The sequence below is a fragment of the Sturnus vulgaris genome, chromosome 7 (genome assembly GCF_052056855.1).
Source record: "Sturnus vulgaris isolate bStuVul1 chromosome 7, bStuVul1.hap1, whole genome shotgun sequence".
Taxonomy (NCBI): domain Eukaryota; kingdom Metazoa; phylum Chordata; class Aves; order Passeriformes; family Sturnidae; genus Sturnus; species Sturnus vulgaris.
In genome coordinates, this window is record NC_142249.1 from 3,390,506 (window position 1) to 3,451,453 (window position 60,948).

General features: G+C 52.0%; 1 protein-coding gene across 6 annotated transcripts; it reads left to right on the forward strand.

Moving 5' to 3' along the window:
• The first annotated feature begins 39,651 nt into the window (after window positions 1-39,651).
• On the forward strand, window positions 39,652-51,688 carry SPP2 (secreted phosphoprotein 2). 6 transcript variants are annotated; one of them, XM_088167540.1, is made up of 7 exons: window positions 40,411-41,094; window positions 41,863-41,987; window positions 42,802-42,924; window positions 43,998-44,108; window positions 45,764-45,818; window positions 46,329-46,439; window positions 51,403-51,688. In XM_088167540.1, the coding sequence occupies exons 1-6, from the start codon at window positions 41,034-41,036 to the stop codon at window positions 46,427-46,429; spliced, it is 576 nt and encodes a 191-aa protein (XP_088023666.1). In that variant the 5' UTR covers window positions 40,411-41,033; the 3' UTR covers window positions 46,430-46,439; window positions 51,403-51,688. The 6 variants fall into 6 exon arrangements, with proteins under 6 accessions (XP_088023667.1, XP_088023666.1, XP_088023665.1 ...); XM_088167539.1 differs by having other exon boundaries at window positions 40,429-41,094; window positions 51,406-51,688; XM_014893134.2 differs by lacking the exon at window positions 40,411-41,094 and adding an exon at window positions 41,186-41,767.
• The last annotated feature ends 9,260 nt before the right edge of the window (window positions 51,689-60,948 follow it).

Sequence of the window (60,948 nt, forward strand, 5' to 3'; positions counted from 1 at the left end):
CTAGCCATGAAATTGCAAAAGTGTAGCTATAAACTTAGTCGATCAGCATAATGACGCATATGGCAAGGCAACCAATGATGAGCTTAGCTTTTGCAATATGCATGAGTTAATTAAGCACTGTATTTAATCGCCACTCTAATTATCAATAAACGAGACTTTGCAGATGACCGAATTGGTGTCCGTGTCTCCCTTCTCCGACAGACTCGTCTATCGGATGACCCGTGAGGACGCCCGTCTCGTCGGTTGGTAGCTATTTTCCCATCCCTTCCTTTCCTTCCCCTTTCCCTATACTTTGTTTCCTATACCTCTCCCCTTTACCGTAACTGAGTTGTTGGCATTTGATGAAATGCATTGCTGTTGTTGAATAAACTGATTTTCTGCTGTTGAATAAACTGATTTTGTCCCCTGCATTTTGCCTGTTTGCACCTTTAAGATCAAAAGAACCATCACGACCCCCGCTCTGCATTAATAGCGGATCGTGACACCTGTACAGACCCATTCCTTTGTGGAATGTTTGAGCTTATCAGTGGTTTCAGGGGGCGTTCTGGAGGAATCCTGCCTGTGGTGTGAACGGGTGAACCATCTCCTTTCACTGGTGGCCGAGCTTTGGGAGGAGGTTGAAAGAACAAGAAGTATCAGGGAAAGTGAAAGGGAAATAGACTGGTGGAGTTCAGCCCTTCCATCTTTGAGAGTGGTCAAACAAGAGTCAGAGGACTCCTATGCCTCCCACTGTTAGGCAATAGAAAGGCACCTGGTAGATGAAGGGGACTGGAAATGGTTCCCTGCTCAGGGAGGTAATAATAAAAATTCCTCCTGGCCCCCATCACCTAGCCAGGTGCCACTCCAGAATAAGTATGAAGGCCTGGATTTAGAGAGTCAGCCAGATGATTCAGATGATTTAGAAGAAAATTATCTGCACAGTGAGCCTCCCCATTACAATTCATCTGTCAAAGGGATCACCACCTCTGACATGAAAAGGAAAAGAAGGGTAGTTGTAGTGGGTGACTCCCTTCTGAGGGGAACTGAGGGCCCCATATGTCGACCGGACCTATCCCACAGGGAGGTCTGCTGCCTCCCTGGAGCCTGGGTATGGGATATCACGGAGAGACTTCGTGGGCTGATTCAGCCCTCTGGTTATTACCCACTGCCAATAGTCCAGGCTGTCAGTGATGAGACTGAAAAGAGGAGTGTCAGGGCAATTAAAAGGGACTTTAGGGCATTGGGTCAAGTGGTTGGTAGGAGTGGGGCACAGGTAGTCTTTTCCTCAGTCCCCGTGGTGGCTGAGATAAACAGTGAAAGGAATAGGAGAATTCACATCATTAACAAGTGGCTCAATCAAGGGTTGGTGTCATCGGCAAAATTTTGGATTTTTTGATCATGGGGCAACTTTTACAGGACCTCCCTGCTGGAATCAGATGGGATCCATCTCTCAGTTAAAGGCAAAAGGCATTTAGCTCATGAACTTGCAGACCTTGTTGAGAGGGCTTTTAACTAGGTTTGAAGGAGGAAGGGGATGCAGCTGGGCTGTCTGAAAGCAGGCCCAAGGGTGGTAAGCCTGAGTTAGGGGTGAAATCAGTAGCCCAGCTGAGGTGCATGTACCCCAATGCACGCTGCATGGGTAATAAACAAGAAGAGCTGGAAGCCATGGTGCAAGAGCAGAGCTATGATGTAGCTGCCATCGCTGAAACATGGTGGGATGAATCACAGAGCTGGAGCACTGCACTGGATGGCTACAAGCTCTTCAGAAGAGACAGGAAAGGGAGAAGTGGAGGGGTGGCCCTTTATATTAGGGAGGCTTTTGACACCATGGGTATTGAAATGAATGATGATCAAGTCGAGTGCCTATGGGTAAGAATTCAGGGCAAGGCTACTAAGGCTGACATCCTACTAGGAGTCTGTTTTCGTCCACCCAACCAGGGAGGAGAGGTGGACAACTTATTCTATAAGCAGCTGGAGAATGTTTCAGCATCATCAGACCTTGTTCTTGTAGGTGACTTTAAGCTGCCAGACATCTGCTGGAAACTCAATACAGCAGAAAAGAGGAAGTTCTTAGAGTGTCTGGAGGAAAATTTCTTGTTATCCTGGTGAGTCAGCCCACCAGGGAAGGGACTATATTAGATCCGTAGTTTGTAAATAGAGATGGGCTGGTGGCAGATGGGGTGGTTGGAGGCCGCTTGGGGCACAGTGATCATGAAGTTACAGAGTTCTCGATATTTGGTGAAATCAAGAGGAACATCAATAAGACTTTTACATGAGACTTCCAGAGGGCAGACTTTGGCATATTTAGGAAACTTATTCAGAGAGTTCCTTGGGAAGCAGCCCTTAAAAATAATGGAGTTCAGGAAAGGTGGGCGTGCTTCCAAACAGAGATCTTGAGGGCACAGGAGCAGACTGTCTCTGTGTGCTGAAAGGTGAGTCAACGAGGGAAACGTCCAGCCTGGATGGGCAAGGAGGTTTTGAAGGAACTTCGAAATAAAAAGAGGATGTATCATCTTTGGAAGGAGAGTCAGGTCTCTCAAGAAGTATTTAAGGGGGCAACTAGAGAGTGTAGGAAAAAAATTAGGGAGGCCAAAGCTGTGTTTGAACTACAAATGGCAACTTCTGTAGAAGAGAATAAAAAATGTTTTTACAAATATATTAATGGTAAAAGGAAGGGTAAGTCCAGCCCTTGTTCTCTATTGGATGAGCGAGGGAATTTAGTAACTGCAGATGCAGAGAAGGCAGAAGTCCTTAACACCTTCTTTGCCTCAATCTTTAGTGGGAAGATGGCTTGTCCTCTGGACAAGTGTACTCCTGGATTGTAGATGCTATCAAGGAGCAGAATGGTCCCCCTGTTATCCAGGAGGAGGCAGTCAGAGAACCGCTGAGCAGCTTAGATGTTCATAAATGTATGGGACCAGATGGGATCCACGCCAGGCCGATGAGGGAGCTGGCAGATGTGCTGGCAAAGCCCCTCTGCATCATTTACCAGCAGTCCTGGCTCACTGGTGAGGTTCCAAATGACTGGAAGCTGGCCAATGTGACACTCACTCACAAAACGGGTGGGAAGGAGGATGCTGGCCAGTTATTATAGGCCAGTTAGCCTGAGCTCAGTACCAGGTAAGGTAATGAAACAGTTTCTACTGAGTGTTCTCATGCAGCACTTACAGGATGGTCAGGGTATCAGACCCAGCCAGCATAGGTTTAGGAGAGGTAGGTCGTGTTTGAGCAACCTGATCTCCTTTTATGACCAAGTGACCCACCTGGTGGGTGTGGGAAGGGCTGTGGATGTTGTGTATTTGGAGTCCAGCAAGGCCTTTGACACTGTCTCACACAGCATTCCCTGGAAAAGCTGCAGCCCACGGCTTGGACAGGAGCACTCTGGATGGCTGGCCCAGAGAGTGGTGGTGAATGGTGCTGCATCCAGCTGGGGATCAGTCACCAGTGGTGTCCCTCAGGGCTCTGTGCTGGGGCCAGTCCTGTTCAATATTTTTATTGACGACATGGATGAGGGTATTGAGTCTTTCATTAGTAAAGTTACAGAAAACACAAAGCTGGGAGCATGTGTAGATCTGCTGGAAGGTAGGAGGGCTCTGCAGAAAGACCTGGAATGGTTGGATGGACAGGCAGAGTCCAATAAAATGAAGTTTAATACATCCAAGTGCTGAGTCCTGCATTTTGGCCTCCATAACCCCCTGCAACGTTATAGGCTGGGAATGCTGTGGCTGGACAGTGCCCAGGCCAGAAGGGACCTGGGGGTGCTGGTCAACAGCCGACTGAACATGAGCCAGCAGTGTGCCCTGGTGGCCAAGAAGGTCAATGGCCCCTGGCCTGGATCAGGAAGAGTGTGGCCAGCAGGAGCAGGAGGGTCATTCTTCCCCTGTACTCAGCACTGGTGAGGCCACGCCTTCAGTGCTGTGTCCAGTTCTGGGCCCCTCTGTTTTGGAAGGTCCTTGAGACACTTGAGCATGTCCAGAGGAGAGCAACAAGGCTGGGGAGGGGCTCGGAATACAAAGCCTGTGAGGAATGACTGAGGGAGCTGGGGTTGTTTAGCCTGGAGAAAAGGAGACTCAGGGGTGACCTTATCTCTCTCTACAACTCCCTGAAAGGTGGCTGTAGTCAGGTGGGGTTGGTCTCTTTCTCCAAGCAGCACTGACAGAATGAGAAGACAGAGTCTTAAGCTGCGCCAAGGGAAATACAGGTTGGATATTAGGAAAAAGTGATCAAGTACCGGATTGTCTGCCCAGGGAGGTGGTGGAGTCTCCGTCCCTGGATGCACATAAGAAAAGACTGGATGTGGCACTCAGTGCCATGGCTTAGTTGAAGTGTTAGGGCATGGGTTGGACTCGATGATTTGAAGGTCTCTTCTAACCCAGTGATTCTTTCATTCTGTGAAAAGACCAGCAATAATTCTGCCTTGCCAGCGTTTCTTAAGAGTGTGTTGGTGTTCTTAAGGAAAGCTACACATTTGGGGAAACACCTTTGGAGGAAAGGGGCTTACTTCTTCAGGGAAGTGCTTCCCAAGGAGATCCCAGTGCCGTAGGTGCCAGTGTCCCCCTTTGGCTCCCTGTGGTCCTTTCAGTCCTTGAGGCCCGCTGCCCTTGGCACTGGGGCAGGGGAAGGGAGAAGGCTGTGAAGAGCAGGTTTGGCATCTGCCTGGAGCTGTGGAGACCAACCCAGGCAACTGCAGCAGGGTGTGTTACCCTCCTTTGAACGGAGGTGTGAGCAGGAGCATCTCTGTGCAGCTGCGAGCCCCAAAGCTCTCTTTGAGAGCTGTGAATTAAAAGGCCTTTACGCACACACTGTTCACATCTCACCTGCCTGCTGTGTTTCAGCTCTTGGCAATATGCAATTGCCTCTCGCTTGGAGGAAGCTGCTGTGGGCTAGGGCCAGCAAAGAGCTGGGTTGTGTGGGCCAGGCTACGTGCAGAGTCTTGGCTGATCCTGGTGTGTCCCCGGCCTCACCAAAGGCTGGGAAGGTTTTCCTCCTAAAGCATCCTGCTGATTGGCTCTTCCTGTGCACCTTGGAGAGGAGAAGGTCGGCATTTCTGGCATCTTGGCATTAGCAGGCCTTAAAATGAGGGCGTGTTGTGGAGCAAGCCCAGCTGAAATAGCCTGAGAGGAGCCAGCCCAGTTCTCCTTGCTCCTCTCTGCTGACACCAGATCTTTTGTCTGCTTTAGGGATGACCCTGGCTCTGTCAGGGGGTGCTGGGTGGACACGAGACAGCCGCTCCTGGCCCGCTGGGTCCCAGCAGTGCCCCGCAGCAGTCCTGCGTGCACACCAGGATGCTGGCCAAGAGAGGTCCTGGAAGCTGAGGCAGCTGATTTTAAGCTTTTGCAGGTGCCTACAGGTCAAGGTCAACGGTGTTCCCTCAGGATATAGCTGTCCTGAGGATTCCCCCCACAGCTGTCTGATGTCATCCACTCCTTGTGGTACCAGGTGCTTTCCTGTGGAATGTTCTGCCTCCTTCAAGAGTCAAGAGGGAGCTGGAAAAAGAGCTTGCCAGGCCACTCTCCATCCTTTCCCAGCACTGCTGCTCAAGTGCAGAAATCCAAGGTGAGTACCAATGTGCAAATGTAACAGCTGTGCACAGGGAGGGGTGGTGGGAAGGATGGTCCAGGGACCATAGACCTGGCAGCCTGAGCTTGCTACCGGGGAATGCCTTGGAGCAGATCCTCCTGAGTGCCATCCCACGGCACGTGCAGGGAACCAGGGGGTCTGCTGGAGGCTGGGAAAGCTCTGCGGAGGGATGGGGATAGCTGGGGATCTTGGCAGGCTGTTGGGGGCTCGTGTGTGGCTGTTTAGGGGGGTTGGTGTTGATGGGTGTCTTGGGGAAGGAGTTGTCTGGGAGGTGAGAGGTGAAATTGGAGTCAGCTTGAAGGCAGCATCTGTGCTTTGGCACAGCTTAGGTTATGGAGGGCAGAAGGAATAGCTGTGATTTTTTCTGTTAGTGGCCCTGATTCTCCTGCAGGGAGGAAGAGAGGACAGCTGGACTTCATGAGCCACTTAGCTATCTGTACCAGGAGGAGGATTAGCCATTTTGCAATCTACTCATTTGTTTGGGCTAATTTTGTGACACTGAGTGGACTTCCACTCCTTGTGAGCTTTTATTCTTTCATAGAATTAGGATGTTCTCATCTCTTCACTGAAAACCATTTGCAAAGTAAAGAATGGCGTTTTTTTGCCTCTGTGTAGTGTTCTTTTGTAAAGTGACTCTCAATGGATGATGTTAAGGGAAACGAGTTGCCGTTTTGAGATGGGAAGCAAACTTCCAAATCTATCACACTCTCAGGCCATGCCAATGAATTTAGGAAGTTTGCAACTTTTTGGAATTACTTGAGTTGAGCAATTGGGAAGGAAAGCTTTCCTGATTTGAGGATTTTTAAATGCCTTGTGCCCGTGGAGCCGGACATCGCCGGATATGATTTGAGGCATTCCTAACATTCCTGTCGGGCTTAGACATTTGGGCCAAGGGATTCCTGGGCCACTTTGCGTGGTCTCAGGGTGTCCCCAGGCCAGGTGGCAGCGTGTGCAAGGGCCCTTTGTGACACGGTGCAGCATGGTCACTGTGGCTTGGAACGCTGTCAAAGGACCCTTTGTGACATGTGGTGACATAGGAGCTGGTGGTGACACGGCCACACCACAGTGCTCGGAGCACGCGACGGGACAGGACGCGCCAGAGCTGTGCTGTGAGGAGTCCCTGCACAGCACACTCCTTCGTGCCTGACCCGGAGCTTTTCTGAGTCATTATTCCTGCAGGTGACCTCGAGGCCAGACCACAGGACTTGGTGACCTGCGGCCTTCCCAAGTCTGGTATTCTCCAGGTGCCCTGCAGAGGGATAGATCGTGGGACTTGGTGCCGAGCTGTCTGAGGCATCTCCCATTCCCGCAGCAGTTGCCCTCAAGACCACACTGAGGGATTTTCTGACCACAGTCGTTGACGAGGAGTGTCCCATCCTTGTGGAAGGAGCCCTCGAGACCAGAGTGCAGGACCTGCTGTCCTGTACTCTTACCAGGAGAGCAGTCTTGTCTTCCAGGCACGACTACAAGACTTGCTAACTCAGAGGTTTTCCAAGGCATCTCTCCTGCCAGTAGCCATCAATCCAGTCACTGACATGGAACAGAGACCCCCGAGAGTGCCCAAGCTGGCCTGGGTGATAGAAGAGGAAGAAAACCCTGGATCTTCCCCAGCACAGGAGACTGAAGAGGTGGTACCGTTCCAGCCAGAACAGCAGGGTGAGCTGGGCTTCAGGGCTGCTGCCAGCATCCAGCTTGGCCCCATCCTATCCCATCCCATCCCATCCCATCCCATCCCATCCCATCCCATCCCATCCCATCCCATCCCATCCCCTGTGGACACACCCATGGACAGGACAGAAGAGGGGCCGGGCAGACAGCTCACAGTGGCCGTGCTCCATCCCCTGGGGCATCCCGGGGCTGTCCCTGCCTGGGGAATGAAGGCCTGGCTGTGTTCTCCAGCCTCTCCCGCAGCCCCTCAGCTCTGGCTCTGCTTGCTCTTTGCCAGGTGCAGCCATGGAGCCAACACAAAAGCAGGAACCCACTGGTGGCCTCTTCCGCAGGACAGCACAGGTACCTGCAGCCATCCCCAGCTGGGCTGGGCCTGCTGTCACTGCTCAGCCAAGCGCCATGCTTGGAGCACTCCATGGAAAAGCCCTGGCTTCTTCCCCTTTGTTATCCTGCCAGACGTGCAAATTCACCACATGCATTTTGCAGGAAGAGACCAGTGTCATGGGCCTTGAGATTATTGAAAACAGTGACGTCTACACCACTGACACCAGTGCTGCCATGATGGATTTGCTTGTGGAGAAGGGTGTTTTCATTCCAGAGCAGGTAAGCAGCCTGTGGCCAGGGTTTAATTCCTCCATGAGTCATATGGCCTCTCAAGCCACTGGGGCCTGCTGGTCCCTGTAAGCCTTTGAGGCCATTCCAGTGTGGTGGGAAGGGAAACACTTCTCTGGGGACATTACTCCCTCTAGCAGGTTTCCAAGTCTCCCCACGCCTCCTTCAGGTGCCTGGCATGGTGAGATACATCTACCAGTGGCTTATGACCAATGAGTCTGCTGACCACACGATGGAGAACACTCTGCTGGATCTCACTGAGGCACAGCCCGCTGATGTGGTGGTGACACTCCTGCGTGTGGCCCCATCGTGTGACAGGTATGGGGCCCACCAGCCCAGAGGGCTCAGGGCTCACCAGCCCATCACCCTGTACAACCTGTTCCAGGTGTCTGAGCAACAGAGAGTTCCAGGGCCCTCTGGCTGCTCCCTTTCCCAGCCCTGGCATGTCAGCCCCTGGGTCTGCTGCCATGCTCCCTCCCTGCCCCTCAGGGGCCTGTCCCCACAGGGCTGGGCTGCCTGGATGCCACCAGCGAGGGGCAGTGGGCAGAGGCAGAGCTGACAGCCAGCTCAGCTCCCTGCTGCTGCCCAGGCCACAGTTCTGTGTCTGAGACTGCCCTGAGACAGAGCTCTGACCCCACAGAGCTGCTATGGCCATGTGGAAGACGATCATGTCCTCGAGCAGGACTGTGGAGCCAGTGCTGGAGATACTCCTGGATGTGCTGGGGGACTGGCCAGAGCACAGCACATACACCTCTGATGGGGACAGAACGTGTGTCTTTGCCCTGGCTGTGAGTTTCTGGAACTGGCCTTTGCTCACCCCAAGGCCGCCTCTCCAGCAGCTCTCCACCCTCCTTCCCCCACTGCATCTCCCTGCCTCAGGCACTGCGCTGAATCCTGGCCTAGGGGCACCTTCAGGGTCATCAGGCCCGGTGCTCCCCCTGCATCTCCCCTGGCCTCTCCGTGCCACGCTCGGGCCCTGCCGCACCGACACCTGGGCACTGAGCGCTGTCTCGGGGTGCTTTGTCCTTTGCAGGCAACTCTGGTGATGTGGAAGATCCTCCAGGTGCCCTGCTGGCCAGATATACTGGTGATGTATTTCCCCTGTCTGTTTGTCCACCTGCTCTTCCAAGTGTTCTTCAGCACTCTGGATACACCAGAGGAGGTCGATAACTTCTGGAAGGGATGCCAGGAAGAACATGGCCTTGCCACCAGCCCCAACAGGTTCTCCATGCCAGTCCACCTGTCCCTGACACATCCCCTGTCAAGGAGCCAGTGCTCCCAGTGTGACCTGAGCTTTGCTCTGCACACAGGTTTGCAGTGCAGACCCTGAAGTCTCTGCTCTGCTTTCTCCAGTGTGAGGATGTGGTGATGGCAATGGAGCGCAAGCGTGGCTGGGACACGCTGCTCTGTGTTGACACCCACCACTATGCCGTGGGTCTGTTGGCCAGGTGAGATTCCCTGCTCTCCACTGCCCCCAGCATTCGTGTTCTGTGCCCGGGGTGTGCCACACAGTCCCTGTGGTCATGGGCCAGAGGGCCTTGTCACTGAGAGATGGCCAATCAGACTGCAAATGGCTGGGAGAGGAGGTGCTCAGGAGCAGCCACCTTCCAATGGCCCAGCTCCCCTTGTATCATGGTGGGGAAAGACCAGAGAGATTTACCCCCCAACTCAGGAACCTGGTTTCTTTTTCGGCCTGCTAGGGAGATGCGTCATGCTTCTATGTGGTTGTGTTCCAGTATTGCACTCCACCTACTCCAGGTGCTCACCATACAGGAAACATGCTGGGATCTGCCTGCCATGGCATTTCTTGTGGAGGTGAGCCTGATGGCCAGCGCTGCCTCACTGAGCTGCCTCCCAGCTCTCTGCCCTCTCATCACCACAGCTGCCTGGGACGATGCCCGTGCCCCGTGCTGCTGTCTGGGCCCAGCCCTGTGCAGTTCTGGGCTCTTGCTGGCCGGGTCCCCTGTCATTGCCCTCTGCCTTTCAGGTCCTCAGGTGCCTGGACCCCCGTGAATGTGGTGGCAGTGTTGTAAAGGTCACATCAAGGTACCTGCAGAGCGAGTGCAGGGAGAAGCGTTGCCTGGCACTCAGGGCCCTTCTTGAGCTCATTGATGATCCCTCCATGGTGAGAAGGGGGCAGTGGCTGAAGCTGCACTGGGGAAAGCAGCCCCTTGGGCTTCGGGTGCTGGAGCAGCTGCTCCCAGCTCTCCTGCCTCCCTGTTCAGCTGCCCGAGTGCTTCAGGACAGGCCTTTGGCCTCTGCGGCCTGAGGCAGCAGGGTGGCGTTTCACAGACTTGTGTTCTGCACAGGCCGAAAAAATGTTCAGCCTGACTGAAGGCCTCATGGACCTACTGTGGGACAAGGATGCAGAGATAGTTGGGATGACACTCATCACCATCAACTTTATATTAATGCACAAATATTTCCTGATACCAAGCTCCATTGCACTGCAATTGGCTGAGGCGCTCTTGCCTTTCCTTGACGCGGTAAGGCTCTGTGCCCCAGGCCATGGCCCCTGGGTGCTTCTCAGAAGCTTGGTGCCCTATGGATTTTAAGGTGGGTGCTGGAATGGGCCTGGATCAGCCAAAGCTGAGGATTTTTTTTCCTTCCTTTCATACAGGATGATAGCCAGGTGCAGCTGCTCTCCATAAGGCTCTTCAAAGATATGCTGGAACAGTTCATGGAAGAGAGAGAAAAGCTTTTGGAGAATCCAGTGCAGCAGAGTCTCCTCCCTCTCTTCTTCCACTGCCATGATGAGAATCTGCATGTGGCACAGGTGAGGACTGGTGGGCTGCTGGTGTCTCCCTGGGAGGGGGCTCGGCTGCCTCCTGCCCTGGCACATTCCAGGCTACAGCCTCCTCCCAGCCTTGGCACAGGGACACGGGTCCTGTGCCCTGAGCTGCGGTGCCATCAGCACATCTCTGCTGCTCTCCAGGCCTCTCGGGAAACCCTGCTTTGTGTGGTCAAATTCCTGAAGAACAGGGATCTCAAAAAGCTGGTGAAGGAGGAGAAACTCTGGAAGTTCGCCGAGTGCCTGGTAAGGAGGGCCTGGAAGTGCCAGGCTCAGCCTGGAGAAGCCCCCTGAGCGCGGTGCTCACTGTGTGCGCTTGGCAGCTGCGGCCCTGCCCAGGGCTGCACGCAGGAGCCGCACGGGCTCTTCTCCAGGCTCCTGGGGGCCCGAGCCGGGCGCCGACGGAGCCCCGGCCCAGCGGCTGCTGGCCGCGCCTCAGGGCTGTGCGGGCAGGGGAGGCCGGGGCTGGCCAAAGCGGGGAGTGCCTGGCAAAGGGGCACAAAGCCCGGCCCGACCCTTCCCTCCTGCCGCTCTCTCCAGCTGGCAGACGACAGGAGCCGAGCGGCCGAGCACCTGCGCCAGGCCCTGCCGTACGTGCAGAGCCCACAGGAGCCCTTGCGAGAGGCGGCCATCAGGTTCATGGGTGAGCCCGGGCTCCCTTCCCGCCCCGTCCCGCCGCAGCTCGGCCCCAGCCCCGCCTGCTGCCCCGGCAGCGGCATCCGGGCCCGGCGCCGTGGAGCCCCGGCTGCCCTCGGGGCTGCTGCCGCCCTGTCGCAGCCGTGCCCTTGAGCGTCAGGATGCGGCCAGGGCCCGGGCTGAGCCCTGCCGGGCCACGAGGGCGTGTGGCCACAGGGCTGGCAGCGCCGCTGGCAGGGAGCTGTGCCGCTGGGCAGATGCATGACAGGCTATATGTACCCAGGGATCGCCGGACGGAGCTTTCGGAGGCAGCAGGAAGAGCTGCAGCTCATCTACAGAGGTGAGTGAGGGCAGCGGGCTGTCAGCGGGGGCTGTCAGGAGCAGCTGCAAGCCCTGGCCCGGCTGCGGAGGGCTCTGCTCCCTGTGCGGACGGGGGTCGGCGTGGGCAGAGCACACCGAGATTTCAGGGGCACGTGGGGGATTTGTGGCCAGCAGCTTCGGGCTGATCCCAGTGGTCCCTGCTCCCTCCTGGCCATGGCAAGAGCGGGCTGGGTTGCCCCTGGCACGGGGGTCTCGTCATGTCCCCGCAGATCAAGGATCTGGCCATGGCTCTTTTCCTTTCTCTTCCAGCCCTGGATGACATGGCAGATGACATCAGCCTTGCCGTCGGAAGCCTGGCACTTCAAACTTCCTACATTCTTAGGGCAGTAGAGCAGCCTCGGATCTCCATGTTCCAGAGGCTGCAAGCTCAGCTCCGCCGGGCATGGAAGACGCGGCCTCGTCTGTCGAGCCTCGGCCGTCTGCGCTGCTGGAGCTCTGCAGAGAACTGATCTGGGAAGCTCTGTCTGCTGGGGCCACCTGAGCCAGAGAGAATTTTCTTTTTTGTCAAAATTGTTTTTTTTCTTTTTTATTGTTTTACTTTAGAAATATAGGATATGTTAGAATAGACAGACTCCCAGGAGCTTTCTTTTCCTGCCCAGGGTCTGCATGGCTACAGGGAAGAGGGGGAATAGGTGCTTGTGCTCAGCAAGCTGCGCAGCCATGTAGTGTTGAAGGGAGAATGGCCAGAAGCCCCTTGGCCTTTGGTGGTTGTGCTGAAGCCTTTGTGCTGGTGACAGAGCGGGTGGGCAGGGGCTGGAGCTTCAGGGATCCCTGCGAGACCGGTGCCTGGAGATGGCCACGACCCCTGTCCCAGCCAGGAACCGCCATCGGTGTCCTCCTGCTCAGGTGTTGCTGGCTGGATTACTGAGAGTTCCTGTGGTGTCTCTTGATCGGGCTTTTCTGGAGCTCCTGTGGGGCTGCAGTGCTGCTGCTGGGCAGGTTGGCCTGGCTGGGGGAGACCCTGAGGGGACAGGCACTGGGAGGCCATGAAGGGATGAGGGGCTGTGGAGGCCCGATGGGACCAGGCAGTGGGAAGGCACGAGGTGTACATGTGAGGGAGTGGGTGGCAGGAGGCTACAAGGTTACAGGAGGCACCTGAGGGACTGTGGTGGGGAGCCCTAAGGAAATGGGTGTCAGAGGCCGTATATAGCCCCTGGGCAGCTGCCTTGTTCCTGTAACGTGTCTGCTCTGGTGCTTTCCCAAGGTATTTCACTCAGCAGGCTCTTTAAGGGGCTCCCTATAACCGGGAGTGTCACCCTGATGCTGGCCTTTCTGGGCTGCGGGCCCAGTCTGAGTCGTGGCACTGGGCGTGTGCCCACCCTGTCCTGGGCACTGGAGTCCCCTCCGCCTCAGGCCATGAGCTCGACTGCCTGGGTGCTGAGTCTTGTTCCTGTTGTCATGACGGAGGCCAAGATCCTTGGCTTTAGGCACGACTGAGTGAGACGAGCAGAGCCTTCGAGCCCAAGGGAGAGCCCTGCAGAAAGGCCCTGTGGGCAAAGGGCTTTGCTGGCATTGCCAGGGCAGGCACACAGAGAGTGTGGTGAGCACCTTCAGGGTGCCACGGCTGGCTTGGGGCTGGGCGACCTCCCTGTGCGCAGGGCTGTCTCTCTGCTGTGCTGTCGTTGGCCTTTTGCTGTCGAGCTCCTCTGGCTGCCAGGAGACAAGAGTAGCCCTATAAGGAGAGTGCAAGCCCCTGTCTCCAAATCCTGAAGGGGGAAATGGAGCTGTCCCGGCCCGTGGCCAAGGCTGTAAGCAGAGCAGAGCCTTTTCCCCACCCCTGACGGCTTTCTGCCTGCTGCTGGCCTTGGGCCAGCATGACCCGCTCTGCTGGGGCTGTGTCACTGCGGGGGTGGCTGCTGCCCCTGGGTTTGCTGATGGGACGTGAGGGTCACTGAGGAAAAGGTGGGTGTCCCAGGTGATGCTGAGGGGACATTTGGTCGCTGAGAGGATATTAGGGTCCCAGAGGAGGCTGCAGGTGAAAGGAATGAGAGAGATTTGTCTTTACAAATAAACTGTGGGTAAAGCTAGAGAATGAGAGATGAAAGAAGCAATGGATGGAACCATCAATTCCATAGGAAAAGAAAAAGTGCGGGTCTACATTAGAAGGGGTCTGTATTAGTACCTGTATTAGCCAATGGGGTTAGAGAGAGGGAAATGCGGCCAGGAAATGAGGATAAAAAGGAGGCTGCATCCTCTAAAAATGTGAAACTCCCCAGGGGAATGTCCCATGGCCTGTCCCTTTATTCAGAGAAAGTAACAGGACTCCTCTGTCTCTGATTTGGACATAAACCTCTGGTGTTTGTGGATTAATTTTCCTGACACAAGTGCCTCATGCATCACTCAAGGGAGGCGGATTTTCCGTGTGTCACTGACGTGTCATGATGGTCTCTGAATGCCAGGCACCTGCATGCCACTGAGGTGACAGGGGGGTCACTGAGGGGGAAGTGGGTGGCGGGTGCCCTACATGCCACTGAGGTGACATGAGTGTCATAAGTACATCTTATATGATTGGTTTTCACAAATATTAAAATGAATGCTCTATGCAGAATGTTGGAAAGCTTTGCTGAATTAATATAGTTTCTTTTAGTTCTGCTATTAGCAAAACTTAGACATAATAGTGTGATAAATATATTTCTTGGACTGTAACATGTTGATATGAAAAGCTTTTTTTCATGTAACTAACTCAGAGATTGGTAAAAAGATAATCAGGAAATTCTTCACATTCTTGGATTATCCTTTCTGGATGAAGGCGGGCTGAGGAACAGCAGAACTCTAAGGAAAGGATCCTTTGATCTCCAATATCAGAGAGTGCACTGACAAGAAGGATCCACAAGGGGAAAAAAAAAAAAAGAAGTAAAGATGTTGGTTTAGAGGTTGGGGGTGATTTTGATTTCTGCATGAAGGTCCATGAATATGCAACAGGTGGATGCATTTAAGAAAATGTTCTCTGAGTTAAGGTGTGCTCTTGGCAGAATGCCAAGCACTGGGCCCTTGTAACCTTTGGCTTTATTGTCTGTTATTGTCTTTTATTAAACTTGTTAAAATCTACCAGGAAACTGGACCTCGTTTTTCACAATCAGGAGCCAGCCCAGAGCTTCCCAGGCCCCTCTGCAGGTTTGGTCACATCCATTCTGATCTGGCTCCCACAGCTTTACCCGAGCCCCTTGCAGTGCCCAGTTCCCTAAGGCAGAAGGGGATCCCAGGATACCATGGAAATAGTTCTGATCTGTGCTTCCTTCTAGATTGGGAACCTGACTTGGATTATTTGGAATTGCTGGTGAATGGTGCTTTGAAGATCGTCTGAGATGCTGGAGGCAAGTTCTCAATGTGCCTTTCCTGATAGAATATGCAGTGTCACTGAGGCAAGAGCTCCCTCATGTGCCATTTCCCTTAAGATCACCTCAAGGTTGAAGCATAGTGGAATCGTTGCCCTGCTCGCTTTTTGAGCCCTGATGATCCCACAGGATTGCTGTCAGTGGGAGGAAGGAGCATTTAACTGTCAATCCTCTTCCCATGTGCAATGCCAGTGTCTCCTTCCATGTGCTCTGTGCAGCCAGGGAGAAGAGCAGAGAGGGAAGGGAAGGGCCCAGGGCTGTGCCCCGGGGCTGTGCCTTGCTGGGCTCCTTTGCTGGCCCCAGTCTTGGGGGTTGAATTTTCCCCTTTTCTTTCTGTGGAATTTTTCCCGTTGTTATGCTAAGTATTTGGAGCTACACGCAGAAGGTCGGATAGCTAAGTTAACAGTTTCTCTCGAAGGGGGGACGAGAAGGGGCAGCAGCGGAAAAGGGGAGGTGGGGTAGGGGCTCTTCTCTGCTTCTCTCGCGGGTCTGGCTCGGAGAAGGACGGTCGCTAGAAACTCAGCTCTGCCACGCTGACGCCGGGAGCTGCCTTCCTTGGCTGTGCGATTTCGCAACCTCCCTGCTTGGACGCTGTCCCGCATCTCCTACTGATTGCAGCACATCCTTTTGGAGCATCAGGACTGACACTGCCCTGCGACCTGTGAGCAGAGTCTCCCCTCCGCTCTTCCCATCTGGGATACAGAGGCCGTTCACCGCAGCGCCCCTCCAGCCACGTGGGATCACCGCATCTCCTCCCTGCTCACCAGGGGCTGGCAGGCAGCACCAGAACTGTAACTGGACCTCAGAGGAAAGGTGTCCACAACCGAGAGAACTGTTTGCTGGGTTTTCTGCTCGGTTGTTGTAGATCTCGCAGTTATTGTTGTTGTGTTTTGTTTCCCTGGTTACATATATATATATATATCAGTTAAGAACTGTTATTCCTACCCCCATATCTTCGCCTGAGAATCCTTTAATTTCAAAATCGTAGTAGAGTGATGGGGGGTTATACTCTCCTTATCAAAAAAAAAGAGGCCCCTGTCTCTTTTGGCAGATACCTGTCTTTCAAACCAAGACACCCAGGCAGCCTGAGGATTTCCTGTGGTGCTGGGAGTTGTTCTGTCCTGCCTTTCTTTGCCGATGAACCTGTTGGGGAAGGTGATCTGGCTTCCCAACCCTCGTTCAGGAATGAGTCTTTGGGAGATGGTGAGGCTAGGTCAAGGCGTTACCCCTGTGACAGCTGCCAGCTCAGAGCCCAAACGTCGGCCAGCAGTGCAGAGATGACAGAAGCCTCTGTGGCTGTTGAGTTACAGGTGTATCTGCAGGGAGGATTTCTCCAACTCCTCTGCTGGTTGCTGCACACAAGCCCGGCTCCCATGGCAGGGGTGAGTTGTGTGTCCCTGCTGACCCCACAGGCTGAGCACTGCTTTTGTGGGATCCGTTTCTGGGAAATGGAATTTTGTTGCTCTAAGGTCCTCCAAGAGGAAGGAACAAAGCTTCAGAGCACAAGAAACTTCATGATTTATCCAAACTCAGGCAGCAAAAGCTGAAGGAAATGCGGCAGGGAAGACAAGGTGGGTGCATTTCCCTCAGCCTTCTCCTGACACTCAGCAGCCAGGGGCTTTGTCTGCACATCTGGACACATTGTGCCTGGCACAGCAGGAAGTCTCACTGCCCTGCTGCTGCTGTCACACCCTGCAGGGCTGTTTCCCAGCCTGGCCTGGCTGCAGCTTCTCCCCAGCCTCTGCAGGAAGGCATTTGGCATCAGCTGCCAGGGAGCCCAAAGTGCCCCACGGGCCATGCACACCCTGACATCCCTGCCATTTCCCGGTCTCAGGGTAGGTCAGGAGAAGTGCTGCTTTGGACAAGAGAGAGCCCTGTCATAGCCCCAAGAGCCTGGGCCTTTTCCTCATCCTTATCCATGTCTTTGGCAAGTATTGCCTCCCGACGAGGCCAATTCCCTGATATGTAATGGTTTCATCAGATGCAGCTCTACCTCTTCCTTTCTCAAGGAATGGACAGAGAGGCTCTATGGAAGGAGGCATTTCCAGAAGGAAAGGAGGCAATGCCAGGCACGGGCACAGGCAGAGGAGGTAATTGCTGTGTCAGGCTCAGCCCTGGGCAGGGCTGTGTGGCAGCAGCTCTTCTCCCAGGGCCTGCCCTTGCATGGCCTGGCAGTAGCCAAAGCTGGAGGCGCTTTGGCTTCGAGGTCTCTGGAGCTCGTTCCCAGCCCCTGGGATACGGGAGTGGTGCACCAAGGTCCCTCCTGCTGCAGCTGCTCCTGGAGCTGCCCTGAGTGCCCAGAGGCCCAAGGCACAGGAGCAGCCCCGAGTGGGAGCCCTGCTGAGAGCCCAGGGCTCCCGACTGGGCAGGGGCTGCACTGTGTCCTGAGAGGGCCTGACTCTGTCCCCTTGGGCTGGGGGAGCTGTCACGGGGCTGGGAGGGTCAGGGTTAGGGTTAGGGTTAGGGATAGGGTTAGGGTTTGGGTTAGGGTTAGGGTTGCTGCTAGTGGCTGCTGAGGGATGGGTTTGGCCGTGTCCCTGGAAGGAGCAACTCCCCAAGCAGCTGCGCTGCCCCTGGGCTTTCCTCCCGGCCTTCTGGGCTTTGTTGTGTGGCACTGCCTGTGCCATGGGATGCCAAGGTGCCTGCAGGACCCAGCTGTGGGGGAAACAGAGAACGTCGTGGCCTTATCCAGCGAGCTGCCAGCTGAGCAGTGGAGCACAGCACAGGCTCACGGTCCCCATTGCTCCCACACATGCAGCCGGCACCTCAACACGTCTTCCTGATTCCCAGAAGGACATTGGAAAGGGTTTCTGTCAGGGAACACGCTGTTAGGTAGAGATAATGACAGGCCTCTTTGTTTTGGAGCTTGTCTTCATTTTGTGTGTCAGAATCTGGTATTGCTGGAAGAGAAAACAGTGAGTGTTTTGTTGCTCTCCCCCTCACACAGCTTCATTTGATGGCTGCTTGTAGAAAGGAAACATTCCGAGTGAGGCCGCTGTGGAGTTGTGGATGGTCAATGGTTGTCCGTATAACTCTGCTGAGGGTTCTGCTGCAGCCTAGTGCTTTAATTGGCCTCTTAATTGCTGGGCCTTGTCCGGGGGAGCCTACTGGGGCTGCAGCCAGTGCTGGCTCCCACTGAGGCTGCGTGGCCAAGAGCAGCCCCAGGAGCAGCGGGCAGAGACAAAGCAAGGTGGGGAGGAGAAAGAGCAGGGTCCAGGTTGCCCTTGGAAGGCAGATGCGCTCTGGGGCCCGCTCCTGGCCAGGGACCCTGCCCAGAGCCATGCCTTGCTCGCCGGGGCTCTGAGGGGCAGCTGTGCAGCTGGGCCAAGGTGTGCCAGCAGCTCCAGCCGTGCTGGGGAGCCTCGCCAGCTCTGGGCTCTGCTGTGCAGGAGGTTCCCTGTGTGCCAGTGGCAGCTGGGGCCTCAGACACTCCTCTCTCCAGAGGAGCACTTCTCCCCCTTCTCAAGACCGGCCTACGACTTCAGTCTGGACAGACTGGATCTGTCATCTTGCATCTCCATGCACGTGTTCGTTTTCCATACCACACTTGCAATACCAGCTAAATGCTGTGTACAAGCTGCCACCAGCATGCTGAACAGGTCCCTCTGTCCCCAAAGGGACTGGCCCCACTCTCCAACCAGGGCAGGAAGTGGGGCCTTCCAGCCAAGACAGTGCTTGAGTCCAGCATCACCTTTGGGCTTCAGCTCTGGGGTCTGAGCGGTACCAGCAGCACTGGTGGAGCTCCTTGTCTGGCACAGCCAGGGCTGGGCAGGCAGCAGCTGGGCATGGGGCTCCTGATACATACAGACACCTCATGTTATCTTTGTTTTTCATTTTGAAACATTTAGGAATGTTTTTCATTTCCAGCAATTAAAAAGAGTTTTCATAGAACATAAATCTGAAATGTTTATTTCCCTTTTCCCCAACAGTCCTGTATTTGTCAAAGTAGTTTTACAGTTATGGAAACTGCGATAATTAATAAAAGTTTTGTGTTAATCACAAAAGTATTGGGGTTTGTATAAACCAGAATACTAAGCTCTGAAGTGAAGCATGGACACTAGATAAAGGAAATTATACGATTAAATCATTCTGTTTTAAATCACCATGTTATGTTATGTTATGTTTGTTATGTTATGTTATGTTATGTTATGTTATGTTATGTTATGGTATGTTATGTTATGTTATGTTATGTTTTCCAAGTAAGTTGAATCTACTACCAGCTTACAATAACAGACTTCCTGATAGTCTTTCCTGCCTCTGTTTGATCAATGCTGCCTATCTCAAGGACCAGACTTCCAGAACTTCGCTGGTGGTTATCTACAAGGACCAGATGATTATCTGTGAAACTGACTATCGCCAGAGACTTTGTGAATTTCTATAAGGATGTTTATTCGACCACCACTGCTTACCTGGCAAAATTATGACAGCTAAAAACCAAAAATTATTGATTACGGAGAGAAACCATAGCATAAGAAAAGGCTGCAGGCCGGGGTTCGGTGGAGCATGGAGTGGGCAGTGACCCCTCACGTTCTCCAGGGCTGCATTGCTCGACCTATATCAAATAAAGCAATCTAAATTTTGCTGAATATTGAGACTTTTTTCTCATTTATAACAAAACCTAGAATCTTTGGACTCTTCTGCAATAAATAATAAAATTGCATTAATTCTTAATGTTTACTCTTGCACAGGCTGGGCAAGGCCGGCACAGCCCAGAGGAATTATCCCAAACAGGCTCAGGGCACTTGGGTACTGAGCACTCCTGCTGGGGTCCCTCCATGGGAGACACCGCCCAAAAGCTGGGAGGGGCTGCAAGGGGTAACCATGGTGGGGAAAGGGCAGAGGGGGAGAGCAAGGCTCCAGTGTGTCCTGAGAGGGCCTGACTCTGTCCCCTTGGGCTGGGGGAGCTGTCACGGGGCTGGGAGGGTCAGGGCTGGCAGTGGCTGATCAGGGATGGATGGGTTTGGCTGGGTCCATGGAAGGAGTGACTGCCTAAGCAGTTGTGCTGCCCCCGGGCTCTCCTGCTGGCCTTCTGGGCTTTGTTGGGTGGCACAGCCTGTGCCAAGGGGTGCCAAGGTGCCTGCAGGTGCCAGCTGTGGTGGAAACAGAGAACGTCCTGGCTGTATCCACCAAGCTTCCAGCTCATCAGTGGAGCACAGCAAGGACTCATGCTCCCCACTGATGCTGGAGTCATGCACAGTGACATGCTCTAAATCCAATTTGATGGATGTTGACAACTCTTCCATGTTGTCATCACAACACAGCAGATGCCAGAGGAAGTTGATAACTTCTGGAGGGTGTGCTGGTAGGATCACCACCTTCCCAGCAAGCCCAACAGGTTCCGGCCCTCCTGTCCTTCCCATGCCCTCGTGACCAGCGCCAGTGCTCCCAGTGTGACCTGGGCTTTGCTCTGCACACAGGTTTGCAGTGCAGACCATGAAGGCTCTGCTCTTCTGTCTGCAGTATGACCCTGAGGTGATGGCCATGGAGCGCAAGCGTGGCTGGGACACGCTGCTCTCTGCTGACACCCAGCACTATGCCATGGGTCTGCTGGCCAGGTGAGACCCCCTGTTTCCCCTCTGCCCCCGACATTTGTGCTCAATGCCCGGGGTGCCCCACACAGTCCCTGTGGTCATGGGCCAGAGAGCCTTGTCACCGAGGGACGGCCAAGCAGACTGGAAAAGGCTGGGAGAGGAGGTGTCCAGAAGGAACTGCCTCCCAAAGTGCCCACATGACCTCCAGGGATGCTGGGGAAAGACTGGATCTCGGTGAGTCAGTGCTGGGAGTGGTTTGCTTGCCCACCTCAGTGCCTTGGTGCCTTTTCCCCCCCACCAGGGAGATGCGCCATATCTCCCTCTCCTTCTGATCTGGGATTTCCCCACCACCTGCTTGGGTGGCTCAGTAAGGAACAGCCACACTGGGATCTGCCCTTCCTGGCATTCCTTGTGGAGGTGAGCCTGATGGCCAGCGCTGACTCGCTGAGCTCCCTCCCAGCTCTCTGTCCTCTCGTCGCCACAGCTGCCTGGGACACTGCCCGTGCCCTGTGCTGCTCTCTGAGCCCAGCCCTGTGCGGTTCTGGGGTCCTGCCGACTGGATCCCCTTTCACTACCCTGTGCCTTTCAGGTGCTGAACTGCTTGGATTTCACTAAATGTGGTGACAGCATCCTTGAGATCATGTCAAAGCACCTGCAGAACAAGTGCAGGGAGAGACGTCGTCTGGCGCTCAGAGGCCTTGTGGTGCTCAGCAAGGATCCCTCGATGGTGAGAAGGGGGCAGGGCTGAAGCTGTACTGGGGAAAGCTGCCCCTTGGGCTGCCTGGGCTTCAGGAGCTGCAGCAGATGCTCCCAGCTCTCCTGCCTCACCTCCCTGAGTTCTTCGGGACAGACCTTTGGCCTCTGGGCCCTGCAGCAGCAGGGTGAGGTTGCAGTGCCAGCGCGGTGTTGGTGCTGCAGCCGCTCATGGCTTCACAGCACAGCACAGCCTTGTGTTCCACACAGGCCAGAAAAATGTGCAGCCTGTCTCCAAGTCTTTTGGAGCTGCTGGGTGATGCAGATGGAGAGGTGATTGGCATGACCCTCCGTGTGTTCACTAATGTGCTCCAGGACAAAGACATCCTGATATCCAGCACCACACCCCCAAGCTGGCCGAGGCACTCCTGGAGCTCTTTGACCACGTAAGGTTCTGCGTCCCGAGCCACAGGCATTGGGTGCTTCCCAGAAATTTGTGCCCTCTGCGTTTTAAGGCCTTTGCCTTGGTGGGCCTGGAGTAGTAGGTGCTTAAGTTTTTCTCTTTCCTCTAGCACAACAGCCAAGTGCAGCTGCTCTCCATTCACCTCTTCTGTAAAGTGATGGAATTGGTAGTGGATGAGGGAAAAAAGTGCCTGAAGACAATTGTTCACAAGAGCCTGTACCCACTTCTAATCTACTGCCATGATGAGAACCTGCACCTGGCAAAGATGAGGATTTGTGTGATGCTGGTGGATCACTGGGAGGGGCTCACCTGCCTCCTGCCCTGGCACCTCCAAGGCTGCAGCCTCCTCCCAGCCTCGGCACAGGGACGCAATGGTCCTGTGCCCTGAACTGCGGTGCCATCTGCACATCTCTGCTACTCTCCAGGCCTCTCCGGAAACGCTTCTTTAACCTGACTGCAGCATTGGCCTGGCACATGAGTGGCCTAACAGCACCTGAGGTACCGTCAAGGTGACACCACTGATCAATTGCCTCTGGTCTAGGGACAAGGACACAAGACTGAGGCAGGAGAATGTATCCAAAGAAAGCCAAAGCCAGCAGCTCTCCTGAAAATCAGCTTGGGCCAGGCTGGGGCTGGGCAAGGCCGTGGCCCACAGGCTCATCTGCTGAGGCCACCTTTGCACACACTGCCCACAGCCAGCCAGGGAGGAGGAGAGTTCTGGGGCTGTGGGGAACCTCTGCTCACAAGCAGTGAACACCCATCCTCCCTCACACAAACTGCCTCAGCTGAAAATTCCCCACCCGGGAAGGCCACATCCATGGCACATTCCCATGAAGGACACCTGAGGAGGTGCCAGAATCCATCCAACGGCCCCAAAGCCCTGCCCAGACTCACTGCTGAGGCCTTGCAGCAGAGCACTGCTCCTGATGCAAAGGGATGCAGCAGAGCCAGAGGCTGCTGCCAGAGCCTGTGTCAGACTTGTCCCTGCCAGGGGAGGTACCTGGGCCTTCCCACCTGGCCCAAGTGTGTATGGACCCCCAGAACTCCGTGTTTGTGGGGGACCCAGAGCACCAAGAAGAAAGAGATGTAGAGCATCCACAGGAAGCCATTGGGATCCACCAAGTGGCGAGGTTTTCTACTGAATCTCTCTGTCACTCTCTTGCTCTCCCCCTACCTCTATTCCATTTCTGTTTTTCTCTCTTTGTCATTTTGTCTCTCTCTCATTTACTGTTCAATAAAACTATTGACTTTGGCACATGGTCTCATTTGCACCGTAATGGAGGCAGAGCCATTTCTGATCATTTTAATCAGTGGATCAGAACAAGGGGCTAGAAGCCCTGCAGTCTGGCTGCTGCTCCATGCCATTTCCACGGGGTTGGGCTGGTGAAGGGGTGCTGGGCTGTCCTGGTTTAGGGCAAATATGGGGGAAAACCTTCGGAAGGAGCCCCCAGAAAGCAAACCCCCATGACTCCTCCCCCCACCACCAGGTTCGGGAAGAATTTCCTCAGAGAGGAGTGGAAAAAAAACCTGAAAACCTGTGTATTTAACAAACTAAACACTCCTTGGCACAAAGAAACAACACCAGATGATGGAAAACTCTTTCACAGCTCTGAATGGATGACAAACTCAGAAAGTCTCTCCTGCGCGTGGTCACTCAGTTACCGGTCTCTGGCACTGGGGGATGGCTGCTACACATCACAAAATGCAGACTCCCGGTGTTGGTGTTTCCCAGGTCCCCGTCTGGAACAGGTTCTGATGGTATTCAGGAAAGGGAGAGGAAAAAAAAAAAACAAAAACAGTCCAGGGAAAAAAAAGTCCAGGGAAAAAAAAGGACTGCCTAGCTGAACTAACTAATGAGCAAAAGCAAGGGCAAAAGCAAAAAAAGTAGGAACAAAAGGAAGCAAGCAAGAAAGCAAGCACGCGAACAAGCCTCTCCTAAACAGAGACCATGGAGGAGGTGAGCTGACTGATAACGAGACAAAACAAACCTTCACTTTCAGATTCTGTCCTGAAAGCACAGAACATAATACCAAGCACAAACAGAACACACAATTGGGGATACAAGCACCATAACATCACCCTAGGACACCTTCTAAGTGTGACCTGAGGCATTCCCAACTCAAACAAATAAAGCCAAAGAAGTTGTCAACATTTTGTTAAACAACATAAGGCCCGGTTCAGAGTGCTTCTCGACATCTCCTCCCATCGAGTACCACATTCCCTAGCAAATATTGCACTGGACTTTTGCAACAATCTCCAAATCAACTGGCACCTACACATGCTGTATAGGCCCAGGCCAGCGACCAGGTGGAAAAGATGAATTATCTGATACAACAACAGATGGTTAAAACTGGACAAGAGGCCAACACACCTTGGCCCCAGAACCCACCTTTGGCTTTACTATGGATTTGAGTAAGATCAAGAACAAAAGACAAGCTGAATGCCTTCGAAATACTGTGTAGAATACCAGAGAAGCACAACTATCAAGGGGAAGCTACTGTACAAGTGGAGGAGGGGCATCTCCAGGACTATGTGGTCCAACTAACACAACAGCTGCAGAAAGCTAATCAACACATCTTGAGCACATGAGCAAGAGGACGCTCCTCTCCCCAAATCCAGCCTAGGGACCATTTATATGTAAAATCCCCTGAGGGAAACTGTCTTATGCCAAAATGGAAAGAACTCTATTTAGTACTTTTAATCACTTATACAGCCTTTAAAGCTGAAAGCATTAATCTCTTGGATACTTTATTCCAGAATCAAAAGGCTTCTGCAAAAGGCAAGGGGAGTCCAAAACTAGACCTGAGAAAGAACAGGAGAAACCAAGCTGTGTTTCACATGATCATCGTCTTCCTGATGCTTCTTATCAGAATTCAAGCCACACTTGATGACTGTCACTACCATCAAGATCTTCTTGGCCTGCAAGATCCTGGTGGATGGAACACTCAAAAATATTCAGGATCTAATGGGCTAAAAGGGATTAAAAAGGTAAAAAGGCTTGACGTCATTTTACGGATTAATGACAAGCAGCTGAAGATTGAGGAAAACCTGACTCCATGCCTGCCTTTCTTGTCCCACCTGAAAGTAAGATCTCTATGGCTTGTATATTTGAAACTCACAAATCCCTTGTAGATAAGATTACTACAGTGACCATGTGCATCTGTGACCCTTGAACAAGTAGTGTGTGCATTCATTTTCATGTGATTTCTATCAGGATTTTTGCACTAAGCAAATAAAAATGGAAGGCTATAACCTAGTGCAAGATAGTCCTCTTCTTCTGTGACACATAGGTGGGGAGACCATCGTCATGTAGAGATATAGTAACTGAGCCCACCAGGAATCCCACCCAACAAATATTGTTTCCAAGAGCCAACTCTTGTGCAACTAGAATAATAAATCGTACTGGTCGTCTGCTTAATACATGGAACAGATCTCATAGAGGATGTGCGTTTGAGAATTGAATGTCATTCTTGGGGTATTGCAGGTCATCAGGGATATTAACCAATCAACTTGGAGGGGTAGCCAGGAACATCACCATCCTATGAGGGTATATCGTGCCCAATTCCATGACCACGTGATGGTGACCCAGACATGCATGGAATCCTGATAGCACAACTACGTCCTTTGATGGGCTGAGCTACTCAGAATACTCAACTATTTGTACTGGGAACTTTCGTAAAGTAAGTAGCCTTTGCAATACTACCAGGGGCCAGTGTAAGGTTCCTGAAGGTATCAGAAATGGTTGCCTAAAGGCAGGCAATGTATCTGAGGAAACCACAGTTACATGCCTTGGGTACTCGACAAAGAGCCAACCTTGTCCCATCCCCCAGCATGGGAGCCTTGCCCTGTTTGTCCCCAGCCGGCCCAGCCTGGGCACTTTGGCAGTGTCCCTACCCTCCTGCTGAGGCTTCTGCTGCAGGCTGGGGAAAGGCTTTGGGAAAGCACCAGAGCAGACAGGTTACACGAACAAGCCTGGGGGCTGCTTATGGCCTCTGACACCCAATTCCTCAGGGCTTCCCACCACAGTCCCTCAGGTGCCTCCTGTCCCCTTGTAGCCTCCTGCCACCGAATCCCACACAAATCCCCCTCGTGCCTTCCCACAGCCTTGTCCCATCAGGGTCTCCTCAGTCCCTCATCCCTTCATGGCCTCCCAGTGCCCTGTCCACTCAGGGTCTCCCCCAGCCTGGACAACCTGCCCAGCAGCAGCACTGCAACCCCACAGGAGCTCCAGAGGAACCCGATCAAGAGGCACCACGGAGCCCTCAGCAATCCAGCCAGCAACACCCGGGCAGGAGGACACCGATTGTGGTTCCTGGCAGGGACAGGGGTCGTGGCCATCTCCAGGCACCGGTCTCGCAGGGATCCCTGCAGCTCCAGCCCCTGCCCACCCGCTCTGTCACCAGCACAAAGGCTACAGCACAACCACCAAAGGCCAAGGGGCTTCTGGCCATTTTCCTTGTAACACTGCATGCCTGGGCAGCTTGCAGAGCACAGGCACCCTTTCCCCCTCTTCCCCGATGCCATGCGGACCCTGGGCAGCAAAAGAAAGCTCCAGGGAGTCTGTTTATTATAACACATCCTATATTTATATAAGAGAGTAAAACAGAAAGGAGAACAAACTGAAAGAAAAGAAAATTCTCTGCTCGTTCAGGTGGCCCCACCAGACACAGCCTACATGCTCAGCTCTCTGCAGAGCTCCAGCAGCACAGCCAGGCACTGCCGCACAGACAACGCCGTCTCTTGCATGCCCTGCGGAATCGGTCTTGCAGCCTCCGCAATATGGAGTACGGAGCTCTCTGTAATGCACGCAGGACAAACGCTGTTTCACTTGCGAGGTTTCTAATGGCAGGGTTACTGTCATCTGCCGTGTCATCCAGAGCTGAAAGAGTGTGGAACAGAGCCACGGTAAGATCCCGGATCTGTGGGGACACCACGAGACCCCCATGCCAGGGCTATCCCAGCCAGCTCCAGCCATGGCCAGGAGGGAGCAGGGACCACCGGGATCAGCCCGAAGCTGCTGGCCACAATTCCCCCACGTGCCCCTGAAATCTCGGTGTGCTCTGCCCACGCCGACCCCCGTCCGCACAGGGAGCAGAGCCCTCCGCAGCCGGGCCAGGGCTTGCAGCTGCTCCTGCCAGCCCCTGCTGACAGCCCGCTGCCCTCACTCACCCTCACAGATGAGCTGCAGCTCTTCCTTCTTCCCCCTCAGGTGCGGCCCGGCCATCCCTGGGAACGAGAGAGCCTGTCATGCATCTGCCCAGCGGCACAGCTCCCTGCCAGCGGCGCTGCCAGCCCTGTGGCCACACGCCCTCGTGGCCCGGCAGGGCTCAGCCCGGGCCCTTGCCGCATCCTGACGCTCAAGGGCACGGCTGCGACAGGGCGGCAGCAGCCCCGAGGGCAGCCGGGGCTCCACGGCGCCGGGCCCGGATGCCGCTGCCGGGGCAGCAGGCGGGGCTGGGGCCGAGCTGCGGCGGGACGGGGCGGGGAGGGAGCCCGGGCTCACCCATGAACCTGATGGCAGCTAATTGGACGGACTGCTGTGGGCTCTGCAGGTACGGCAGGGCCTGGCGCAGGTGCTCGGCCGCTCGGCTCCTGTCGTCTGCCAGCTGGAGAGAGCAGCGGGAGGGAAGGGTCGGGCCGGGCTTTGTGCCCCTTTGGCAGGCGCTCCCCGCTTTGGCCGGCCCCGGCCTCCCCTGCCCGCACAGCCCTGAGGCGCGGCCAGCAGCCGCTGGGCCGGGGCTCCGCTGGAAGTCACATCTTCGAGTGAGTCTGTGGTGGAGTAATGCTCCTCACTCAGTCGTCGAATAAACAAATACCTGCTCCAGAGTCCTTAGAGTATTCCTTATAGTATGGCCTTCTGTTTTCTTGCCTACGTTTTGGGCATCAGAATGCAGTGGTCTTCAGCATCATTCCCCCCAGGGAAGCCTTTGGTCCAAGTGCATCCCTATTTCAGACTGTACAGGAACACTGTGGACTTCTTCCCACTCTAACTGGAATCGTGCAGCAATGCAGAAGTTCACCCCTGCACGGGAGAGACTTGAATTCATCTTGGAAGTGTTTCCGAAGGCCTTGTGTGCAATCCTTGCTTGGTTCTTTTAGTCGTAATTTGTATCCTGGTATGCTGGTTTTGTACATATGACGTTTATTGAGGAAGGAAGAAGACACCTACGGAGATAATTTTTTTTAAAGCGAGCTGCTGAGAGCTTCTTCTATGTCTGACAAAAAAACAATCAGGGATTAATTTTTAGAATTGACAATTTGTGAAACCACTGAGAAAGTTGAACACACCTCTGTGAACTCGCATTTTAGAAACAAAGAAAGCCCAGGAAACTGTCTTTCCCTTCCTGCCTGAATATAGGTAGCGGCCTGCTCTGGCCCCTTTGCACGCCCGGCTTGGCCGGGCCAGGCTGGCCAGGTCCTGTCCCATCCAGCCAGGGCCCCCAACGTTTGTTAGGAAGCGGCAGGGGAGGCCATGGACTGCTAAGATCCCAGCCCGTCCAGCTCGGCTAGGTGGGCCTGCAGCGCAGTGGAAATGCGCCAAATCCACCACTTAAATTGCTGCATTGGCTGAGAAATCTCAAATTGGTGAATCAAAACCACTACACCTGGGGATGTTGGAAATCATTTGACTTTTCCAGCATGCGTTTGCTGATGTTTGCATTTGGAAATGGACAAGAGTTTGTTGGAAGCTTCATATATTGCAGTACCTGACCTTCCCTGTTTGTGGCTCTCCACTGCTGTGCTCAGCAGGCACCCAGTTGTCTTTGGACATGAGCTACCACTGCCAGACACGCAGCAAGTGGAGCAATGAACATCAGAGATTGGGCTAATGTTTTTATTAGAACACAAGGAAACAAGAGAGTGCCTCTGGACAATCTTATTGTCCTGTGAAACTTGGTAGCTGATGGTGTTCTGGTGCTCCTGCCAATCCCTTCCCTGAAAAAAATTATTTCAGGACTGACAACTTCTGCTTCCTGATAGATACCAAGTTGTCCTGGAGTACAATGCAAAAATGTGTATTCTATCACCATCTGTTGAAATGTGAGAGGGGTGGTGATCCTTATCTCTGTGGGAGATATCCTCTGCTGATGTGCCATCTGATAAGATCAGGGGGATGATCATGGTTATCTATTCACAACCCATCCTTCCTCCAGAAGATATATTCCATTAATGGGCCCTTAAGTCCTATTGTGTGACTGATAAGATTACATCATCCCATTGGGAGATGCCCCAGCTGGGGCAGGAGCTAAGCCTTTCCTACCTAGATAAAAAACTGGGGTTTGGGACGCGAAGGCAGACCTTTCCACTGGATCCCAGAGGAAAGTCGGAACATTTCCACATCATCGCTGGATCTTCTGAGGAAAACTGCACCTTCTACAGGAGCACTGCTTCAACAGAACCACATCCGTCATCCAGGAGGACTGCAGCCACCATTTATACGGACTGCTACCAACACCCTGACTGACAGCATGTCAGGTTATATTTCTGACTGTGTCGGTGGTTGTTTCGTTTATATTATTGCATGTATCTTATTTTTTCTGTTTTCTCCTATTAAATTGCACTACTGACTTGGAGTCTCGCACTGGTTTTACTTTCAAACCAACACAGAAGTGTTGCCAGCAGTTGCTCCAGGTGCTCCTGCCAATAGCCCCTGTAGGAAGGAGCACAGCCCCCAGTGCACATGGGCTTTGGCTCCCTCTGGCACAGAAGCCCCCAGGGGCACAGGTCTCTGGGGCAGGAGCCGGGCACCAGTGCTGCCAAGGCTCAGAGGGGTGGCAGCTCTGCTTGAGCTGGGACTCTGCCACAGCTGCTGATTTCAGTGCTGGCCGGGTCCCAAGGGTCAGAGCAGCATTCATGCCCTGGCCCACACGTTCCTTGTCTGTGTCACACCCACAGGTTTAGGATGGCCACCAGCTGGGACATGTCCCAAGAAGGCCAAGCCAGTTTCTCTGCAAGGCCCTGTGGCCTTCCTGCTGCGGCTGCGTTGGCATCCCTGGGGGCTCCTTCTGCTGCCCTGAGCCCGCAGAGCAGGGCAGCGTTTGGTGATGGTTTGAGCCGTTTCTAAAGATCCTATCAGGTTGTCTGAGACATTTGGGCCAAGGGATTCCTTCCAATCTGGGCAACTTTGGAAGGGCTAGGGGCAGCCACAGGGCAGGTGGCAGCGTGTGCAAGGGCCCTTTGTGATGCAGTGCACCATGGTCACTGTGGCATGGAATGGTGTCAAAGGACCCTTTGTGACATGAGGTGACATAGGAGCAGGCGGTGACAAAGCCACACCACAGTGCTCGGAGCACGGAAGGGGAAAGGACGCGCCAGAGCTGTGCTGTGAGGAGCCCCTGCACAGCACACTCGTTCGTGCCTGACCCGGAGCTTTTCTGAGGCGTTATTCCTGCAGGTGACCTCGAGGCCAGACCTCAGAACCTAGTGACCTGTGGCCTTCTTGAGGCATCCCTTTTGCAGGTGCCCTCGAGACTAGACTGTGGGATTTGCTGTTCAGAAGCCTTGACAAGGAGTCTCCTGTCCTTGTGGCAGGAGCCATTGAGACCAGAGTGCAGGACCTGCTGTCCTGTACTCTTCCCATGACATCAGTCTTGCAGGTGCCTTCCAGGCACGACTGCAGGACTTGCTGACTCAGAGCTTTTCTGAGGCATCACTCGTGACAGTAGCCATCAATCCAGTCACTGACATGGAGCAGAGACCCCCAAGAATGCCCAAGCTGGCCTGGGGCAATGTGGAGGAAGAAAGTCCTGGAGCTGCCTCAGCACAGGAGACAGAACAGGTGGTGCCGTTCCAGCCAGAACAGGAGGGTGAGTGGCAGAGCTGGGCCTTAGGGCTGGTGCCTGCAGACAGCTTGACCCCATCCCATCCCATCCCATCCCATCCCATCCCATCCCATCCCATCCCATCCCATCCCATCCCATCCCATCCCCTGTGGACACACCCATGGACAGGACAGAAGAGGGGCTGGGCAGACAGCTCACAGTGGCCGTGCTCCATCCCCTGGGGCATCCCGGGGCTGTCCCTGCCTGGGGAATGCAGGGCTGGGCTGTGTTTTCCAGCCTCTCCCGCAGCGCCTCAGCTCTGGCTCTGCTTGCTCTTTGCCAGGTGCAGCCACGGAGCCGACACAAGAGCAGGAACCCACTGGTGGCCTCTTCCGCAGGACAGCACAGGTACCTGCAGCCATCCCCATCTGGGCTGGGCCTGCTGTCACTGCTCAGCCAAGCGCCATGCTTGGAGCACTCCATGGAAAAGCCTTGGCTTCTTGCCCTTCTCCTACAGCTGGTTTACAAATTCATCAAGAGAATCCATGAGGATGAGACCATGGTCACTGCAGTCAGACCATACTCGCTCATTTTCAAATCCAACACCAGTGCTGCCCTGCTGGATATGCTTGTAGAAGAGGGTTTTTCCAATCCAAAGCAAGTAAGCAGCCTGTGGCCAGGGCTTGATCCTCCCAGGAATTGCTGGGCCTTCCAAGCCACTGGGGCCTGCTGGTCCCTGTAAGACCAGTGCAGTGTGGTGGGAGGGGAAACACTTCTCTGGGGAAGCTGGGGACATTACTCCCTCTGGCAGCTTTGCAAGTCCCCCTGTGCCTCCTGCAGGTGCCTGGCATGGTGAAGTACATCCACCAGTGGCTCATGTCAAATCAGTTTGCTGAGCACAGGCTGCACAGGACCCTGCTGGATCTCACTGAGGCACAGCCTGCTGATGTAGTGATGACACTCCTGCGTGTGGCCCCATCGTGTGACAGGTATGGGGCCCACCAGCCCAGAGGGCGCAGGGCTCACCAGCCCATCACCCTGTACAGCCTGTTCCAGGTGTCTGAGCAACAGAGAGTTCCCGGGCCCTCTGGCTGCTCCCTTTCCCAGCCCTGGCATGTCAGCCCCTGAGCCTGCTGCCATGCTCCCTCCCTGCCCCTCAGGGGCCTGTCCCCACAGGGCTGGGCTGCCTGGGTGCCACCAGCGAGGGGCAGTGGGCAGAGGCGGAGCTGACAGCCAGCTCAGCTCCCCACTGCTGACCAGGCCACGGTTCTGTGTCTGAGACTGCCCTGAGACAGAGGTCTGACCCCACAGAGCTGCTATGACCATGTGGAAGACGATCTTGTGTTCGCCCAGGACTGCGGAGCTGGCACAGCTGAGACTCCTCGATGTGCTGGGGAACTGGCCAGAGCACAGCACATGCACCTCTGATGGGGACAGAACGGGTGTCTTTGCCCTGGCTGTGAGTTTCTGGAACTGGCCTTTGCTCACCCCAAGGCCGCCTCTCCAGCAGCTCTCCACCCTCCTTCCCCCACTGCATCTCCCTGCCTCAGGCACTGCGCTGAATCCTGGCCTAGGGGCACCTTCAGGGGCACCAGGCCCGGTGCTCCCCCTGCATCTCCCCTGGCCTCTCCGTGCCACGCTCGGGCCCTGCCGCACCGACACCTGGGCACTGAGCGCTGTCTCGTGGTGCTTTGTCCTTTGCAGGCAACTCTGGTGATGTGGAAGATCCTCCGGGAGCCCTGTGTCCCACATGCAGTGATGATGCATTTTCCCCGCCTATTTGTGCATCTGCTCTTCCAAGTGTTCTTCAGCACTCTGGATAAACCAGAGGAGGTTGATAATTTCTGGAAGGGATGCCAGGAAGAGCACGGCCTTGCCGCCAGCGCCAACAGGTTCTTCATGCCAGTCCTTCTGTCCCTGACACATCCCCAGAGAAGGAGCCAGTGCTCCCAGCGTGACCTGAGCTTTGCTCTGCACACAGGTTTGCAGTGCAGACCCTGAAGTTGCTGCTCTGCCAAAGGCAGTATGAGGGTGTGGTGACGGCAATGGAGAGCAAACACGGCTGGGACATGCTGCTGGGTGCTGACACCCACCTTTATGCTGTGGGTCTGCTGGCCAGGTGAGATCCCCTTCTCCTCTCTGCCCTCGGCATTTGTGCTCTGTGCTCCACTCAGTCCCCGTGGACGTGGGCCAGAGGGCCTTGTCACTGAGGGATGGCCAAGAGGACTGGAAAAGACTGGGAGAGGAGAGGAGAGTGCCCACAAGGAGCCACCTCCCAAATGGCCCAGGCCCCCTTGCATGATGGTGGGAAAAGACCAGACCTTTGGGAGTCAGTCCTTGGAGAGGTTTGTCCCCCTAGCTCACAGTCTTTGTTACTTTTACTCCTGCCAGGGAGATGTGCCGTGTCTCCCTACCCTTGTGTTCCCAGATCTTTCGTTACCTACTCCAGCTTCTCAGCACACAGGAGCCACGCTGGGATCTGCCTGCCATGGCATTCCTTGTGGAGGTGAGCCTGATGGCCAGCGCTGCCTGGCTGAGCTGCCAGCCTGCTCTCTGTCCTCTCATCGCCACAGCTGCCTGGGATGGTGCCCGTGCCCAGTTCTGCTGTTTGGGCCCAGCCCTGTGTGGTTCTGGGCTCCTGCCAGCCGGGTCCCCTGTCACTGCTCTGTACCTTTCAGATCCTGGAGTGCCTGGACTTGAGTGAACGCAGTGGCAACAGAATCCTGCAAATCTTGCCACGGCAACTGCGGAGTGAGTGCAGGGACAGGCAACGCCTGGCACTCAGGGCTCTTCTCGAGCTCACTGACGATCCCTCACTGGTGAGAACGGGGCAGCAGCTGAAGCTGAACTGGGCAATGCAGCCCCTTGGACATGGCTGGGCTTCGGGTGCTGGGGCAGCTGCTCCCAGCTCTCCTGCTTCCCAGTTCAGCGGCGCGAGTGCTTTGGGACAGGCCTTTGGCCTCCAGGGCAGCAGGGTGGCATTTAACAGACTTGTGTTCTGCACAGACCAAAAAAATGTGCAAACTGACCGAAAGACTTGTGGAGCTCCTGCGGGACAGAGATGGAGAAATAGTTACAATGACAGTCATGGTACTCAGCTTTATCGTGTTGGAGAAGGACATGCTGATACCCAGCCCCATCGCCCTGCAGCTGGCTGAGTCCCTCCTGCCACTCTTTGACCACGTAAGGCTTTGCGCCCCCAGCCACAGCCACTGGCAGCAGCTGGGACACTTTGTGCCCTGTGAATTTGCAGGCTAGCAGCCAGCTGAGCCCCGTGCAGCCAATGCTGAAATGTTCTCTTTCTTCCTTTCATACAGGAGAATAGCCACGTGCGGCTGGTGTCCATATTGCTCTTCCGAACGTTGGTGACTCTTCTCATGGAAAAAGAAAAAAAGGCCCTGAAGCCACACGTGCAGCAGAGCCTGCTTCCACTCTTCTTCCACTGCCAGGATAAGAATCGGCGTGTGGCAGAGGTGAGGACTGGTGGGCTGCTGGTGTCCCCCTGGGAGGGGGCTTGGCTGCCTCCTGCTCTGGTGCCTGGCGGGCTGCAGCCTCCTCCCAGCCTTGGCACAGGGACACGAGTCCTGTGCTCTGGGCTGTGGGGCCATCTCTGCTGCTCTCCAGGCCTCTCGGAAAACACTGGTTTGGGTGGCCAAGTTCCTGAAGAGAAGCGATCTTGAAAGACTGGTGGAGAAGAAGAAGCTGTGGATGTTCGCCGACTGCCTGGTAAGGAGGGTCTGGAAGCGCCAGGCTCAGCCTGGAGAAGCCCCTGAGCGCGGTGCTCACTGTGTGCGCTTGGCAGCTGTGGCCCTGCCCAGGGCTGCACGCAGGAGCCGCACGGGCTCTTCTCCAGGCTCCTGTGGGCCCGAGCCGGGTGCCCACGGAGCCCCGGCCCAGCGGCTGCTGGCCGCGCCTCAGGGCTGTGCGGGCAGGGGAGGCCGGGGCCGGCCAAAGCGGGGAGTGCCTGGCAAAGGGGCACAAAGCCCGGCCCGACCCTTCCCTCCCGCCGCTCTCTCCAGCTGGCAGACGACAGGAGCCGAGCGGCCGAGCACCTGCGCCAGGCCCTGCCGTACGTGCAGAGCCCACAGGAGCCCCTGCGAGAGGCGGCCATCAGGTTCATGGGTGAGCCCGGGCTCCCTCCCCGCCCCGTCCCGCCGCAGCTCGGCCCCAGCCCCGCCTGCTGCCCCGGCAGCGGCATCCGGGCCCGGCGCCGTGGAGCCCCGGCTGCCCTCGGGGCTGCTGCCGCCCTGTCGCAGCCGTGCCCTTGGGCGTCAGGATGCGGCAAGGGCCCGGGCTGAGCCCTGCCGGGCCACGAGGGCGTGTGGCCACAGGGCTGGCAGCGCCGCTGGCAGGGAGCTGTGCCGCTGGGCAGAGCCGTGACAGGCTCTCTCGTTCCCAGGGATGGCCGGGCGGAGCTTGAGGAGGCAGCAGGAGGAGCTGCAGCTCATCCACGTAGGTGAGTGATGGCAGCGGGCTGTCAGCGGGTGCTGTCAGGAGGAGCTGTAAACCCCGGCCCGGCTGTGGAGGGCTCTGCTCCCTGTGCGGACGGGGGTCGGCGTGGGCAGAGCACACCGAGATTTCAGGGGCACGTGGGGCATTCGTGGCCAGCAGCTTCCGGCTGATCCCGGTGGACCCTGCTCCCTCCTGGCCATGGCTAGAGCGGTCTCAGATGCCCCTGGCACGAGGGTCTCGTCATGTCCCCGCAGATCAGGGATCTGACCGTGACTCTGTTCCCCTGCCTTCCAGCTCTGGACGACTTGGCATGTGACAGCAGCCCTGCCATCCGTGGCCTAGCAATTCAAACACTCTACATTCTCAAGGCAGTACAGAGAACTCGATATTCCATTTTCGAGAATCTGCAAGGTCAGCTGTCCAGGGCATGGAGGACACGGCCTCGTCTATTGAGCCTTGGCTGGCTGCGCTGCTGGAGATCTGCAGAGAGCTGATGTGGGAGGCTCTGTCTGCTGGGACCTCCTGAGCCAGCATTAATTTTCTTTTCTTCAAGATTGTTCTTCTTTTAATTTTTCTTTAGGATATAAATATAGGATGTGTTAGAATACAGAGATGCTAAGGATCTTTCTTTCACTGCCCAGGGTCTGCAGGGCATCGGGGAAGAGGGGGAAAGGGTGCCTGTGCTCAGCAAGCTGCCCAGGCATGCAGTGTTGCAGGGAAATTGCCCAGAAGCCCCTTGGCCTTTGGTGGTTGTGCTGAAGCCTTTGTGCTGGTGACAGAGCGGGTGGGCAGGGGCCGGAGCTGCAGGGATCCCTGCGAGACCGGTGCCTGGAGATGGCCACGACCCCTGTCCCAGCCAGGAACCGCCATCAGTGTCCTCCTGCCCGGGTGTTGCTGGCTGGATTGCTGAGGGCTCCATGGTGCCTCTTGATCGGGCTTTTCTGGAGCTCCTGTGGGGCTGCAGTGCTGCTGCTGGGCAGGTTGGCCTGGCTGGGGGAGACCCTGAGGGGACGGTGCGCTGGGAGGCCATGAAGGGATGAGGGGCTGTGGAGGCCCTGATGGGACAAGGCAGTGGGAAGGTACGAGGTGTATGTGTGAGTGAGTTGTGCCAGGAGGCTGCAAGTGGACAGTAGGCGCCTGAGGGGCCGGAGTGGCGGGAAGCCCTGAGGAATTGGGTGTCAGAGGCCATAAGAAGCCCCTGGGCACCCACTCTGTTCCTGAAGCCCGGCTGCTCTGGTTTTTCCCCACAGCATCTCCCAGGACTGCTGCTGAAGCCCTCGAGGCTGGGACACCACCTCACCAGGGAGGTGGGGACACCCTCAAGATTCCCAGGCTGGCCTGGCTTGCGATGGAGACTGAGTGCTACCAATAAGGGGCAGAGGCAGGGCTAGTGGCTAGGCTGGTCCCCCATGGCTGTCCAGGCCACGGTGCTGTCACCAAGGCCCCCCTGATGCAGAGCTCTGGCCCGCAGTGCTGTTGCCACTATGGAGAGGGCAGCGATGTCCCCTTGAGCAGGGCTTCTTAATCTCTGCTGCCCAAGCAGCTCTGTACCCCACAGATACAGCACCAGAGCGTGCACAGGAACAGCAGGACCCCAAACGCCAGCACCTGCTCAACAAGGCATCTTCACCAGCTGGGATGCCCAACAGGGGGACTGTGGGCACAGTTGCCTGTGGTTTGACCAAAGGCTTCAGCAGAGTTGGCCACAATGGTTTGCTCTTGGCTTACCAGCCTCACAGCAACGCTTGGCAGCTTCAGCTGCCGCCTGTCCTCCTGACTGACTTCGATGGCCGTGCTCAAGGGCAGACTCACCTTCCACAGGCAGGCGTCCCAAGGCAGCGGCATTGGTGCCATTGTGAGAAAGACACTCTGGTGGGACACGAGCCCTGCGCTGCAGCTGCCCTCCCTCTCCTCCATGCAGGCACCTTAAAGACATATGCATCAGCTTTGAAACTAAATCCTGGACTTGCTTGGAACAAAGGAAGAAGCAGCAGATGCTGAAGAAAAGCATGGACTTATATGGCTCAGTTTTGCTCTCCGCTTGGAGAATCACAGAATCCCAGAGCACATTGTGTTGGGAAACATCATAAAGATCATCCAGTTCCAACCACTCTGCCATGGGCACAGGCGGTGTGCAGGCACAGCTGTCACTAGAATTGGAAGAACACTTTTCCATGTTTATCTTTTCCTCTCCTGGATTTCAAGCTAACATGAAAAAAAAAAAGCTGGTTACAGCTGAATTTTGTAGCTCATAGGACTAGGAATAGGAATCTCCAGTGGGCCATGGTATGTCCATTCAGCCTTTGTTAGATCACCCAGTTGGAGCTCAGCCCTGTGCAGCCCAGGCACAGGCACCAGGTTGGTCCATTTCAGCATCCCTAAGTCTTTCCTGTGCAACCTGAAGCTCCTGAATCCGTTCTTGAATTCCCAGTTACTGCAGTGCAGGACATGAGAACACAAGAATAGAGTGTTTGGCTCAGTCTTGGCTTTGCTGCTCCTGCCTAAAGTAATAATCAGGAGTTTATGCCGATGTAAAGGTATAGCTGAACACCAGGGACTTTTTCTGTAGTGTCTAAAACTAAAACCTTGTGTGACTGTTCAGAGACACTAAAATCCAGGGTGAAAATGACAACTTTGGTATTTCAGAATCCCAGAAATTTTGACATGTGATTTTTCTGGTCAAGGATTTTAATGCTAATGCGGAAATTAGAAAAATATTAAAATTTGTTTTCATTGGCAATCCTTTTTAAATGGCATCAGCACACTTATAGGGGACAGGGTATGACACTGGGGACAGTACTTGGCAGTTAATGGCTTCAGATGTGGGAGATTAATGTTTTGCCTGGGTTCACCCAGGAGTTCAAGTTTTCCCAGGGCTTTGATCGACTGGCCATTGCAGGTAACTTTCACTAAATGCAGAGGGATGTAACAGCAGAACTTCTGGAGAATGTGTCCTAGGGACAGGGAGAAAACCTTGAAAATGATCAGCAGGCCCTGGAAAGCTTTAAAAAAAATAGTAGGTGTAGCCCTTTGACTTTTCAGTCATGACTCTTTGGGTCTGGAGGAAATGTTTGCCTTGCATCAGCTACAAATTTGTGGCAATGACCCTGTAAGAACTGCTCTTTCTGACCTGGCAGGCACAGGAAAGCCTCTGAAACTTCAAATATTTGAAGTTTCAAAGGCTGAAAGTAATGAAGTGAGGCCTCTGAGATTCTGCTGCAGGCTGTGATGTTTCAGAACACCCATCTGGTATGTGTTCCTGTGGTTTTGTTTGCTGTAACCTATGCTTTTTGTTACTTCACTCTGAAAGTCCTCCTCCTCCAACAGCAGTAGGAGTTGAGGAGGAAGTTGTGTCCATTGGACCTGCAGTGCCAAAAGGATCAGACACTGCATAGAATCACAGAATCATTTCAGTTGGAAAAGATCTCCAAGACCTTGCAGTCCAACCTGTGCCCAATGCCCACCTTGTCCTCAGCCCAGAGCACTGAGTGCCATGTCCAGGTGTTTCCTGAACATCTCCATGGATGGGAACTCCCAGCCACCTTGGGCAGCCCCTGCCAAGGCCTGACCACCCTTTCCATGGAGAAATTCCTGGTGTCCACCTTGACCTCTGCTGTCCCAGCCTGAGGCTGTTCCCTCTCCTGTCCTTGTTCCCTGGGAGCAGAGCCCAACCCCCCCGGCTGTCCCCTTCTGTCAGGGAGTTGTGCAGAGCCAGAAGGGCCCCTCTGAGTCTCCTTTTCTCCAGGATGAGCCTCCCCAGCTCCCTCAGCTTCTCTTCATATGACTTAAATGTGTGGCAGAGGATACCAGCTTAGGACTCTGTATGATCAGTTAGAGAAATTGGAATCTCAAAGGCTTCTTCTCCTTCCCAGGGGGTCAAGGGCTGGAGAATATTCAGCAGCCCACGGGCAGTGTCTGTATGGGCTATGTGATTTTCTGCCAATCTCTCAAGGGACACACAGATGAGGTATTAAGAGAATCAAAGCTGAGACTGTTGTGTCTGTGAATTATGGATCAAGTCTCAAATCCTCTGTTAGTCTGAGCAAAATTTAGAAGCCTTTCTCCTCCCTCTATCAGCTGATGCCAATATAAGTCTTCTGCAGGTATGGCAAGGTTACTCAGAAAATGATAGAACACTTTGGGTTGAAAGAGATCTGAAAGCCCATTTCATTCTGATCCCCCCTGCCACGAGCAGGGACACCTTCCACTGTTCCAGGTTGCTCCAAGCCCCATCCAACCTGCCCTGGAACACTTCCCAGGTTGGGGCAGCCACAGCTTCTCTGGGCACCCTGTGCCAGGGCCTCACCACCCTCACAGGGAAGATTCCTTCCCAATATCCCGTCTAACCCTGCTCTCTGGCAGTGGGAAGCCATTTCCCCTTGTTCTCTCATGCCATGCCCGTGGTGAAGAACTTCTCAGGAATCTTTTGGTTTTGCTAATGGCACACCACAAAAGCTATGGAATAACAGAGCTATGGAAAATTCACTGCTGTGAATTTACTTGTTTTTTCTTTTATCAGAAGGGACATCATTAACTTTCATCTGTCATTTGAATGTCCAGGAAACAAGGATCAGGAATAGTTTCTCAGTGCCTGGAGTGCTGTTTAGACTGTTTTCAGCATATAGGCTTGTGATGATGCTGGATGATTTACATTTTAAAGGAAAATGTGTCTTTTAATTACCAAAATTTCACTCACAAAGAGAAATTATTGTTCCAGTTGTCTGGGAACAGAGCTGACTTGATTGCTGGGAGTGAAAGAGTCTGAAAATAGTCATCTAAGAGAGGCACTTTAATTTCCTCATTTCTTAACTAAGGCCTGTTTGGTGTGTAGATTAAATTGGATGCAACTCCCTCCCTCAGTCCTAAGCTGCCTTGGCATCTGGAACTTGCTGGTGGCAGAGTCCAAGTTTATTCCTGAAGCTGTCAATTCTCCATCTCACCTTTCATCACTTCTCTATGTGCCATGGCAGCGCTCACCACCTTGTGCTTCCTAGCAGTCCTTTTTGGCAAATGCTGGAAGCTGGGAACAAAGAGAACATGATGAAAATCTCAGACCTCCTCAGAAACCCAGAACTTCAGTCTGAAAATGTAAAATTGGTTCCACTGCTTAAATATACTGAAAGCAGAGCTTCAGGGAGCTGGAATAGCAAACATCTCTGTTCTCTAGGTGTAAAGCCAGGGCTCTGCAGAGGAACTTCGATTTCATTAAACAGTTTCCAAGTCCCACTCAGCATTACTACAATCCTGATGGCAGTAATTCTTAAGACCTGCTCTAAGAAGACAATCTTTAAACTCTACAGTTGGCTCAATATTTAAAATTACTCTGGGACTGGCTACAACACTGTGCCTCAGTGGTTGGGAAGGAATTTTACATGTTCAGCTCCTAGTGGAGTATTAACTGGTCCCAACATGCAAAAGGCAAATGATTCCCTTCTTAGGAATGAAGTGGAAAGCTAAATGTTATCCAGACCACTGCAGCAAGGTGAAAAACAACAAGGATATTGGGACTCTGAATCTCTGAATGCCATGGTCTCAATGTTTGAATGGTTTGAGCAGTCTTGTCCCACGTGTTTCGTCACCACCTCTGAGATTCTGCTGCAGAGAATTGCAACATTTTTGCTGCAATTGCAGAGAAACCCTGGCAGAAGTGGGTCAAAGAGCTCACCTGAAGGTTTTCTCTTGTTCTGAGGCCGCCTGGTCTTGGCTCTGGCAGTGGGAAAGTTGGGCACAGCACAATAGGCTGTTCCTGAGAGTCTCCAGCTCGGTTTAAATCCTTTGCATTGTGGTGCTCTGGCGTGGCCACAGCCACAGCAGAACATTCCTGGCTACAGGTGCGAGTATCCAAGAGCTAGGAGAGAACCTATTCAGCTGCATGGAACAAGAAGAGTGGATGTAGAGAGAGGCTCTGTATTTTGACTGGGAAAAGTTTCAGTTGGCATATTCCCCATTCCCAATGCTGAAATCCAAGCTGGCTGGTAAAAAGTCCCCACCCCTTTTTCTTTTTGCTTACAAGCAGGAGGAACATTATGCTTTTTCTTATTGAATTTGAGCATCCCGCGAGTTCTTCTGTTTAGGAAGTTCTTAAAATGACCCCACGCTGCAGAATTCAAGTGGAACTGCAATTTGAAGGTTAATGGAGGAATTTCACTCATGGGATCTTCAGAATGGACATGCTTACACCCACCTCTGCCTTGTGAACAGGCAGAAGCAGGTGAGCTTGCTTGAAGGCAGCAGTTTCCAACATAATTTTTGAAAAATCCCATTAAATTTTGGGCTGAAACTGCATGCCCCAGTGATCTGCAATGTGCCTCGTGTCTAGGAGGTTTGTCATGGGTGCTTTGGTCAGGAGGGTGATGGTGGCAGGTCCTTGTGGTGAATTCCCCTCTGGTGCTGGGGAATCCTCAGGGAATGGCAGCTTGGAAGTGCTTCCAGTTGCTGCCAAGACATGAAGATTCTGGGTCCAGTGCTAAGGACAGAATTTACTCACCCTGTGGAAAACTAATGGCTAAAAGAGAACAGATAACTAGACCGTGCCTTTTGCTATGAACATACCAGGAATTCAGTGCTCCCTGAATTTCCCAGTGGGGAATTCAGTCCTGGGAAAAAGGCATTGCAGCCCATGGCTTATCAGAGAATTACTGCTAAATGGAGAAAAGCTGGCAACAAATATTTACCCTGGGATCAATTCTGTTGAAAGTGCAATGTTTGGAGCAGAGCTTGGACATGGGGAGGTCAGGCGTAGGATCAAGGCTGTATTTATATAAAGACAGAGGGATATGCACTGGGAATACTTGCTTGGAAAGGGAAGAGACTGAAGGATTTTGAAAGACACACTATGAAGATCTTGATTTTTGTCCTCACACTGACCGTTTTCTCATGTTCAGGTAAGTTGGAGCCTCGTCCTCCTTCTTAGGGTGGTTTTGGGTGGAAAAGCTCACACCTGCAATGAACTTCTGATGGAACTGTGCCTCCCCCTCAGGGTTTCCAGCATATGACTATGCCCTCCCTGTCGCAGAAGAGGCTCTCAATGCTTCCATTGCACGGATCAATTCCCAGTCATGGAGCAGAAACCTGTATGGTGTTGTCAGGAGCCGAGTCATGGGAGTAAGTACGCAGACAACGGAGATCCTTTACCTGAATTGTGCTTTACTGGGGTGGAAAACTCTTTTCCAGTCCTGGAAACCCAGATTTAGTTGGAGTTGGCTGATGCTGCTTGGAAGAGGGTGGGTTTGGGTCACTATCTGAAGTTATGGTTTTAGTAACCTAAATATCTTTTGTATGTAAGTTTATAATTAAAATACTTTAGGAATTCCTATTTTTCACACCTAGAGTAGAAGTTCTTGAGGGTTATCTTGTAGGATTTTGTTCAAAAGTGATGTTTTTAAATACTTCCAGCTAACTGCTTTGCTTTGGGCATGAAGCAACCTGGTTCCTCTGAAGCTCTTTGCTGATTAAATGCCCCCACAATTCAGGATTCTTTCTCTGATCCTTTTTTATGTCATATGTCTCTACGCACCAATTCTGGTTTAAAGCTGCTGGAGTCTACGTGCAAGCAGGAAACCCCTATCTGTTTTAATATTCTAGATGCTCCCTGAGTTAAGGAGTTAAAACTTCTATATTCAAAGTTGTAGTGTCCATGTTCCTGAACACCCTCAGAACCTTTCTGTTTCTTTAGGTGGCCTATATCAAGTCTTCTGTAAGAATGAATGTCAAGATGATGTATGGATTCATACCCCCAAGTATTTGAAAGTAGTGGGAATTTGTCGTTTGTTGGATTTTTTTGGGGTGGAGCATTGCTTTTGCATTTTTTTCCCCCTAGTCTCCCATCTTGAGCTAAGGCACTGATTGGACTATGAGAATGAGAAAAGAATAACCAAAAAGGACTAATGCTGTGTTGTGTTGACCCTGCTTTCCCCAGGTGGACATGTGGGACAGCGATACTTACGGGTTAGATCTGCAGTTCAGCATCCGTGAGACCGTGTGCCCCAAAGCTTCGGGGAGAGACCCCTTCACCTGTGACTTCAGAGCTGGGCCTTTCGTGGTGGGTGCTCCTGCTGGGAATGGGAACCCTCCCCTCCCTCCATGCAGCATTTCCTCGGGATGGTGCTGCTGGTGCTGGGAAATGAGAGATGGCTGGCTGCTTTTGACACAAGCTGCAGTATGGAGTGGGTGTCGGGTGGGAAGGGTCAGTGGTGGGAAACTCTTCTTGCCTGCTCTGTGGTGAGGGCAGGGAGCTGGAAGGAGGATTTGTGTCTGGGAGCAGCGTGTAGTGAAGGTATGTGTGCTTTTGGGGCCAAATCCTAGAAGCAATGGCTTGGTCTCTAAGGTGAGAGGGTAGAAGAGCTGATATTTCACTTGCTTTTACCTATCTGTGACCACATAAAGCGTTATCTTCCCGTGTCATGCAGATCCCCCCTCTGTGCTGACAGTGCTGATCTCTTTCGGATTTTTCACTCTCAGCCTGAAGTAAAAAGGCTCTTGATACAGACTCCCCTCTGAGTCTTAAATCACCAGCTTTGGTGGAAATACATTGTCTTTGAGTCTGGGCTTCTCTGTGTACAGTTACTTGGGCCAAATCTCCTCTCCATCCTGGAGCTAAGCAGCTCATGCGTGTCTGTAGGTGGCACCACAGAAAATCGTTGGTTATTGCTTTGCTGTTTTTCTTTAAAAACACAAATGTTGGCTGCTACAGTATTATCACTGTATCCTAAACTGACACCATCCCCCTCTTCTTCTTGGGGCAATATGTCCGTGTGAGGATGTGTTTTCCAAACTTGAGTTCACGTTTTGCTGCAGTTTTTTGTGAGATTGCAGAGACAATACCTTTAAGGTATTGCCGTTGGTGTAGCCCTGCACTGTTCTTCTCTTTGTGCTGAGCTGTGAAAAGGATGTGGAGGTTTTCTCCTACCCCGAACAGGCTCAGAGGTCTGTACAACAAACATGTAGTTGTGGAGCAATAGCCTGTGTGTCGTTGTGTATAATCATTCTCGGGTTTCTTTCTTTTGGAATTTGTTTTTTAAGTCCTGCAGGTTCCCACCACCAATGAGACTCCCATGAGAGGGTTTGTATTGGATGTTTGCTGTGTGAGATTGGATCTGGTTTGTTCTGTTACAGCCCACTGCTTCCTGCAGGAGTGTTGTGGAAGTCTCCGGGGAGCTGATTGCCAACATCACCGTGCGGTGCCATCGCAGCACATTCAGCTCTGAATCCATGAGCAGCGAGGAGGTGGGGAAGGGGAAAACCCATTTTTGCTGCCTGGAGGAGTGAAAATTCTGCTTACCCTGTTTTAAAGAGAAGTCAGGTGTCTGTGTGTGCTCCTGTTACAGCTGGAGGTGTGGATCAGGAAAGTGGCCGTAGTCTGACTTCCCTTTCAGTGGAGGGCTCTGACCTTGCCTGGGAGGTGTGACTCTCTGTGGCAGTCTGACACATCTGTCAACTCCAGCACCTCCTTCATCGAGTATGGGCCTGGCACTTCTTGGACACACACAAATCCCTATGGCTCTGGCTCTGTTACCAAACCAGCTGCCAGCTGAGCACGTCACCACAGTACACCCCACAGACATTTGGTCTGCTGAGATCTTTGTTCCCTTTTTGAGCTCTTTTTTTGGTTTTTAGGGTGTTATTCAGTGCTGACCTAACCTGGGAATTCCTGCTGGCTGTTTTCAAACTGTGCCAGTGTCCACTTCATCCATCAACTGATGCTTGCTTGTGTGTCTGCACTTAGAACACAGCTCTACAGTGTGTGTTGTGCTTGAGGGAACAAAGTTTAACAAGCAAGGTTATGGACAGCTTTTATTTTTGGAAAACTCAGGGAGCTAAATAGAGAAGTTGAATTGTAGAATCACAGAGTGGTTTGCATTGGAAGGGTCCTTAAAGCCCAATGAGTCCCACCCCTGCCATGGGCAGGGACACCTTCCACTGTCCCAGGCTGCTCCAAGCTCCAATGTCCAGCCTGGCCTGGGACACTTCCAGGGATCCAGGGGCAGCCACAGCTGCTCTGGGCACCCTGTGCCAGGGCCTGCCCACCCTCCCAGGGAACAATTCCTTCCCAATATCCCATCCAACTCTGCTCTCCTTCAACTTATGGCCAGTCTTCCTTGTCCAGTCAGTTCAAGCCCTTGTCCCAGTCCCTCTCCAGCTGCCTTGTAAGCAAATAGGATTCTTTGTTACTTTCCCTTGGCTTGAATTGTCAAATTAGCTCTTCATTTATTCCTTTTTTTTTTTTCAAAATCTCCATTCAGAGCTGGCTAGCGAGGGCATCCCAGGAAGCCTGGCTCTGCAGGGCAGAAAGACTGCATAGGAAGCACTGGAATGTGTAACACAGCCTGGGATGTTCAGCCAGCCCTCTGTGGGTTGACATAACCGTTGTTTAACAGGGCACTCAGCACAAACACTTGCTTTTACAAGCAGACATCTTCCCCCAAATCTTCCTTAACCATCACTTAAAATTCAGTGCTGTTGCCAATATTCCTGCTGGGGAATATGTTTCCTGCAATGTTAATAAGGAATAAATGCCAAAGGGAATTACTGCACTTGAAAAATAAAGTGTTTCTCTCTGCAGAGGGCTGCAGCAAGTGCACTGTAGCTCTTGCTGTGCAGCTGTAACTCTGCTCAGGGGATCTCAGCTTGGCTGAGGTGGTGTTGGTGTACCTGTGGTGGTGTTTGTACGGGAGAAGGAGCTGTGATTGACTGAGGCTGGCATCGCAGAATATCCCAAGTTTGACAGGATCATGGAGTCCAACCCCTCTGGACTGCAGGCGTACCAGTGAAATTAAGAATGAGGTTTGGAATTACTTTAGTGACCACTTAGTGCCTGAGGAAATGAAGAGGTGGGAATTCTTGCCAGGTGAGTTTTTTAAAGAAATGTCTTTGATTTCCAGATGATGCATGTGCCAGTAATGACCCCTGACAGGCAAGGCAGCGCTCGCAGGGAAGGTAAGCCAGTTTTGCCATGCTGGAATACCCTGACCTGTGTTTTCCTCTTGGAACCTCTCAAGATAATTTGTCTGAGGGAGAAGACAATGTGAAAGATCAGCTGTTTGCTCCTGCTCGTGGGCAGCTGGTTTTTTTCTTGCAGGGGGGTGTCTAGTTGAGGGTGCAGGGAGGGCACTGTCCTGCCAAGCCAGGCCATGCTGAGGTTTATACATTTCTTGGATTGCCAGATTTCTGCTCTCATCACCAGCACTTGTATGCAGAATGCAATGCTGAGTATTTTCTATTCTAGAATCACAGAATGGTTTGGGTTGGAAGGGGTCTGAAAGATCATCTTGTCCCACTGCCTGCTGTGGGCAGGGACACCTTCCACTATCCCAGGTTGCTCCAAGCCCTGTACAGCCTAGCCCTGAACACTTGCAGGGATGGGGCAGCTACAGCTTCTCTGGGCAACAATCAACACAAGTTGGAAAGCACCTCTTGCTCACAGATGTCTCCATGTTCCTTTTTTAGATGATGTCTTTGCTCCTGAAGCCTTCCCTTCAAGGGGAAGAGGCAGCAGCCATGGAGACTGGAACAAACCCAGCTACCTCAGCCCTAACAAGATGGAATAACCTGGCTTGGGTGAGTGTGGGTTAGCGTTAGAGTTGGGAGAGTCAAAGAACCTACAGCTCCAGGAGCACTGGGGCTGCAAAAGGCCATCCCAGCAGGGCCCCACCTTTGCTGCTCTTACATCTTTCTGATCTGGATCACCCATGGTGATGGAGTTCGGGTTAGGCTTAGGCTTAGGGTTAGACTTAGGGTTAGGGTTAGTTTGATACACCCTAGGTCTGCAGGTTTTGTGGCAGGGTGGGGAAGTGACTGCTCAGGATGAGGGACTTGTAGCTGCTTCACTCCTCAGAAGACACCCCAGCTACAGAGCTCATGGCTGTCACTCACTTTTGAGTTGTCTATCCTGTATCCTCTGACGTACACCAGTGTCCTGGGCTACAGGTAGTGTGAAAAGCATGCAGGAAAGTCCATTTGTAAACTCAGAGTTTGAGTTTAGTGTAGGGCTCTAGCCTTTTCCCCTCCATTTTCCTTGTGACAAGGACAGCGAGGGGCTGGAGCATGTCCAGAGAAGAGATCTAGAGGAATGGCCGTGTCTTTGTGCCAAATCAGCTGCCCCAGGGCCACACAGCTCCTCAAACAAAAACTGAAGGGACCTGGGAGAACCACCACGGTGTAGTCTGCACGGGAGAAACACTTGTCTTGTCTATGGGAATCCGTAAAGGAGATGTTTGGAAGCCAATTAACGGGAATGATAATTAGATTTATTGGAGCTGGCAGGGCCTGTCCTACACAAAGAACCTCTGCTGACCTGCCTCTGCAGCTCTGTGTGGGAGCAGCTCTAATTGCTGCTGATGCTTTACCTGCTGTCTTAGGGAGCTTAATCTGAAGGGAAGTGGTTTGAAAGAGTTTCAGCAACATGGAATGAGCTCATTCTTTGGCACGCTAAACAGGTTTAAAGCAGTTGGGGAAGGGAAGAGGAAATCACTTAGTGCTCTGTCCTTGTGATTAAAAAGGCTCGGGTACATACCATTAGCAGGTCTCTGTCCCTGTGGAGTGCCAGAACTGAGCTCTCCCTGTGTGTGGAGCTCAGCTCCAGCCTGCTGCGTCGGGAATGAGACAGTTTTAGATGGAATTTAGCACCGGTGACTCACCAAAAGCTAACACATGTTACTCATAAGCATATCCGTGGTAAAGCTCGATGTGCTGAAGGAGACAAGCCTCCTGCTCTCCTGGAAACGAGATATCAAAGGAAAACCCAGGCACTCTGCTCTGTTTGTAAGAATTATTTCATTAAATCCATATGCTATTTTAATTTATCCCTGAGCCACTAAAGCCAATAGGCCTTTTTAATCACTGCCTGTCTTCTTACAGGAATCTCCAACTTTTCTTTGCCTTTGGAAAGTGCCAGGTATCTTTAATTCTCTGGCTCTCAATAAGAGCTATCCCCTTTAAGCAGCACTCAGAAATGCTTTGTGTTCTTGCATCTAACAAATCTCCAAACCAAAAGCAAGATGCAAAATCTTCCTGAAAATAGAACATGAAATTTATGGTTCTTGAAACCCTGAGCATTTAGAAATTTAATACTTTCTGCCTGCTCTCAGAGATGGGTTGCAAGTGTCATTTATGGAGCTGTATTTCATGCAAGTGTCATCGATGGAGCTGTGTTTCCGATGAGTTTCCTGGGTTTTGGACATGTCAGAGGCAGAAACATCAGATTTAAAGAGAATATTAATTCCATCCCCAAAGCCCCTTGTTTCTATTGATTTTATCAATTTGATTTATTAGTTGCAAGGTCTGGAGAGGAATCTCCCTGATTTTGCTCGTATTCAGAATTAGAGGATTTCATTTCAAGCCAAAAATTAAACAGATTTCATGTGTCTGAGGCCAGGAAAACTTATTCCCTGCTGTTTTCCCTGGGTTTTGGCATATGTGTGATCCTGGCTGGCATTATTACAAGCCATGCAGGGTTTGGTGGGGGCATGGGAAATGAGTGCTGAGTTTTGAAATGGCAGTAGGTTCGACTGGCTTAGCTTAGCTGAGAAGATTTTGGGGGAGGCTGGGGAAATAGCAATTTAATAATAGAAGACTTTCATCTCTCACTGAAAGAACCTGGTGCTGACAGGCAAAGCTAGACAAGTCCAGGTAAGAAATGAAATGTGATTTTTTTTTTCCCTTTTACACACCAGAATGGGTAACTGACTGCTGCAAAAATTGTTCAGGCAAGTGGCTGACAGTTTTTCATGCTGGATTTTACATTTCTGAGCTAGGCCTTCTTATCTTTTTGGCTTCAGGAATTATTTCAGGAGAATTCTGTGCCTGACTTTGTGCAAGAAGCTAGGCTAAATGAACACTGGTGCTTTGTAGTTCTCTTTATTTATTAGGATGGGCTAAATATTCAGGAGAAAAAAATCAGTGCCATTGTTATATAAAGAACGTTTTCAAGTCTGCAATCTTCAGACCCACCAGTCTGCTGGTGCCTGCAGGAATTAGAAATTGAATATGAAAAACCCCATCAATGATTAATGAGCTTACTTCAGTGACAAGTCCTAATCAGATTTTCTGGATTTATTTCCTCGTCCATCTCCAGAACTGGGGAGATTGTGAAATTCCCGTGGCATGCTCTGGGGCCAGGCTGTCCCATAAATAGCTAAGGCACACAGGGAGTGACAGGAGGGGGGAAAGCTGCTGTACAAGAGCTGATCACCTGTTAACAGCCTCGATTCCATCGAGTTGGATTCTGCTTAATGCTGCTCATGACCCTGAATTGCAAAGAGGAGCCTAAAAATGGCTCAGACTTGCTGACCATCTCAATCCCCAGGGAGCAAAAGGGCCCTGATGCTTTGCTCTTCTAAAATCAGGTGCCTGAGGCGTTTTTTTCTTGTGCAGACCCGTGAATTGTATCTGGAGTCTCCCCAGCAAAGCTTCATGTCCTTGAACAGGAAAATCAAGAAGCAAGTTCCTGCCTTTGGAAAATACATGTAGATGGTGAATGCTGATTGTGTCTCACTTGTTAATCACACAAGAAAAGTGGGGCTTTTTTAACAGAAAATCAACTTCCTTCAGCATCAAGCCAAGGGGCTGTGATTTTCCTTCCAATCGCTCTCTGACTGAGGGCTCTGTCACCTGGCACAGCTCGCTGCTGGCAGGAGGGTGCTGGTGGCACTCGTGAGGAGCTGATCAGCAGCACTGCACGTGCAGAAGTGGATAGACTGGCATCCTTAAATATCAGAGTGGGGTTGTTTTTTTTTTTTCAATGGAAGAGTAGCAGGCAGCATTGGGCCTCTTCCCATACCTAAGAAATACAGCATCTGAGCTTCAGGTGAAATGGTTGCTTGTTTATCTGTCTCCTATGAATATAATAACAGAGCAGGGTTCACACCTCTCCTGGGGTATGGAAAACTGAGCTTTAATCCCCAGTGTCCTCATTAAGGAGCTGCTTGACTTTAGTTGCCATTTTATATCCTCATGTCTTTGGTTTTGCCTCTCCTGTTCACCCACCCACTTTCTAGGGTTCTCATAAAGCAGCTTACTGCTTTCTGTGGGAAAAAAAAAAAAAAAAAAAGAAGAAGAAGAAAGGAGTGAAGCACCAGAGGGAAGGAAAATCCCTGCAGGGTGGGATCTGTTGCAGAGTGTGTGAGCCCTGTGTCAGAGGGGCTTTGGGAGGAGTAGGGTGCTTGGGGAAATGCCAGGCTGCTGTTTTATCCCTCCTGCCACCCAGCCTGGCCGTGACGGCCGAGTCCTCGGTGTCCCCTGTCGGCTGTGATGCGCTGTGGCAGGGGACAACGTGCTCTCACCTGTTCAGAGGCAAAGGACTCGGAGTGAAGCAGAGCCAGGCAGGACCTTTCCTGCTGCCTAAGGATGGGGCAGAGGTGTTAGAGCAGAGAGCAGAATCGCTGTGACAGCCTCCTGGTGCTGTGAACAGCAGCATTTTTTGTCTTGCCCTTTGTCCCCCCCCCCCGCTTCTTGATCTCTTTTGAAGGATTAGACCCACAGCTGCATGGAGGAAATTGTTCCTGCTTAGGGAGAAAGCAGAGCTTGGTTGGATGATCTGTTTCAATTCACAAGCCCCTCCATCTAATTCCAGGAGAAAACCAGCAGGACTTCCTTCACTTCAAGAACAGAAAGGGCTCTCGACTGCCCTCAACCTATTGCTCAGTACTGGATTTTAGAAATGAGCTCGTCAAAGAATCAGGGAAGAAGAATCTCTCAAGGCGGGGCTGTGTAGCTGAGGTTGGAATACCATGGGATAGAGATCCCTCATCCTCTTTGTCTTTCCAGACAGGAACCCTCTTCGGGGAAGACTTTCTCCTTAAACTGAGCTGGAATTTCCCGTGTTCCCTCTGGTTCCTGCTTCTTCTGCTGTCCCTTGGTCCCCAGCAATGATTGCAGTGGCTGGTCCTGGCATCCCCCATCTCCAGGACCAGGCAGAATTCAGGGGCTTCTGGACAAGCTGTTCCTAGAGAGTCACTATATTTAATCCTTTCCACACGTGTGGACTCTCCTTCCTTGCCTGAATTGATCTCTAAAATTTTACTAACAAAACTGTCTTCCAGTAAAATTTCAGGTTGCCGTGGCGACCAAATTGCTGAAGACACAGTGTAGGCTACAGAGTGCTGGGGAAACTGTCACATGTTCCCTCCACATCTCCCATTTCTTCTGAATGTTGTACTCTCAATTCAGATCCATTTCAGAGCAGACCATACATCACCTTCCAGCCTCAGCCCTCTCTGCTTTTGAGGCTTGACAAGACGCCTTGATTTGTGTCCCGTGGGTCTTATTTCACTGTTGTTTTTTCTAACACTCTGCTTCTTTTTATTCCTTTTTTTCTTTTACCCTAATTAGCCATTGCCATGACATTTGTGCACATATGAAATGTTTTGCATGTGCAGGTTTCTTTTTTTTGCGGATTCCACAGGGTGGGATGCAAATTAATAAGCAACTTGTTGAAGCTGAATACACTTCTCCCAAAGATGTTTGGTTGGTTCTGAGACAAATTCTCTGCTCTGACATTTCTCCTTCCTCTCTGTTTTTAAAGTAGATTGGAGAATGAGAAGAGTCAAGATTTAAAGATCCAGCATGGGAAGAAAGAACCTGACGCCTTGGCCTTTCCTTTTTGGTGAAAAAAGTGTTGGACTGAGAGTTCTTCTCCAAACTCGCCTTCTACTCTGATGGCAATTGAAGGAGCTCATGAAATGCTAAATACACCCTCATCCATCGATAGCCCTTCTGATGTGTTAGTTCTCCAGGGAGAACTCGAATTTAACTGTATCCAGGACATTTCCACCATTCCGTAATGATGCTATTAAAAGCCCGTTATTCCATTTGTTCTGCGTTTCTCTCTGCTTGCTTGTAATTTTCTGTGATGCTCGCGGCTAATTATTGATTATTCAAACGAATACAACCCACGCTTAATTCCTCTCTCTCTGGGCCACAGCAGCTGCGGACAGAGAAACCTCGCTCCAAATCCAGAGGCTGGAGTTGTAGCCCACCAGGAATCTGGCTTTAATGGGTCGCTAACGTGGAAAGCTGAGGGCTGCTAATGACGGTGATTGTCAGGTGCTAATGGCTTTTGGATGAAGGCCAGGTTAGAACAGACCTCTGATGTGTTCCTCACCTGGGAAAGGTCCGAGCAGGCTCGTCCCGTTCTCTCCACTCCCTGCACAGAGCCCACCCTGCGCCTCTTTGCGAAATTGAAGGTTATTGTGCAGCTTGGGGCGTTCTTGTTGGGTTTTTTTAAGGCTTTATCAAAATCAACTGATTTTTCTCTCTAAGGCCACTCTCCCACCCAGTTTGACTCTCACCTAATTTTCCCTCCTGGTTGCAGCGAGGTAATCTGATTTGTAGGGATTTCCATCTCAAAAGCTTGAGAAAACCTTAGTCAGAGCCCTCGATGATCACCTGTAGCAGGGAGCAGAGGATGCTGATACCCTGCCCAGGTCTGACAGAGAAAGGGATGTTTTCCTTTCCCACGGTTGTTTTGTTTTGCTTGGATGAACGGGACTGGGAACATCACGCCTTCAGGGCCAGGTTGGACACGGGCTTGGAGCACCCTGGGATAGTGGGAGGTGTCCCTGCCCGTGGCAGGGAGGTGGGAATGAGATGAGATTTAGGTCCCTTCCCACCCAAACCGGCCTGAGATTCCATGATTCCTTTGCTCTGAATGCGCAGTGCTGGAGTCTTTCATGATCTGTCTCTCTTCCAAATTTTTGCTGAGCATCTTCTTTCTCAGTAGGGCTGATTTCACCTGTCTGTGCTGATTTTAGGTAGAACCACGACTCTTCACTGGACAAGAACAGCTTAGGTGCTTTCCGAAATTCCTGAGCTCAAAGAGATTGTGGCTTAGGTTTTTATATGTGTCTTACTGGCCCAGGTGAGCAGAAGAACTTCCTGGCCTGTTTCTCCAAGACCTGGCTCTGTTTCCTGGAAATAAACGTGGATTAACACAGGAAACAGCTTCAGCTGGGCATGTACTCGTCCCTGTTTCACTCTTGCTTTTCCCAGTTTCCCAACAGACAGTTCTCAGGGCCGGGAGTTGGACTTGACAATCCTTGTGGGCCTCTCTGACTCAGGATATTCTATGGCTCTATATTTTGCTGACATGTGATAATTAAATGTGCACTTCTCTACACACACTCCCCCCCATAAAAAGGGGGGGAAAAAAAACTTTTTTTTTTTTTTTTTTCAATTTTTTTACAATTATTTTTTTCTCCCAAGCCAAAATGATTACAGGGTACTTTAAGCTCCTGGCTTCATGCATGCAAATGCCTTCACACCTAGGAGCTGATGTGGCATCTGCTGTGCAGATGTTTATCTGGCAGCAGGGAGCAATATTTCCTTTGTCCACATTGCTTTCCTGAGCCTTTCCTGGTCTCAAATTGCTGACTCAAGCACTCGATGCTCCAGCATACCGATGATCCTTGCTAGGGATGCTGCTTTCCAACTCCCCTGGCTGAGAGTTTGGTTTGTGTAAGCAGACCATGAGTTTTGTTGCTGGATTTTGCTTGGGGAGTGGAGATTTATGTTGCAGCAGGGACAGGGAGGGAACTTTCCCTGCACCCTTAGAGGCACTAGTTGCCCTGGAAGGAATGTGCAGAGTAGAAATTCTGTCCTCTTGCAGACTTTGAGGCTGTTCAGAAACTCTGAGGCAGCAAAAAAAAGAAAGGAGACAGCAAAGCCATGGGAGATGAGACTGGGGCTTGCTGCACACAGAGACTTTGTGAGTGTTTGAGCTTTCCTCACCAAAAGGTGAAATATTGTCACTCTTGCAATGCTGTAGCATGAGGAAAGAAGTGAGAGTTTGGATTTCTGTAGTGATTTGGGGAATGAAGAGGAGCAACTGCGGCTTTGCACAGGGGACAGGACACCTGGCCCCTGCCCAGACCTCCAGCACTGCAGTCTGTCCCCAGGGAAGAGTGGAAACTGCTGACTTCTTGCTCTCTGAGAAAAGCAGTCAAACCTGCATCCGTGGCAGAATCGCTCCTTTTATATTCATTTTCTCTGTTTGTTTTTTTTGTACACCCTGACACTTTTTATGCTGACAGTGTCTGGGCAGGAATTCCCATGATGTGGGATGGATGAGGGACTACACCACGCAGTGATGCTGCAGAAAAACTGGGCTCAGTTCCCTTCTCTCCCTTCAGTCAGCACTTGTGGAATTTGGGCTACAGGATGCCACAGCATTTCATTTCCCAGATCCTCTTTTTGGGCATCGTGGCACAGATGCTCAGTGATGGACACCCCTGGAAGTGTTCACGGTCAGGTTGGACTGTGCTTGGAGCAGCCTGGTCTAGTGGAAGGTGGCCTGAGATGGTCTTTAAGGTCCCTTCCAGGCCAGTCTGTGATTCTGTGGTCGCTGCCAGGCACTGGTGTGGTTTGTGCCACCATGGGACTGGTACTGGTGCGCTGGTAGCCCTATGTCAAATTCTGTCCACGTGGGCTAGCTGGGAATGGGTAGAGCTACCAGCAATAATGAGGGGCTCATTCCTACAGACAGCTAGGCAAAAAAAGTTCCCAAAGAGCAGAGATCATCAGCTGGATGGAGCCTAGCTAATTTTAGAGAGAAGGCTGCTGCTCATCCTGGAGGAATGTGCAGATTTCCGGGCATACGCTCTGCTGTCAGCAGCCTCAGCTCAGGTTGCTCATCCAGACTGACCCCTGGATGATCTCTCTGAAATGGAGAGGAGGCCTTAATTGCCAAACCCGTGTCCTGATTCAGCATGGGGAGCTGTTGGCAGCAGGACCTGAGTGTTTCCCATCGGCTGTGCCGTGGAGTGTGGGGTTGGCAGCACGTCTGCAAGGCTGAGCTCAGCACGGACGCTTGGGAGGATCCGAAGGAGACCCAGCTGTGCTGAGGGTGGAGAACATCCTCTGTAGCACAATAAATCCCTGCCTGATTCCACGGCTGTCGGTGAGCCTGGCTGGTCACTCCTGCTCCTCGCCGGTGCTGATGCCCACTAGATGTCACAATTGAATAAATGCAAGGGAAGGCAGCATCTCCCTTCTCAAATTATTCCCTTTTCCCCTCCTTTCTGATTTCTGGCCAGCTATGTGATAAAATGACCTCTGTGCAAGGAGGGTCGGTGTGTTTAAATGGTGAAGGGAACAGGGGATGCAGGGGAGAAATGACTGAGACAAAAAAATCCTGGCCAGGTTGGAGTGCTTGTTTTGCCTGTGGCAGCCTAGAGCTTAAATTCTGCTCCAGGCACAAAGATGGTTTTGCTTTTTACTCCGTGGGACGGTGGAATTTTCTTTCTCCTGCATGACAGACTTATCCTTTTTGATAAAACGGCTTTAAATCAAATTTCCCAGCCACCCCTTGCCTTGCCTGTGCAGTGCCTTTGGTAAGAGGGAAGCTAGAGAAATAAATGCTGCTTGTGGAGAGGGTTTGATTTTAGAGTTGAAGTCTTCTACCTGTTCCCAGCTCCCGTCTCAGCTCTTACTCAGGGGCTCAGCTCATTCACTGCAGCTGCTTAACTTTAGCAAGAGCATCCTAATGCCTCTTAAAGATTAGGTGTGCTAATTAATGCTTCCACAACCAGGGAGAAATTTGCTGCTGTCTGACATTCACAGCTGCCACAGTGTTTGCTCCTTTCAAATCTCCCTCTGGCTTTAAAATCCTGATTATTCCCGCCGCCCCCCCCCCCCCCCCCCCCTTTTTTTTTTTCCCAGGACAAATTGTTGCCTCTGTCTCATGGCACAGTGGGAATTCTCTGAAGGAAATGATGTGCCAGCACTTGGTGGCAAAGGCTTCTGAGAGGGTGGTGGTGACATCTTCTGAGACAAATAAGGAGTCTGGGCTGGAAAACCAGCATTAGACCTGGAAATGGGAGCCTTAAAACATGGGTCTCAACTCTTCCAAGGAAGTAAAGCTCCTGGAAGTGATCTAGGTGTTCTCTGGAGATTGAATCAGGGGGAGATTAGACTGGGAGAAATGTAGCCCAAGAAGGAAACTGGGATTTTGTGTTGGTCTCCAGAGACCAAACTGGTTTAGGGCATTATTTATCTGTGAGACTTGAAGGAGGAGACCACCAGGAAAACCACAAAGCCTGGCAGGATCCCAGCGATTACAGGCCTTGATTAATGAGAGTTTGAGAAGAATCTTATGTGCTTTTGGAGAAGGAATATTTTTTTTCTGAGCAGTGGAAAGGCAATGCTGCTGGCTGAGCCTCCTGATCTGGAATGAATAATGGAGAGGAAAAAAAAAAACAACCCAGCGTCCCAAATGGAAGGCTGTGGATTTAAAGAGAAAAGGAAACCCCACAATCTCATCAAGAAGAGGTCCTGTGCAGAAGAATAGGGGCCAGAAACATTTCAACCCAGGGCTACACGACAGCTGTCGTTACTGGGATAGACCTTGTTGAATCTTCTAAGGTTGGAAAAGACCTTTAAAATCATCGAGTCCAACTGTCAACCTAAAGATGGGGTAACAAAACCCCAATAACTTTTTCCATACGTGCTTCAGAGGTCTTTGATTTCCTTTTGTGTTTGAATACTGGAGGCAGTCTTGTTCAAAGGTGAGAAATCTCCATCAGGCAGTCTTGCCAAGGGCTTTGGGAGCAGATAGAGTGGATAAAAAAGGCAAAACAGGAATCCCTAGGATGTTCTCTGATGCAGGGCCTTCTAAGGAATATTTTTATATCTTTCCTGTTTAGTGGAATGGTATTTTGAAGGGAAGAAGCTATGACTATGGGTAATGCTAGAACCTTTTGCAAAAGCCTTTGAGTTGTTTGGTTTTCTAAGCTGGTATTTTATTAATTACCAGTCTTTTATCCTCTTGGAGAGAACAGAAAAAACCCACTTGTCCATGCAATTTTTTCCCAGCTTCTTGGAATGCTTCTTTTAAAGCATTCACAGGTCCTGCTGGTGAATTTTCTGGAATAGGCCCCACACCACCTTACCTAGCAGAGAGAAAGGGACTCAAAACACAGGAGGTTTATGCATCAAGAAAGGCACACACCCCCTTTAAAAGGGTTGGAGCAGCGATCTGAGCACCTGCAATGTGTTAAGCGAACCCAAACACAGCTTTTTGTCCTAAAAACTCACGTGCTCAAGTTTGAAAATATACCTGTTGAGGTGGAGGTGTCTGAGGAAAGACCAAAAGGGAGTGGCTGGGTGCTCTTTGGAGGGTGTCAAAGCAATTTCTTCACTGAAAGAGGATGGAACCAAAGCCTGGACCTGAAATAATAGGCCTTGGTTTTCTGCCACGATTGTATGACTGTATCTTTATTTAAAACGACTGCTCATGATGACTATTTCATCACGAAATGACTCTTTGGTTGCTATCTGCTGTTGGGCAACAGGCCATGTCCTGACACTTCTGCATTTCTCATTGCTCTCTGGCTCCAACAACTCTGCATAAAGTTGCCAGCAATACAGTTCCCCTAAAAATTCCTATTTTTAAAGAGAACCTGCTGTTTATTGAGAGCGTTTCCTGGTGCCACTGTGAGCAGGAGCAGAGATTCTCAGCATGGTGCTCGTGCCCACCATCCACTGACATTTGAGGTGCCAGCTCTGCTGGAGAAGAGTGCTGGAATTCCACAGGGATGTGCTGGGAAGCTGGAGCCTGCCATGGTTAGAATGTGAATGCTGCTGGTGCAGGAGGCTCCCCGTGTTTTGTATTCACAGCCACACTCTTTTCCTGTGGGGCTCCTGGCCTCGCAGTGGATTCCAAAACCTGGGAACCTGGTTTGTGGGAGCTGAGTGGGATCTTTGGAATCCGCCCCTCTGAGCAGCCAGGAAAACTGCAAGGCTCAAGCCTGGGATTTAAAACTCTCTTTTTCTTTGCTTGATGCTGTTCATTTAGGGATGAGGCTGCTGTGGGACCTGGTGTGAGTGGTTTTCCTTCCAGCCCTGAGCATTTCCAGACCTGCCACGCTTGGCACAGCCCTGGTGCGTGCAGTGGTGAAAGGAACTGGGCTGGGTTCACCTCAAAGCTCCCAAAGCCAAGGGCCAGTTTGCCAAAACTTTCTCGTGCCTGTGCCTCCCCTTTGCTCCTAGAGAGAAGGAGAAACAGGAGAAATCTGTGTTTACGTGGAAGAGATGCTTTTCAGGTCTCAGCTAAGGGGAGGCATTTTTGCCCGTATGTGCAATTTGCCAAGAGTGGGAAACTCACTCCTTAGCAGCCCATGACACGTGGCAGAGCTCAGGCAAGGCTCAGCTGAAAGTCTTGTGAGCCTTTTGCCTTGTCCTTCCTCGGCTGTCTCATCGCTTCCCCACTGGGATAGCAGAGAATGATGTGACTGCTGTCCTGAAAACACCTCCCCAGCCCCTAAGGTGTTAAAAATTACAGCAAGGGCTTCGTTCCAGAGCTGGTAAATGATGTTCTGACTGGCTGAGCCCAGCGTGGGCCAGAACTCCACGCCAGGTTCCCTTGCACTAATCCCAGTTAACGTAACCACAGGACATGCTGCTGCGTGGGGGCACGGAGCACAAAGGTTTTGCCGTGATTCCAGACCTGTAGCTACCTGCTGGCATGGAGTGCTGCCCACTTTGCGTCCACTTTTAGAAGAGAAATTAAACAAGTCAGCCACCATCTGGCTCCAAGACACTGATTTTAGCAAACAACAATCCCCAGAAAGTCTGTCTTGCCTTCATTCCTCCCCGCTCATCCCACTCCTGGCTGATCAGGGACAGCCAGTTCAAGTGTGCAAGGGAAACACGAGCTGAGAACATGAAAGGCAGGGAGACAAGGCAGCTCTGAAACTAGGTTAGAGATGAAACGAGCCTGAAATTTGGCAGCTGCAGGCAAGGCTGGGTGGCCCAAGGGAAATGGCTCGAAATGATTGATGAGATAAATGATTAATGAAGCAGTGAGATTAGCCCAGCGCGGGGCTGCGTTCCGGCTTGGATCCCGAAGACACAAACCAAGAGGAGCTGGGTGTGTGCAGAGGAACAAGTGCAAGGGCAGCATCTCCCAGAAGGCAAGGAGATCACTCAAGTCAGCCTCACGTTGGCTTTATTGCATCCCCCTGGGTCTAAAATATGGCCCCCTGTTGGGAGGGTTGACTCATCATTTGGTAAAGGATTTGCCATCTGCACAGTTCTCTCTCTCTCTGTCTCTGTTCAAGCAGCTCAAATACAAAGAATTTAATTTGAATCTCATTTTACACATTGGTTTTTCCCTTACCTTCCCTGCCATCCACTGAACACCTGGACACAGAGCAGGATTTTTTTTTTTTTTTTTTGGTGCATTAGGAATTTTGGGTCTCTTGGGCTTCCAGGGGCCGTTTATATGGGGCTGGTAGTAATCATGGGGTGGGAGGTGTGCGTTCAGGTCTCATTCTGCTTTTTCCTGGCAGATATTTCTTTCAGGCAAGCAGGATGTTCAAGTAACAGCTAATCTGTCATGCTGATAGTTGTGTCAGTGGAGACTAAATAAGAGATCGATCTGTGTTTACACCCCCCACCAACTCCCTGGAAGATTTTGGAACCAGGGGAGTGCTCGTGGGAACCCGTTGCATCTGCTGCTAGATTAATAGAGTCAGCCTTTGGAATGACATAACCATGCCCTCGAGGGTTTGGGGTTCTTTGCCAGCTTAAAAGACAAATGCATCATTGTGTGATTCAATCCAACTTGTCCTTTAGGAGGTATCTTGAAGAATCTTCCTCTTTGGACCCACCAGATGAACTTTTTTCTTTCCAGAGTGCAGACACAGGTGTTGGCTTTCCGTGGCTGGTATGGCCTAACAAGTGGCTATGCCCTCCGAAATAAAACGCCAAGGTTAGAGCAAAAGCTGCACCCAGGAGATGCCGTTTGTCCCCAAATTTACAGCATCTCCTGGTTATTTAATGGCAGCTGGCTGAGGTGGCTGGAGACTGAGCATGGCCGTGCACGTATCCTTGGGTGTGTATATATAGATATAAAAGTTTCTTCAGTATCTACAGGATTTTCTTCCTCCCCCTGCACTCTGCAGCTGTTGTTGATTAGGAGGACGTTGATGTATAGAAGCCATACAATACACAAATGCCATATTTCTTCACCTCTCCCTTTCCCTGAGTGATTGCTTCAAGAATCCTGGAAGCTGAGCTGATATTCTGAGCAACACCAGTCTGGGCTCTGTTCCTGCTTTTCCTGCTAAATAGAGGCAGGGAAGTGAACGGGGAAAACCAGCTCACTATCAAGGTCGTTCATTTCCCCAAGGGCAATAAAATGCCATGAAACTGATTGTCAGAGGACTAAAAAAAGGCTGAATTTTTAAGCAGTCCTGAATTTAGTCCTGTGACCATGTTGGTTACTCACTAGGCTGGATGCAAGCTCTGGAATGACTTGGAGAAAGGTTAAGGGGGAAAAAAAATCCAACGTATTTCTGCGTGTCTGTCCTTTGGTCATTCTTTGCTCCTTCTTGGCAACATTAAAGTTGTGTTTTGGGGAGTGAGTGCTCTCTGAAAGGCTGGGGTAGAGCCCTTGGGCGGGGTCCCACCACCCTTTAAATGCTGAGGTGGCTTTCAGGTGCTGAGCACAAAGTCGTGAGCCAGTGATTTTGGCTGACCTCCTTCAAGGCCCTGACATCAGGAAGGAAGGAGCTCTCAGGAAAGCACAGCAGCCGTCCTTTGCCTCCCTCCTGCTGACGGCAAGGCTGTGGGTGCCTCCTTCTGGGCCTCCTGTGAACCAGCACCCATCATAATTTGGCTTTGCCACGTGCTTGGGCTCTGAGATGGTTAAATGCCAGCGTGGCACTGCAGCTGTGCCTCCTTCTGGCTGAACATCAAGAGGCAGGCATCCAAATGTCAGCTTTTTGGTTTTTTGGGGTTTTTTTTCTTCCTTTCTATGCCATCTAAATATTTTTTTAAATGAAGAGACTAAAACAAGAGGGCAGAAATGAGATCTCTGTGATATCACTGCGTGCTCTCCTTGAGGCTGCAGAGTTGTGTGACCCCAGGAAAACCAGACCTTGCAGAATTTCCTTTGCTGCAAAGGTGTCTCCTGCTGAAATAACCAAAGATTGGCCTCCAGGGCATGGAACACTACCAAGGGTCATGTTGGCACGACCAGCCCCTAACATTGGACAGCTGTTGAGCTGGATGGGAAAGCTTTTGAGACCAAAGATCTCTATGATGTGTCATCATCATGAGATGAAGAAAA

Bases quoted from the DNA above. Each gene is read 5' to 3' on its own strand.
- SPP2 (XM_088167540.1), top strand. From the start codon at position 41,034: ATGGGATCTTCAGAATGGACATGCTTACACCCACCTCTGCCTTGTGAA. The intron at 44,109-45,763 runs GTGGGGAAGGGG...TTTGATTTCCAG, and splicing joins AATCCATGAGCAGCGAGGAG to ATGATGCATGTGCCAGTAAT. The intron at 45,819-46,328 runs GTAAGCCAGTTT...TTCCTTTTTTAG, and splicing joins AGGCAGCGCTCGCAGGGAAG to ATGATGTCTTTGCTCCTGAA.